At 43.0% G+C, this 72,089-nt stretch overlaps 1 protein-coding gene across 1 annotated transcript; it reads left to right on the top strand.

Annotated features, from left to right (window-relative positions):
- Positions 1 to 6,671: 6,671 nt before the first annotated feature.
- aspa (aspartoacylase) lies at positions 6,672 to 34,582 on the top strand. Its single transcript, XM_068010529.1, has 6 exons — positions 6,672 to 7,114; positions 14,205 to 14,400; positions 19,429 to 19,522; positions 24,724 to 24,831; positions 27,778 to 27,887; positions 31,695 to 34,582. Exons 1-6 carry the CDS (start codon positions 6,876 to 6,878, stop codon positions 31,890 to 31,892), a joined length of 945 nt encoding a protein of 314 aa, XP_067866630.1. The 5' UTR covers positions 6,672 to 6,875; the 3' UTR covers positions 31,893 to 34,582.
- Positions 34,583 to 72,089: the final 37,507 nt, after the last annotated feature.

The raw sequence follows: 72,089 nt of genomic DNA on the forward strand, positions 1-72,089 counted from the left end.
GCCATTACCATCAAGCCATTGGGATCAATCCTGGTTCAATGAAGAGTGCAGGAGGGCATGCCAGGAGCAGTACCAGTCATACCTCAAAATGAGGTGTCAATCAGGTGATACTACAACCTAGGACTATGTGCGGGCTAAACAGCATAAGCAGCATGTAATAGATAGGGCTAAGCAATCCCACAAACAACGGATCAGATTTAAGCTCTGCCATCCTGCCACATCCAGTTGTGAATGGTGGTGGACAGGAGGAGGCTCCACAAATATCCTCATTCTAAATGATGGAGGAGCCCAGTACATCAGTACAAAAAATAAGGCTGAAGTATTTGCAGCAACCTTCAGCCGGAAGTGCCGTGTGGATGATTCATTTCTGCCTCCTCCTGAAGCCCCCAGCATCACAGATGCCAGTCTTCAGCTAATTCGATTCACTCCACGTGATATCAAGAAACGACTGAAGGCACTGGATACTGCAAAGGCTATGGGCCCTGACAACATTCCGGCAATAGTACTGAAGACCTGTGCTCCAGAACTTGCCGCACCCCTAACCAAACTGTTCCAGTACAGCTACAATACTGGCATCTACCCGACAATGTGGAAAATTGCCCAGGTATGTCTTGTACACAAAAAGCAGGACAAATCCAATCCGACCAATTAGAACCCATCAATCTACTCTCAATCATCGGTAAAGTGATGGACGGTGTCGTCGACAGTGCTATCAAGCGGCCACTTGCTTAGCAATAACCTGCTCAGTGATGCTCAGTTTGAGTTCCGCCAGGGCCACCCAGCACCTGACCTCATTACAGCTTTGGTTCAAACATGGACAAAGAGCTGAACTCAAGAGGTGAGGTAAGAGTGACTGCCCTTGACAGGCAGCATTTAACCGAGTATGGCATCAATGAGCCCTAGCAAAGCTGGAGTCAATGGGAATCGGGGGGGAAAACTCTCTGCTGGTTGGAGTCATACCTAGCGCAAAGGAAGATGGGTGCAGTTGTTGGAGGTAAATCATCTCAGCTTCAGGACATGACTGCAGGAGTTCCTCAGGGTTAGTGTTCTAGGCCCAACCATCTTCAGCTGCTTCATCAATGACCTTCCCTCCATCATAAGGTCAGAAGTGGGGATATTCGCTGATGATTGCACAATTTTAGCACAATTCGCGACATCTCAGATACTGAAGCAGTCCATGTAGAAATGCAGCAAGAACTGGACAATATCCAGGCTTGGGCTGATAAGTGGCAAGTAACATTTGCGCCACACATGTGCCAGGCAATGACTATCTCAAACGAGAGAATCGAACCAGCTCTCCTCGACATTCAATGGCATTATGATCGCTGAATCCCCACTATCAACATCTTAGCGGTTACCATTGACCAGAAACTGAACTGGACCAGCCACATAAATACAGCGGCTACAAGAGCAGGTCAGAGGTTCGGAATCCTGCGGCGAGTAACTCACCTGATTCCCCAAAGCCACCATCTACAAGGCACAAGTCAGAAGTGTGATGGAATACTTTCCACTTGCTGGACGGGTGCAGCTCTAACAACATTCAAGAAACTCGACACCGTCCAGGACAAAGCAGTCCGCTTGATTGGCACCCCATCCACAAACTTTCACTCCCTCCACCACTGACGCACAGTGGCAGCAGTGTTTACCATCTACAAGATGCACTGCAGCAACGCACCTAGGCTCCTTAGTATCTTCAAAATCCTCGACCTCTAGCACCTAGAAGGACAAGGGCAGCAGTTGCATGGGAACACCACTACCTGCAAGTTCCTCTCCAAGCCATTGACCATCCTGACTTGGAACTCTATCGCCGTTTCTTCATTATTGCTGGGTCAAAATCCTGGAACTCCCTTCCTAACAGCACTGTGGGTGTATCTACCTTCCATGGACTGCAGCGGTTCAAGAAGGCGGCTCACCACCACCTTAAGGGCAATTAGGGATGGGAAATCAATGCTGGCCTAGCCAGCATGCCCACATTTCATGAATGAATTAAAAAAAAGAGAGGGAAAGAAAAAAAATTGGATTAAGAGTGAGAAAAAAGAGATAGAAGGGGAAAATATGAGGTAATTAAAATGTAAAATTATAAATTTGTTAATTTTATTAAGAACAATTTACTTAATACCTGCAGGAATGAGACAGTTTACAATTATTCTGTTTCTGGGGTGGAGAAGTTGAGTGGTATTACAGGAACTTAAATCTTGTCATTCAAAAGTGTCAGCTGTTAGGTACCAGCCCGAGCATTCTGTGGTGAGTTTAATTCAATTCATATTAACTGTGTAAATGTAGCAATTTCTTGAAACCCACAGGGATTTTGCCAGGCTAATAGCAGAGTGGTGCAAATTGACCAGCAATTTTGGTGATTCACAACTCATGGTGCTTCTTATCCTCACCACAAACTGCAGAATGATTTATACACTAATAATGGCCTGCACGTAATTACCGTCATTTTCCCAGCAAATTCTGGACCAATATGTAAAAAAAGAATTCAAGCGTTATAAAAAGTGTCCACTTATTCGAAAGCCATACCTCATTTATGCTGAGATTTGGTGTCATAATCAAACTCAGTAAGCACATGTGAACATATGTTTGGCATGCAGTAGCCCTTTTTATTCTGTCCTACAGATCTGCGGCCAAATGTTATTTATCTTCATATATCATCTAAGACACAACTTGTTTGTTTCTTTCTATATGTTGCCTGTTGTATCCAATGTACATGCCAGTACACAGTCAGTGGGTGGTTGACTGAAGCCCACAGGTGGTAAGAGGAAAAGTGCTGACTGGGAGGTGAAAGACCATATCAGCTGACATGGAGCGGAGGCATTCAGGTCACAATCCACCACCAATTTACACTGCCGTGTGTTAAAGACTCCTGTTGTTTTCAAGATTTCGGTATCATATTCACATTGATGCAGTTGTAGAATTTGATTATATACCTGCCAATGTCAATAGGACTGGCAAATGGATCAGGCATGATTTTGCACTAGTACCACTGGTACACTATATTATGATTAGTGCATCTAACTGGTAAAGGGAAAGGAGATGAGGGAAAGAGAGGTAACAACTTCAAGTTATCTCCACAAACCCAAACCCTAGACACAACTTCATCTTGGAACCACCAATCCCAAATACTTGGAGTCAGGTTGTTTGATTACTATCTGTAGGATTTCTGACTGCTGCTGCAAGGTGTTATTTTACTCTGACTCTATAAACATGCCTATCTTGGCATGCTCAATTAGTAACACTCCAGTTCATTGTATGTGAAGTGCCTTAAGAGCATTTCTGAAAGATGTGTTAAATTACTGTATAAATACAAGACCTTCTTTCTTATAGATTCAGCAAAAGGGATTGGCAGTGCCACACCTTGAGTAATGCAGGTTTCTTGATATGTCCAAATTGTCAGCACTATGGAATTTGCCTTGAAATTAGTCTAATTTAAACAATGCCAATTAAGAACTGATAATTCAAATGATTTATAATAGCACACATTTTATGTACCAATTAAATGATGAATTTTGAAAGATTATTTTTACACTTTATGTTTGTATCTAGATTCAGTGTACCATATTTTCATAGTGCTTAAGGTGTATGTAGAAAATTTTCAGTTAATCAGGGACAGCCAGCATGGATTCATGACGGGATGGTCATGCCTGATAAATCTCATTGAATTTTTTGAACAGGTGACTAAGGTAGTGGACAGGGGAGTGTCTATGGATGTTATTTATATGGACTTCCAAAAGACATTTGATAAAGTCCCACATAAGAGACTGTTAACTAAGGGAGAAGCCCATGGAGTTGAGGGCAAATTATTGACATGGTTAGAAAGTTGGTTGAGTGATAGGCGGCAGAGAGTGGGCATTGCTGTACTGTTCTATGTTCTATATGTTCTACTTTGATTGGCAGGATGTAACTAGTGTCCCACAGGGATCTGTGTTGGGGCCTCAATTATTTACATTATTCATTAACGACTTGGATGACGGCATAGTAAGTCATATATCCAAATTTGCTGATGATACAAAGTTAGGCGGCATTGTAGACAGTCTAGATGATACATAAAATTGCAAAGAGATATTGACAGACTAGGTGAGTGGGCAAAACTGTGGCAGGTGGATTTCAATGCGGGCAAGTGTGAGGTTATCCATTTTGGACCAAGAAAGGATAGAGCAGGGTACTTTCTAAATGGGAAGAGCTTAAGTACAGTGGATGTCCAAAGAGACTTGGAGGTTCAGGTGCATAGATCTTTAAAATGCCACGAGCGAGTGCAGAAAATAATCAAAAAGGCTAATGGAATGCTAGCCTTTATAACTAGAGGATTGGAGTATAAAGACACAGAGGTTATGCTGCAGCTGTACAAAACCCTGGTTAGACCCCACTTGGAGTACTGTGAGCAGTTCTGGGCACCACACCTTAGGAAAGATATATTGGCCTTGGAGGGAGTGCAACGTAGGGTAACAAGGATGATACCTGGACTACAGGGGTTAAGTTACGTGGAGAGATTACACAAATTAGGCCTGTTTTCACTAGAATTTAGAAGGTTAAGGGGTGATCTGATTGAAGTCTTCAAGATAGTAACAGGAAAAGACAGGCTAGATAAAGACAAACTATTTCCACTGGTTGGAGATTCTAAAACTAGGGGGCATAGTCTCAAAATCAGGACCAGATCGTTCAAGAGAGATGTTAGGAAGCATTCCTTCATGCAAAGGGTGGTAGAGGTTTGGAACTCTCTCCCACAAACAGCAGTTGAAGCTAGAACAGTTGTTAATTTTAAATCTGAGATAGATAGATTTTTGTTAAGCAAAGATATTAAGGGATATGGGCCAAAGGCAGGTAAATGGAGTTAGGCCGCGGATCAGCCACGATCTCATTGAATGGTGGGACAGGCTCTAGAGGCTGAATGGCCTATTCCTGTTCCTATCTTCCTATGTTCCTCTGTTCCTAGTTCCACTTAATATGAAGCATTACCGCAAGTCACTTTGCACCACTACATTGTATAATCTCTAATACAACGGTCGAGTTGTTTTGACAATAAACAAGTGGGTCAGCTTAGCTACTGTGGCTTGTCCAGCATTTAGATGATTGTTGGCCAGAAATTTAATTAATTTAGCTCATTAAAAGAAAACAAATAACAAAAACAACTATTGTAATTCTCGGGTTGTAACATTTTCCTGTTATGTAAATCCTTGCATTCGTTGCATAATGTTTTATTAAACAGCTTAAGACTGTGTTTCCCACCTGCAACTCTGTGACTGAAAGACAAATGATAACGCTTTTCATCTCTCGTGCAGCAAGTCAGCTGTTGCAGTGCAAACTTGCAGTATAAAAATTGATTTTCCTGCCTCCAGAGCTCGGCATGGGCTGCCTGTGAAGGGGCATGAGGTAAGTGGATCCAAGAAAGAGGAGGAATTTAGTAGCTTTTGGAGAAGTGATAGGTAGTTTGTTGAATATAGATAAACACAAATATCACTCTTTTAGATTAAAAATCTGTCACATGTGAAGTAAAAAAGATATTTTAAGAAGATTTAGACCATTTTTTTTAATGAGAAGTTCAAGATTGTAAGGCCGCAACTCCGTTAACTCCAGCCACAGCCTCCCCCAACTTTCTGGAAATACACACAAGAGTTGGGCCAGCACTTGAAAAGTTTGTGTTTGCTCCTAAATTTGGTGACTGCACCCCTGAGTAATCCTCCACATCCTCATCCATGAAAGATTGTTTGAAAATGACTAACTGGAGTGGATGTGACCCCTAAAACATAACCTATTTTGTTCAGCAAAAATGGTCTATTTTGGACAAGTGCTTGTCCAAAGACGGATTAAGTACCTTTTAAAGTTTCCCTTTGAAATTCGCTAACTTCTATCATTTCTAACTAGTGTTTTTTTTAAAGGTGCAGTGGAAAAACAACTTTATAAAGTTAGGCAAATTTCAAAATAATTAACAAAAAGGTAATTAAATAAAATATAATATCAAATATTTAATTTATTTCAAACATATATAATTAGTGAAGCTCTTGTGACATTGATAAGGGTGAGTCAGAGGATACACTCCTGTAGTGTGAACTTCCAAAGCCCTGACAGCAATCCTTCCTCCCATTTGGCATTTAAGACATAAAGCGATCTTCCTGTTCTGTTTATATTCTGTTTATAAAATCATTAGCACACCAGAGAAAAGTAAAGTACAATAGTGAAATGATTGTTTAGTTTCGTTCATTCCCAGGATGTGAATGTTGCTGGCAAGGGATGCTGCCCATCCCTAATTGCCCTTAAGAAAGGGAATTAGACTGTTATCTAAAAAAGGAAGAATGTGCAGGGTTAACAGGGGAATGGCACTAGGTGAATTGCTCATTTGGAGAACTGGTGCAGACGTGATGGCCAAATGGCCTTTTTTAATTTCCAAAATATACTTTATTCATAAAATTCTGTTTAAAAAAATACATTACCAAACAGTTTCAAACAGCACCTAGTCAAAAAATACAAAAAGTACAAAGGAGATCAGTTTCCTTCAATACAGGAGTGACCTGTACATGACAATACAGTTAGATAGATAGATAGATAGATAGATAGATAGATAGATAGATAGATGACTTTATTATCCAAGTACCAGTTAGTTAACCAGGAAAGTTAACGATCTATCCATATTCATTATCAGGGCGTGTCTGGGAACGCCCATAGGTTTAATAAGGTCGCTATGTCAGTCCGAAACGTCTTACAATTTCCTGACTCTGACTTGACATTAACACACTCCAACTGATTCGCTATTTCAGCAGAAATGAGATGTAGTCGATCTTTGGCAATTTAGTCCTCACTAGAACGATCCAAGTTTCACTTCGTCCAAAGTTTATTTTGAAGTGTTCGTACTGCAGGAGCTTTTTCTCTTAACACCAGTTATGGCTTCCGCTGGAGTTGCCTGTTTGCCTGCAATCCGCAGAATCGCTGTGTTCGGCGGCACTCACGGCAATGAACTGTCAGGGGTATTTTTAGTCAGGCACTGGCTTAAGGACAGTTCGGAGATCCAGCGTTCGACGTTCGAGGTGCAACCTTTTCTGAGCAATCCGGTGGCTGTGCAGAGATGTACTCGCTATGTGGACTGTGATTTGAACCGAGCCTTCACGGCGGAAAATCTCAGGTAAGAAGTAATTACTGTACGTGGCTTTATTAAGAACTCCGGAATGACGGAAGGTAATGCAGAGACGTGGAAAGATTGGTTTACAGGTAACTGTCCGGGCTTGTACTGTTATGGAGAAATACCAAGGAAGTGATTGCTAGGCAGTAATTTATCAATGGCTCTACATCTCAGTCACCAGGCTGAGCTCCAGTTGTTTATAACCCTATATGACACGATATGGCTGTCTCGAGTCACTCCCAAACATCTGTTACCTTGTAAGATATACCCCACAGCATTCCTCACAGTAAGTGGGTGAAACCAGTGCTTTTAGGAGTGTTATATGTTGTAATCCACAATATATTATAAAAGTGGTGTTTTTGAACCAATCTGTTCCTTTTAAGGCCAATTGAGTCTAATTGCCTGAAGGGTTAGGAGGTGGGACTAGATGAAGGTAGCTCACATGATGAAAACACTGACAGCCTGTTAGGCCACACTACTGTAACGCTTTTTTATTTCCTGTGGGTAATTTTCAACTTCACTGCCTGGGTGGCAATCAGGAAGAAAGCAGTGTCCAATTGTTTTTTTTTAAAAACCTGTCCAATTTTTCATTCCATTGAAATCAATGGGTTGGATACGAGGAGGGTTCCAGAACAGACAGGTAATCAGTTTCACCAGGTTAAAGCTGAAAATTCTTCTTCATTCGTATGGGTATATATGTAAATTGGACAATTGGTTTCCCCTGGCTGGAGAGTCTAGATCACTGGAGCATAGTCTCACGATAAGGAGATAGCTATTTAGGAATGTGATGACAAATTTCTTCACTTGGAGGATTGTGAATCTTTGGAATTCTCTACCCCCGAGGGCTTTGGTAGTCAGTTTTGCTTATATTCAAGGCTGAGTTCAGTAGATTTTTGGACTGTAAAGGATATGGGGATTGGGCAAGAAAATGCAGTTGAGGTTGAAGATCAGCCATGATCTTATTAAAAGGTGGAACAGGCTTGATGGGCCATATCGCCTCCTCTTGCTCCTATTTCTTATGTTCTTAAGAGTTTTTTTTTTGCCCACGTCTAAGTGATTGGTGCTCATGCCTTCCTGCAAGCCAGCAACAATTACAGCATAATCAATGCATTGAGTGATAATCCACTGCTATCGTTGTGCGGTAGAAAGTCGTTAGGATTCTGAAAGGCAAGAATGTCATTGAATATGAAGAAGATAAAATTGTTAAATCTTGAACTTGCTAATCAAGTTTTGCCATACACCCAAACTCCTAGAGGGTTTTGAAATCTGTGTGGCAGAGGTTCTTAAGAAATGAAAGGCATAAATCTCTTGAGGTTTTGATGGAAAATAAGGGTGAAATCTGTAAGATAACTGGCCATCAACATGAAGGAATCGCTAGACAGTCAGGTAAGGTTCCACATGACTGGAAGCAAGCAATCAAGCAATTTTTAAAAAGGGCAACACATTTGATCTAGGTAATTATAGGCCCAATAGCTGAACACCAATAATAGGTAAGATAAAGAAAACTATTCTGTGTAGCATTAACTTAATTTAAAACACCCAATAGGGACGTAGAAGAAGAATATCCTGTCTTTGATCACTTTGTAGTTGCTATAAAGTAGATAGTGGGAATCTCTGATGTAGTTTCTTTGGACTATCAGACAACTTTGACAAGAGGAAAGATTTCTATTTGTATTAAAAGCCACAAAAACATAGGGTGGAACATGGAACTAGATAAGAAGATAGTCTTTTAAAAAGAATGAGAAAACACTCATGCAATGAGTGAAGTCAGATGGCAGAGGTGTTGAATAGAATCCTTTTGGGAGGTGGTGTTTGAATGCAGTTGCTTTTAATTTACATTAGTGGCCTGGATATCAAAACTAACTGTGAGCTAGTGATGTTTCCTGATGACACTACAATAGGAAGAGCAGTAGAAATATAGCATGCACAAAAGATTCACCACAGGATTTAGATCCATTATGCAATTGAGCAGTCAAACAGCAAATTAAACACTTATAAAAGTGAAATATAGCTTTGGTCAAAAACTGCATCAATATGAATGGAAAGGAATTGAATTGGCAGAGAGAGATGTCATACAATCATACAGCACAGAAAGAGATCATTTGACCTGTGGCAGCTGTTTGAAACAGCTACCCAATTAGTTCCACTTCCCTATCTTTTCCCACAGCCATGCAAATATTTCCTTTTCAATTATATATCCATTTCCCTTTTGAGATTTACTGCTGTATCTGCTTCCACCACCCTTTTAAGTAGTGCATTCCAGAGCATAACAACTTGCTGCTTAAACATTTGAAGTCAACAGTAGAAGAAATTGGGAGAGATGTAAAATGGGCTGCTGAGTCACTGTCACTCGTTTCACAGTATTTTACAAAGATTGCAACTTGAGTACTGTGTGTAGTTCTGGTCACCTCATTACAGAAAGGATGTAATTGCACTAGAGAGGGTACAGAGAAGATTTACAAGGATGTTGTCAGGACTGGAAAAATGCAGCTATGAGGAAAGATTGGATAGGCTGGGTTTGTTCTCCTTGGAACTGAGAAGGCTGAGGGGCGATCTGATTGAAATATACAAAATTTTGAGAGGCCTAGATAGAGTGAAGGTTAAGGGCCTATTTACCTTAGCAGAGAGGTCAGTGACAAGGGGGCATAGACTTAAAATGATTGGTAGAAAGATTAGAGAGGAGATGAGGAAAAGTTTTTTCACCCAGAGGGTGGTGGAGGTCTGGAACTCTGCCTGAAAGGGTAGTTGAGGCAGAAACCCTCAACTCATTCAAAAGAAGTCTGGATATGCACCTCAAGTGCCGTAATCTTCAGGGCTACAGACCAAATGCTGGAAGGTGCGATTAGAATGGGTGGAACATTTTTCAGCTGGCACAGACACAATGGGCCAAGCGGCCTCTTTCTGTGGTTCTCTTCTATGAGTCTATTCTATGTGTTACGACCAGGTGAGAAAGTGGTCTAGGGTTCCCTTTCATCTTTCACCTGGTCTGTGTAACAGGATTTTATTTTTAAACACACTTATTAGCTTCCCCTTGTTCACCACTTTCCAATTATAAGGCAAAGAAACAAGCACAAACAGGCTTTCTTAGGTTTAAAGAAGAAAGGTAAAATTTTAATAAACAAACTCTAATTTGGTTGATACCTACGGATACACGACGCACCCATGCTAGCATGCATATGCGATTCACACATGCAAATAGAGATAGAAAAGAGAAAAAAAATTAAAGTGGAAAGATTTGAGGCAATACCTGAATAGTTGTTGTTACGGTTCTTCGAGCTCACTGTAGAGTCCTTGATTGTAGGTGGATCTTGCTTTTCGTTGCGGCCCAGTATTCTTCTTAAACCTTGTTCGCTGTAGGAGACTTTTCTCTCCTGGGGTTCCATGAGAAAGAGATGGGAGCAGACAGGAGAGGTTGTGGCGAGCCAGCCAGGAGAGGTCTTATCAATCCAGGAGCAAAGAGCTTTTCTGCCGGCTCTCAGTTCAAAACGCTACAACAGGCATTTAGTCATGCAACTAACTGGTCTGACCATGTCTGTTTGTGGATTGAATTGGAGTAGGGAATAACTCCTTTGTCTACAAGCACTGTGTTAATATACAAAAAATATCTTTCCAGCCAGGGGCCTGGCAACCTCTTGTCACAGACCTTCTCTTCTTCCCAGCAACAATTTGAAATTTAATGTCCATGTGGCAAAATTAATGTGCCTCATTCTTGGCAGGTGGGGGATCTGCATGACATATGATTACACCACACCCCTGTATTTTAGAATACCATTAGTCTTGTCTTTGCAATCTGGTTTCAATTATCTTTGTTCATTGCTGAGAATTTGTATTTAGCACAAAATTGCCCCTAATTTGACAAGAAGGGCGGCACAGTGGCGCAGTGGTTAGCACCGCAGCCTCACAGCTCCAGGGACCCGGGTTCGATTCCGGGTACTGCCTGTGTGGAGTTTGCAAGTTCTCCCTGTGTCTGCGTGGGTTTTCTCCGGGTGCTCCGGTTTCCTCCCACAAGCCAAAAGACTTGCAGGTTGATAGGTAAATTGGCCATTATAAATTGTCACTAGTATAGGTAGGTGGTAGGGAAATATAGGGACAGGTGGGGATGTTTGGTAGGAATATGGGATTAGTGTAGGATTAGTATAAATGGGTGGTTGATGTTCGGCACAGACTCGGTGGGCCGAAGGGCCTGTTTCAGTGCTGTATCTCTAATCTAATCTAATCTAATTAGCAATCTCAAATTAGCCAGATATGGATGCCCAAAGAGAGAATTGTAGATCTCACTGGTGCTGTTCTGACATTGAGTTTAAAGTACATGTTGCAGCAGAGAAAAAGTTACCTTTCACTTGGATGTGCTGCAAGTTGCTTGGTTGATGCCAACATGGGAAGATATTCCATACCTCAGTATTAATATCCTTGATGAACACATGCCCCACCAAAAAAATGGAGAAATGTATATAAAAATGAATATAAAACCATAGGGTAAATTTTGTGAGGCTTTGCCTCACATGTGGCACCTCACGTGCAGCCAGCACATAGCAGAAAATCACAAGCCCACTGCTTGTGATTGTTTATCCATTGAAATCTGCATTAAATATTAGAGTAAAGATTACAGCAATGCAGGGCCTCACAACGTTTACCCTCATGTTTCAATTCTTTGCCCTACATTAGAATCTAGTACTTCCACCACAAGGCAACATGGTGGCTAAAAGTGGAGTTTATGGAGCAAACACAATGGCTGACCATTACACAGCTCTTTTAAATCCTAACCACCTTTATCTGATTACATGTGTGGCCAATGAAAATCATCAGCTGAGTCTCCCTCCCAAATGTTGCTTCATTTTTCCCGTTCTGTTCTGGAATATAATTGCACAGGCTCTAGCAGCCTCAAGTACTTCACCTAAGTTTTCAGTGTTCCTGTGCAAGCTCAAACAGTATGCATTGGGGGAACACGTCACCCATTAGACCCAAGCACAATTCTATTTACACTTGATGTTCACATCTAGTCTCCAGATAGCAGTTAGGAATGGGAATGTACCATGGTCCATAGACTCTGAGGGATCACTGTTACGAGGCTGAGATTAGCTATCTCAACAAACACATTAGGAATTGAACATGGGCCTTCCTGCTATGCATGCCAGTGTTCTCCACCAGGCAGTGGGAGCACTGACTGAGGCATCCACTGTTTTTTTTCAACACTGATATTACATATGTGGAAATAAATTTACAAGCTAAATCTGGCCCTTCAGGTCACACCAGAATCACCAGCACAGAGCACATAACTGGATTTTAAACACAGCTGTTTCATATTAGCTTACCATGGGTCACAAGCATGAGATCTCAGTCATGCCTCATAAGCAGGTGTAATTGATCAGGGAGAGCAAGGAGGAACAGCGACTGACTTGAAAGTCAAGTAACTGCAAAACACACAAAATTATATTTAATCAGAATAGAAATTAAGTTTGGTGTTTCACCATCATTATATTTCATAATTTGAACAGTCTTTGTTAAAGCATCAGTATTTATACAACTTATGAATATTTTAATTTCTAGATCTTGTATGTAATGCTGTATGCGTGTATGAGAGGCATAAGTGAATAATGAATGACAGTGACAAAGTTATGGTTTTTACACATGCTCATTGTTCATACTAAGTCCAGTAAGAATGTTGAGTATTCTCAGGTTAGCTGGAATATCGGCCTCAGTTCCAGCAGTATTTTGTTTCTTTCTCTTGCCAGTTATTATGGCATTTATGTGTAAGCAACCCATACTGGTGTGTACCATTCAGATCTCCCCATCTATCCATATCAGTTAACCAGCACACAACTCCTGATACTGCAAGCAAAGCTCTCAACTGCTGTACTCCACTGGCTCAGTCTGGAGCAGTGCAATCAGGATGTTTGCCAGCAATGTATGGAGTCACCAAGCTGGTATAGATCCTGGAACCTTCCATGAGATTTCTATGGTATAGTAATGTGTCACCTTTGAAAGTTGTTTTTGGTACAGTTATCCTCTTGTCTATTAGCATGTTTACTTTTTTTTAAAAGCATAATGATGTAACATGTTGGGGGTCTAGCAGCTGCACAACGGAGTGAAAGAGGGCAATTTGTACCTGATAATCCTCTCCTGGTGAGTTCCCAATCACAACTGTATTATTATACAAACACAGTAAGCAAGAATTCAGATTTTTTCCAGAGGAAGTAAGGACAAAATAGTGCAAATCACCATATTGATGTATCTGCCTCTCCTGTACTGCACATGGCCCTAACCTTAACCCTGGTGAATTGGGGCAAGAAAGATTATTTCATTACTACAGGTGCAGAAAATAATCAAAAAGGCTAATGGAATGCTGGTCCTTATATCTAGAGGACTAGAATGCAAAGGGGTAGAAGTCATGCTCAGTTATACAAAGCCCTGTTTAGACCTGGAGTACTGTGAGCAGTTCTGTGCACCACACCTTAGGAAGGATACATTAGCCTTTGAGGGAATGCAGCATAGGTTTACCAGAATGATACCTGGACTGCAAGGGTTAAATTTGGGGAGAGATGAAACAAACTAGGATTGTATTCCCTGGAATTTAGAAGGTTAAGGAATGATCTGATCAAAGTTTTCAAGATGTTAAGGGGAACAGATAGGTGGATAGAGAGAAACTGTCTGTCTTTTGGGGAGACTAGGACTGGGGGCATAGTCTAAAAACAAGAACCCCAGACCTTTCAGAAGTGAAATTAGGAAACACTTCTACACGCAAAGGGTGGTAAAAGTTTGGAACTTTCTTCCGCTAATGGCAGGAATGCTAGCTCAATTGTTAAACTTAAGACTGGGATTGATAGATTTTTGTTAACCGAAGTTATTAAGGGTTATTGGGCAAAGGCAGATATCTGGAGTTAGGTTGCAGATCAGTCATGAGCTCATTGAATGGCAGAACAAGCTCGAGGGGCTAAATGGCCTCCTCCTGTTCCTGTCATCCTATGATCGATTGGTTTTGTAGTGTTCTGTATTTCCAATGCAGGTTGTGGTACAGAGCTTCTTGCCCTGACACCAAGTTGAACAAGATCTAGCTGATTATTATTATTTTTTTTAAAAACCTTGCTCAAAACAGCATGCCGCTGAGTGACTCGATGCCTTATGAAGTTAAAAGAGCCCAGGAGATAAACCAGTTGTTTGGACCAAAAGACAGTGAGAATGCCTATGACCTTGCTTTAGATCTTCACAACACTACCTCCAACATGGGAAACTGTCTGATTATGAAAACTGCCAAGGATGATTTTACCATCCAGATGATTCATTATATTAAGGTAGGTGCTCTGACAATCCTGATTATTCTGTGCATGGTTTCTTTTTGTCAATTCGAATGAACTACTTATGCCAATTTCCCTTAGCCAGTTGGCAAAGATCAGTTTGGCTAAACACCTGTATCTGTGATGTAAACTCAATGTAATTCTATGTCATAGTCATTAAAGCAAAGGAGGCTATTTAGCTCATCGAGTCCATGTCAGCTCTCTATAGAGCAATCCAGTTAGTCCCATTCCTCCACTCTGTCCCCATAGCCCTGCAAGTTTATTTCCTTCGTGCCCATCCAATTTCCTTTTGAAATTATTGATCACCTGCACTTCCACCACCCTCGTTGGCAGCGAGTTCCAGGTCATTACCACTCACTGCATAAACAAGTTCTTCCTCACATCCCCTGTAAATCTTGCCAAAATATCTGTCCCTTAGTCCCATCAGCTAATGGGAACAGCTTTTCTTTGTCTCCCTTATCTAAACCTGTCATTAATTTTGTACATCTTTATCAGAAACTGATTCTGTAGATCTCCCCTCAACCTCTCTTGCTCTAAGGAGAACAACCTCAGCTTCTCCAACCTAATCTTGTAACTAAATTCCCTCTTCCATGGAACCGTTCTGGTAAATCTCCTCTCAAGGACCTTCACATCCTTCCTAAAGTGTGGTGACCAGAACTGGATGCATTACGCTAGTTGTGGCCTAACCAGAGCTTTAAAAAAAGTTCAGCATAACTTCCCTGCTTTTGTACTCATACCTCTATTTATGAAGGCTGCATTTGCTGACAATGCAACCACTAGGTGGCGCAGTACTTGCACATGCGCAAATGCAGCCTCATGCACTGAAACGTCACTGTCTGTAACGTTTTGGCAGCTGCCAGTAGTAAAGATGGTGCTGCTCAATTTATCACAAAAACAAATGAAATTCAGATCCCCAGTGACTGCGAATGCCGCCTCCATCCCACCCCCAACAGTGCCGTGCTCCCTCCTGCCATCGCGCTTCTCTTCAGCGCTGCCTCCCGCGCCCGTCTGCTGGCCAATCTCTCCCTGCCTCGCTACCTCTTCCACCTCAGCCACTCGCCATTTCTCCCCCACTCGCCTCACTGTTTCCTGCCCTCTGCTCTGCATCCCGCTCCCTCCTGCTCACAGTCTCCCTCCCCTCCCCACCTATCTTGTCACTCTCTCTCTCCCCACTTCCTCCATGCAAGAAAGAGAGATGGCGATCACGGGAGGGAGTGGGGAGCAGAGCGGGGAGAAGTGGTGAGGCCAGGGGCGAATGGCCCACAAGTAGGTGGGGGAAGTGGCGAGACGGGGAGCAAGTGGTGAGCAGTATAGGATGAAGTTTTTGCGCGCATGCGCCAATTATTCCTGGCAAGCCGGGTGCTGACGTAGGCTGCGCTTGCGCAGCACTATACTGACAGCAAGGGTCCGTTCTGTGCCTGTGTAAAACTGGAAGCATTCTGATGATGTCAGCACTGGGCTGCGTTATATTATTTATTTAGAGATACAGCACTGAAACAGGCCCTTCGGCCCACCGAGTCTGTGCCGACCAACAACCACCCATTTATACTAATCCTACATTAATCCCATATTCCCTACCACATCCCCACCATTCTCCTACCACCTACCTACAGTGGGGGCAATTTACAATGGCCAATTTACCTATCAACCTGCAAGTCTTTGGCTGTGGGAGGAAACCGGAGCACCCGGCGGAAACCCACGCAGTCACAGGGAGAACTTGCAAACTCCACACAGGCAGAACCCAGAACTGAACCTGGGTCGCTGGAGCTGTGAGGCTGCGGTGCTAACCACTGTGCCGCCCGTTGCTGTTGTCAGGAGTCACTTTGATTTATGAAACCCAAGATCCCATATGCTTTTCTAACTCCTCTCAATATGTCCTGCCACCTTCAAAGATCTATGCACATGAACCCCCTGGTCCATCTGTCCCTACACATACATACTTTAGAACTGTGCCATTAAGTCTATATTGCCTCCCTATCCCTTCTGCCAAAATGCATCACCTCACGCTTGTCTGTAATAAATTCCATCTGCCACTTGTCAGCCCATTTTGCTAGCCTAACTATGTCCTGTTGCAGTCGATTATCATCAGCACTGTTTGCACACCTCCAAGTTTAGTATCATTTGGCAAATTTTGAAATTTTACTCTGAATTCCAATATCCAGTCATTTACATATAGCAAAAAAGCAGTGGTTCTTGGGGAACACCACTGTCTACCATTCTCCATCTGAAAACCATTTACCACAGCTTGCTGTTTTCTGCCCTTCAGTCAATTTTTTTTATCCAACACTGTTAACCAGTCTTTTATGTGGTGCTTTGTCAAAAACTTTCTTAAAATCCATATGGACAACATCCACTGTATGCCCTTCATCAGCTTTCACTGTTACATCATCAAAATTTCCTTCATCAACCTTTTCTGTTGCATCAAAAAATTCCTTTAGATTAGTCAAACGCAATCTGCCTTTTACAAATTCGTGCTGGCAGCCCTTAATTAACTCAAACCTCTCCAAGCGCCCGTTAATTTTTTTCCGTGATTATTGTTTCTAAAACCTTACCCACCACTGATGTTAAACTGACCGGCCTGTAGTTGCTAGGAATGTCCTTACACCCTTTCTTGAATAAGGGTGTCACATTTGCTACTTCCCAATCCTGTGGCACCTCCCCCATATCTAGGGAAGATTGTAAGATGATGACGAGCCCTTCTGCTATCTCCACCCCCATTTACTTCAGCAACCTGTGATGCAAGCCATTTGGACCAGGTGATTTATCTACTCTAAGCATAGCTAGCCTTTCCAATACGTTCTGCCTATTATCTTCACCCCATCCATAACCCCCCTACTATCTTCACTTCTACTGATATTTCATCAGCATCCTCTTCCTTAGTAAACACCGATACAAAGTATTCATCAAGTATTCTAGCCTTGCCCTCTGCCTCTAAGCATATATCACCTTTTGTCCCTAATAGGCCCCCTCCGCCTCTTACCACCTGCTTACTATTTACATAGGTAGAAGACTTTTAGGTTTCCTTTTATGTTAACTGCCATTCTATTCTCATATTCTCTCTTTGCCAGGTTTATTTTACTCTTCACTTCCCTCTCAACTTATTGTATATAGCCTGATTCTCACTTGAAGAATTCACCTGACATTCATTGTACACTTCTCTTTTTGTTACATCATATTCTCTATCACCCTTGTCATCCAAGGAGCCTTGGCTTTGGTTCCCCTGCCTTTCCCTCATGTTAGAATGTACCTAGCCTCAGTTATATCATTAGGGTTGTGACTTAAATTTGACCACAATCAGATCACGAATAACAGTTACAACTCAGGAAGGGAACTTGGGAGAAAACTTGGATGAAAAGATGGGTTTTAAGAAAGTTTTTAAAGGGCAAGAAAAAGACGGGGGCAGATTGGTTTAGAGTGAGAATTCCCGAGGACAGGGCTGTAGGCAGCTGAAAGCTTTGTCACCAAAGATGTTGGTGGGAGGGGAGAGCAAAAAGTGCAGGAATGCATAATAAGCCAGAGTCTGAGCCCTGGAGCATCCAGGAAGGGTTTCAAGGTTGCAGGAGATTGTAGCAATAGGGTGGGGTAAGTTTATGGAAGGATTTGAAGATGGAGGACAAGGGTTTTAAATTGAATACAATAATGGATGGGGAGCCAATGCAGCAAGGACAGGGTGACAGATAAGCAGGATAAGATACTGGCAGCAGAGTATTGGACCAGTTAGAATATATGAATGGCCAGTTGGAGTTTTGTATTCTAGTCCTGGAGTTGGCAAAAGACATGTAAACAGCATGAATAATGTAGGAGTGAAGATTGGAGATGTGGAAGCAGAATCAGTTCACAAATCAGCATTTTCATTGTCTCTGGGAATGCCTTAGCAACACTGTTACTAGGGCAGCAAATCATGCTGCACCAATAGAAATTTGTGAGTATTTCTTTGGGCCGTTGCAAAGTGACAAACCCTTTAAAGAGTCATTACCTCTCTGTTACGATTATTACTTGGGGAAAGAGTTTGAACAAAGAAAGAATGACTTTTATTAATGCAATATGTCTCCACTACAAGTATGATTTTAGATATTTTTAGGAAAAAATAGTCGAACTTGCGTTCTCCACCTTGAAAACGCCGCTGGAACCACTCAGCAGGTCTGGCAGCATCTGTGGAAAGAGAAGCAGAGTTAACGTTTCGGGTCAGTGACCCTTCTTTGGAACTCGAGTTCCAGCTGCTGAGTAGTTCCAGCATTTCTTGTTTTTATTTCAGATTTCCAGCATCTGCAGTATTTTGCTTTTATTGAAAACTCCACTGCCTGTTTCCTAACTCGCACCAAGTTACCCTATGCTCACTGACCCACATTGGCCCACAGTACCCCAACGTCTCTAATTTAAAATTCTCATTCCTCATATTCAAATCCCTTCACGGCCCTTCCCCTCCCTATCTCTGTAACCTCCTCCAGCCCTAAAGCCATCTGGATACTCCCCATTCCTCCAACTCACGCCACTAGTGTACTCCATACTTCCTTTGCCCCACGTTTGGCAGCCTTAGCTTCAACCATCTATTCCCCAAGCTCTGGAGAATTCTCTCCCTAAACCTCTCTGCCTTTCTAGATCTTTTCTTTTAAGCTGCTCCTTAAAATCTGTCTCTTTGAACAAGCTTTTAGTAGCTTGTCCTAATATCTCCTCCTTTGGTTGGGTGTCAGTTTTTGTCTGGTTATGCTTCTGTGATGCTGTTTTGGGCTGTTTTAACATTAAATGCACTATAAATTTAAGTTGTTGATATTATACAGCCACATCAGCAAGGCCTGGCAATAGTTTCTTCATCCCCACTAATTTGGAGGACAGCATATAACATAAAAAATCTTCACAAAGAAAAAAAATACTTTTGAGATAGGATCAAAAAGCTTCACTAAACTAACAGAACTGTTCTAATTCTGTATATTATGGTGTATTTTCCCCCATAGAGAACTATTTAGAGAATTTAAAATATAAAATGATTTAAATAATATTGATAACCTTGTGATCTTTCCTATCCAGAATACTTTGACACCTGATAATTGTAAAGTATTGCTGCTTGAAAACCCTGCGGTCCAATATGGTGCAATACGAACTGTCGCGAAGCACTCTTTAGGTAAGCATCAAACTCAGGAGTGTAAGAATACCTCTAAGAAAGAAATTAGCAACAATTTGGAAAAGCTGTCCTTTACTTAAAGAGCAGAAACTCAGTTGTTTTATTGGTCATTAGTCAGGTTGTTCACACATCAGATCTGGCAATCTAAGCATGAGATATATAAGATAAGGGATCGATAAAGGCATGTTTAGTGCTATCAACACCGAGCTTCTTACTCTGAGAAAGCATATTAGAAATTCAGGCATGTGTCCATTTCATGATACCCATGATGTCCCGTCCATTCGTTTTAATGGACCTTGTAAAAAATGTAATAACAAACTATAATAAACATATTCATATTTTTACAGACAAATGCTTACATTTATGTAGCTCTTTGTCACATTTTCAGAGCCTCTCTGTGCTATATGCAATAAATTACTTTTGAGGTCCAGTGACTGCCATGTAAGAGAAAAGGCAGAATTTGCATTTATCTAGTACCTTTCACAACCACGTGACAATTCAGTACTTTTTTTATTGGTGTAGTCATTGCTGTAATGTAGGAAAAGATAGCAACCAATTAGCGCACAGCAAGCTTCTGCACACTGCAGTTTTTTTAAAGTGCTTTATTTCAAGAAGGGTCAGAGCCCCACCATCATTTAGTAGCACTTATTGGCAGTGAGATGGTACAGCGTGTTGGACCACTGACTGCTGTGAAGTGAATGAATGTGGATTCAGGATCATCAAAGGATACATTGTTAGGAGGGAATTGATGAAAAGAAGCTGGGCAAATCTCCATGGGAAGAGTAGGGGAAAAAACGAAGAGAGCGAACTATTGGGCCACATTTGCACTACTCCTTGCTAATTTTTGAGTGACAATGGCAAAGGTCAGGGAGCAAGTTGTCACTCCTAGCACATGGGGCAGGGTATTATTTGAGGGGAGAAGCTGTAGAGAGAGAAAACATTGTCGCCACCCTCCACAACTCCATTGCCACCCCCCTCCCCACAAAAAGTGCCTTTTGCATAGATAGACAGTTTTCTGAGCTCACCTGTTGGCCACATACGACGCAGAAATTGCAGGAAGCAGCCTATTGTTTCCCAGTATAGATGGTTCCACTTGTGGGGGAGACCAAAACCAGGTAATATCTATATAAGATAGTTACCAATAGATCCAATAGGGAATTCAGGAGGAACCGCTTCACCTCAGCGAGTGTTTAGAATCTGAAATGCGCTACCATATGGAGTGATTGAAGCAAATGGCATAAATACATTTAAATTCAAAGCTAGGTAAGAACATTAAGAAGAAAGGAATGGGAACTTATGCTGATGGTAAGATGAAGTAGGATGGGAGGAAGCTCATGTAGAGCATAAACACTGGCATAGACCTGTTGAGCCGAATGGCCTGATACATTGTAAATACTATGTAACTTATGCAATATGATTTTCTGGCTGTTGAGGCTACCACTAACAATACGTACTCAGAATATTGGGCTTCAGAAGTCTTGCTGACTAGAAAAGTGCCCATTGCTTTTCTTTTTCAAATAAACATGCAGCGAAAACATCAACTAAAACCTCTGACTGGCAGTAATTGTATATCACTGAAAAATGCTGTGCACTGGTTATGACTGTACAAAATCTCTTCAGTCTAGCCAATCTCCTCTGAATTGCCCTGACGCTACCTGTGTTTTTCACTCTTCCTAGAACCAAACACCAATAACAAATAGTCTGCCTGGAAGGTAAATGGATGAGCACACACACAGCCTGTGGTTTATTCTCTGTATATTGAAAGACAGCATTCTAATTCTAGTTTGCAGTAGCCAGTGAAGAGTGATCGCATCTGTTTTAATGGTTTGGGGAAGTCAGGCAGCCCTGTAGGATATTTGCTGCCATGTAGTCGTGCTGTGGCTGCATCTGCTTAAAGTCAAACTGTGTCCTCTGACATAAACCAGTCAACTACCAAGAGTTTAAACATGAGGCGAATGAGACAGACAATTTGTCAAATACCTACTCCTATACTGTAATAGGAATGGTTGGGGTACTGATTTATACCAGCTGATTATAAATAGGGCAAGAGACTTGTTAGCACACACATCTGCTCAGAAAGACAGTGTGCTGCAGACTCAGACTTCCCCAACAATTAAAACGGACAGGATCACTGTTTATTGGAAGAAAAACATGATGTCGGCATTGGGTCAAATGAGATAGGCTGCACTGAAAAGGTCTTGTGTAATAGCTGGTGCAGGGCATCTTGCAATAATATACAATTACTGTCAGTTAGCACTCTCATCCAGGCTTCTCTGCATGCACATGATGAAAATAACTGAAGCCATTTGTCATGTGAGAGAGCTTCTGTAGACAGTGTGCTTTTATTTCCTCTTTTCCCAGTAAGACTGCTCATACTGTGCACCATCCAAAGCTGAGAGGATGGAAAATGTTTTTTCGGACCTCTGTGGAAAACAGATGAGGGCAATTGAAAGTTTTGCCAGTATAATACAGTAAAATATGATCAGTTGATATCACAATGTAATTGACTGTGAATGCACTGACAAGTGGACTATTGGACTTGGAGCTGATTACTCCCTCTATTGTGCCAGTGTAATTGTTTTGTATAAATGTACATAACTCCTTAGCTGTCTTTGCAAAGCCAGCTCTATGAACACGTGTTGATTTTTGCTAAAACTCCTCATTATTAGATTTTAGATGGAAACTATGACTGAATTCTGAAAGCTGTTCACACTTTTACCCTTTATCAGGAGTAATTAGGATCCCCAAATGGATTACTAATTTTTTGGCAGTAATTTCACAGTTTGTCAAGTTTGATAATGAATGAAAGTTCCTTTAATTCATGCTTGTGCTATCATTACAAATGTAACATGTGACCTATGTCATTAAAACCTATGTAATTCACTTTCTTTCATAACATTTCAGGTGCTAAAAAGACAGCACAGCATAAAATAGCACAAGCAATTGTTACGACCAGGTGAGGAGGGGTTCACAGTCGCCCCCTTGCCCTTCCTCTTATTTGACCACAACAGGGTTTATTCCTTTTGTAAACCGTGGTTGTGCTTACCACTTCAAGGAGTATTTTACCTTTTACCTTTAATGTGATCGTGAAAGAATCAATCAGACAGGTTTTCTTGAGTTTAAACAAGAATGAGGTGAATTTATTATACTTAATCTAAACCGATTTAAAAATAATTTTTTAAAAAACACATTCAGGCACACATTCACACTAGAATCTCACACACACAAATAGATTACAGAGTGTAAAGTAGGTTTTGTGGCTGAATTAAAGTCCAGAATAAATGAAACTTAACTACACAGCCTGTGAGCATGGATAATTTGGTGGTCTTCCGGATGAAGTTGTATTCTTGAAGTCTTTAGCTGGTCAAAGTGCACTTTGTGGCTGGCCTGCTTGGCTCAGAGTTTTCTTGGAGGCAGACTTGTAGGTGGCTCTCTTCCCCTGGTCTCTGGTTGTAGCAGTCTGTAGGCTTGGAGAGTCCACAGTTGCAGACGGTTTTCAAACTTGATGTTTTCTAGAGAGAGAGAGAAAAAGGGAGACACACAGCCTTTCCTACTGCTGCACACTCAGTTACTGTTGGTCTCTTGTGTGTAACAAAACTCCCAGTTTTATACAGCCTGGGGAGACGGTCACATGGTTCTCTCAATCCCCTTTGTTTTTAATGAGGTCCAAACTCTAAAACCCAAAACCTCTCTCAGGCGGTATTGTCGGTGTTTACCTCCTGGAGGAACGTCTCCACTTACGAACGCCTCAAGATGGCTTTTGAATGTCCTGCCAATGAGGGTGATCTGGATCATCTACTCAGCCAAAGCATTGTCCTGGCTGGACTTCTTGTTAAGACTTGTGTCTCCAATTTGACGTTTTGGAATGTGAGGTATTTCAGATGCAAATTGCGGTGGCCATCTTGGTTGTCAGTTTTTTTTAAAAGTGAATCATAGGATTTTTTCCATGAAAAGTTTAATGTAATTTTCCAACTGATGTATTAATATTTCTCATTTAGCATATCGTGTTTTCTTGACATAATCTAAAAGTAAAAGGAAAGCCTTACATTTATATTCACCTTTCACAACATCAGATCGTCCCAAAGCATTTTACAGCCAATTAAAACTTTTGAAGCATGTAGTCATTCTTGTAATGTAGGAAACCAAATTTGTGCACAGTAAATTTCACAAACAGCAATGTATGTGATAATGAGCTGATAATCTGTTTTAGTGATGATGCTCGAGCACTAAATATTGGCCAGAACATTAGGGAGAATGCCTCTGCTCTTGTTCAGAATGGTGCCATGAAATCTTTTATGCCCATCTGAGAGAGCAGATGTAGTGTCAACATAACGTCTCATCTGAAAGAGAGCACCTCTAACAGTTTCCCTATTGCTTGAATCACACCAATGAATATGGTTGTTCCCACTGCAGGAATTCCCAAAGAATAGTGTAGTTAGCCAGAGGAAGGAGCTGTCAACTCCAGGAGGAACTAAAACAGTTCAGAGGGCCCTTGAACCCACTTGGTATTGCCACCTGTCCAGGATTTTCCTGGAGTCTCCAAAAATTAAAGATTAATCTCCTGGACACTGCTGTGAGCAACCCAGGAGAAAATTTATTGGGGCATTTAAAAAAGGCTTTGTCCCTTCCGAAGAAGGGTCACTGACCCGAAACGTTAACTCTGCTTCTCTTTTCACAGATGCTGCCAGACCTGCTGAGTGGTTCCAGCATTTCTTGTTTTTATTTGTCCCCTCCTGTTCTGCTATGACTTGAACACAGTTAATCTTCTGTGGTCAGGCTGATTTAGATTTTTATGGCAGACTGTAGGTGGTTTTGCATTGCTCTCGGGTCACCCATGGCATGTAGTGTTGTATTGGCCAATGGTGCTGAGTGATGTGACACTAGACCATGTGGCCGAATGCCAGCATTGCTAATGCATTAATGATGGAAGATGATGCTTTTCCATCATTAACCTATCATTTGCATTTGCCCACCAAATATGGGTGGGAATATTTAATGGCCACTGTCACTTCCAGCAGAAAACCCTGGGAGTGCCAGCAGCGGTTGGGATACCTGCCATATTTCCCACTCTCATCTTTCCAGAAACTGGCTGAAAGCCATTGGAAAATCTAGCCTTTAGTCTTTGGAAATGTTACAGATCTCGAAATTTCAAAATGTGCCTGGCATCTAATACCTTACCTTTTTTTCTCTCCCTCCCACAGGTCTTGAAATAGGTCCTCAACCTCAAGGGGTGATCAGGGCAAACATTTTAGAAAACATGCGGAAGCTAGTTAATAGTGCCTTGGATTTCGCACATTTCTACAATGAAGGTGGGACTTGCTGAGCATGTGCATGTAACTCGAGCACTGTGGCATTTTCATTGTTCATTGGGATAATGACCTCTTAAAATGCTGATTACTCACAGTGTACAAATCTTTCATTCTTTGCTCCAGTGATCATATATTTTCATAGTTACTCAATCCTGGAGCAGCAGACTCACTTTGACAAGAGTTGGCACCTTGCCCTTCCCAGTACCAGCAATGCCTTTGTCCTTCATAAGAGGAGCATTCTGATCATTATTGGGCTGCAAATATTTGTTTGAAAAGAACACAAGGCCACCAAGGCTCATGGGATTGCGGGTAATATATTTGCATGGATGGAAGATTGGTTAAAGGACATGAAGCAGAGAGTAGAAATACAAAATCAAATCCTGCGGTTGCTGGAAATCTGAAATAAAAACAGAAAATACTGGAAATATTCATGTCAGGCAGTATCTGTGGAGAGAGAAACAGAGTTAACATTTCAGGTCGATGATCTTTCCTCAGAGTTGGAATAAATGCGTCATTTTCAGGTTAGCAGGCCGTTATTAGTGGGGTCCCCCAAGGATCAGTGCTTGGGCCTCAGCTATTTACAATCTATATCAATGACTAAGATGAAGGGACTGAATGCAATGAATTCATGTTTGCTGATGATAAAAAAGCTAGATGGCAAAGTAAGCTGGGGAAAGTAAGCTGTGAGAAAAACAGGGTCTGCAAAGGGATAGAGATAGGCTAAGTGAAAGAGCAAGAAGGTAGCAGATGGAGTATAATGTGGGGAAATGTGAGGTTAAACACTTCCATAAAAAGAATAGTAAAACAATATTTTTTGAATGGTGAGAAACTATTAAATGTTGGTGTTCAGAGGGATCTGGGTGTCCTTGTGCACAGAAAGTGAACATGAAAGTATAGTAAGCAGTTAGGATGGCAAATGGTATGTTGGCCTTTATTGCAAGAGGGTTGGAGTACAAAAATAAGAAGTCTTGCTGCAATTTTTGGTACAGGGTTTTGGTGAGACCACACCTGGAGTATTGCGCACAGTTTAGGTCTCTGTACCTAAGGAAGGGTACACTTTCATTAGAGGGGTGCAATGACGATTCACTAGATTGATACCTGGGATGTGAGAGTTGTTCTAAGAAGAGATATTGAGTAGAATGGGTCTGTACTCTGGAGTTTAGCACAATGAGAAGTGATCTCATTGAAACATGTATGATTCTGAGGCATTTGACAGGGTAGATCCTGAGAGGTTGTTTCCTCTGGCTGAAAAATCTAGAACTAGTTTCAGGATGAGGGGTCAGCCAATTAGGACTATGATGAAGAGAAATTTCTTCACTCGGAGGCTATGAAGTACTTTGAGATGATCTGAGGATGTAAAAGGCACAATATAAATACTTTCTTTAAGCAGCCAATTTAGGCACGACATTGGTCCAGGGTGCAGGTTGTCTCTGCACTCTCAAATGGTTGATTGGCATCCTTCCATCTACGAAAGATAATGGACACGCAGCAAACATTCCATTTAAGTGGGGTGTCTTCTTTTGGTGCACCTTTGCTGATGGAAAATGGGAAATAAAGTAGGAAATCCAAAATGAAGGAGCGAAAAGGTAAATTACAGGATTAAAGACTATATGCCTCTGTCTGAAAAGTGCAGTCCTTTAAACTTCCAGGAAAATAAAACGATAGGAAATTTCTCCACACCAGTGTGATCGAGTGGCTCAGGATATTAGTTTAGAGTATATATTGTTACGACCAGGTGAGAAAGGTGTCTAAGGCTCCCTCTCAGCCTTCACCTGGTCTTACCATAACAGGGTTTAATTTTTAACATACTGTTTTTAGCTCCTCCTTGGGGAATCCTTGTTCACCACTTTCCAATTATAAGGCAAAGAAACTAGCACAAACGGGTTTTCTTAGGTTTAAAGAAGAAAGGCTGAAATAGCGACCGAACAGAGCAGAAGAAATAAAGTGGAAAAGTTTGAGGCAATCTCTGAAGAGGGTTTTTTATTACGGATCTTCGAGCTCACTGTAGAGTCCTTGATTGTAGGTAGATCTTGCTTTTCGTTGGGGCCCAGTATTCTTCTTAAGCCTTGTTCGTTGTAGGAGACTTTTCTCTCTTGGGGTTCATGTGTCTTCACTGCATTTGGAGTTCCGTAAGAAAGAAATGGGAGGAGATAAGAAAGATCTTCTCAGTCCAGGAGCAAACAGACACACTCCGTTCAAACTGTTTGTACAATTCAGAAAAACCCAGGTTGCCAAGCAGGTTAGTCATGTGACTAACTGGTCTGATCACGTCTTGGATTGTATCACATTAGCAGTCTCTGGAATGCTCCTCTTATACACAATACCTGGTGATCAAGGTCCATTGTGGGTTAAATGTGTTAGGGAATGGTCCTTTGTCCTTCCAAGCACTGTCTGTTAATATGCAAATGTCTTTTCCAGCCGCGGCCGATCTGTTTAACAAGTCCTTTCTTCACTTCAGTAGCAGTTTAAAATCAGTGTTCATGACAAAATTAATGTGCCTCATTCTTGGCAGGTGGGGGCCTAGTATGACAATATTATTAAACTCATATAACATTTGCATGCAACCACAGGGGATGAAAGTTGTGTTCAGCAATCGTGCAAATAGGTGATAGTGAACCAGAACCCCATGTTGTACGCTGCCCTACTTTCTTTACAATTGACTTCAATGGAAATGAAAATTGGGCAAAGTATAACATTTACTGTCACCCATTTTGCACAACTTCCGTTCAAAGTTCACCTCACAATGTTCCATAGAGAATTTGATTGTCCATGTCTCTATTTGCTCTTTGATTCTATTCTTAGCCAGACATTTGTCCAGTTCCTTTCTAATGGAGTTCATTGGTCAAAGACAGTGAGAACATTGGATGACCTTGTCAACCTGACAGAACCAAAGAGGTCTGGTTTGTGAGATTCAAGAGCTCATTCACATAATTTTTTTACATCTAGGCAAGGAATTCCCTCCATGTACCCTTGACGTTTATAGAGCTTTTGAGAAAGTCAATTACCCCAGGGATTCAGAAGGACAGATTATGGCTGTCATTCATCCTCAGCTGCAGGTAAGTACAATCTTTCGGATACAGCATGTACTGCTTGTCTTCATCAGTTTACTCCCTGCTTCTTGCCTTCATCACCTGAAGGCTGGGGTTTGGTTCTATGGGTTCCATTCACCCACTGATGCTTTGCTTAAATGGCCATTATTAATTTTTGGGGCTCAGCATTAATGTCAGCAAGCTATTTTATCCTGGGGGCCATCACAGCAGAATTGAATCCTATCCTTGCCCAACATTCCACACAACACATACATCCAGTGGAAGTTGCTCATAAAGCAATTAGGAGCAGGAACCCTGGTCAATATTCCTTCTCTCTAACACAGTAGTACTCCCATTGACAGTCTGGCTGAGATTAACAAACACATTACAGACCAGAGATTGAGCTAAGGTCAATCTTCGTGGTTCAGCTATTCACTGCATAAATTCGGTCAGCTATAAGGAAAGCTAAACTTTTGTAGGGTGAGGGTGTTTGGATGGCGTGGTGGTACCTCTGAGTGACCTAGTAGAACAACTGTGTCTGGATCAGAAGATCGAATATTTGAGTCCTGGGCTGGCTGTAACTTAATTGTTCCTCCATCCTGAGGTGTTGAGTGGCATTTTGGGCTAGACCAATCATAATGATACCACGCTTAAATTACTGGTGTATAAATTCCAATTTGTGTAATATGGGTCTATACTCTCTCGTGTTTAAAAGAATGAGAAGTGATCTGAGAGGGCTTGATAGGGTGGATGCTGAGACACTGGGCTGGATTCTCCTTCTGGGGGTGGAAAACAGAAGTTGGGACTGTTTCCAGGTCCTGAACCTGCCCACAGGGGCAGCAGTCACTCATTGGGATTTTCACGGGGGTGCCCCCTTGATTGACATGGAGACAGGTTCGCCATTCAATTAAGGGCAGCTGGCAGGCTCTCAAAACTGGAGGGCCAAATAGAGGCCTTCCAGCTAGTGAGGGCCAGCAGGCTGTGATGGTAGGTAAGTAACAGAGAAGGCACTTCAACATGGTGGTGCCCAATCACCAACATTTTTAACTCTTTAATTTAAAAAGGTTCTTGCAGCCAGGACACCACTGTGAAGGCGGAGCCCCTCTACCGGGCAGCATGTGGCTGCTGTTGCAGGCAGGGAGGGCCTCTAGGCCTGCCTGGAACGATGCTAACCACCCCCAGCCTGCTGCTGGATGCCCACTTCCAGGCACCTAAACTGGTCCCCACTGGTGCAGGAGACTGGAACTCCTTTAATTGGACTTAAGTTTCTGAACAACCTAATGGGCTACCTATGTGCAGGCGGGTAGCCCTGCTGGCCCCAATCCCACCTCCACAAAAATGGCCCAGTGGCAGGATGGAGCCAGGGAACTGGCATACCAGCCTGCCTGCCAGGGATGAAAATCCAGCCCACAGTTTCTCTTGGTTGGAGAGTCTAGAACTCGGAAGCATAGCCTCAGGATAAGAAGTCGGCCATTTAGGACTGAGATGAGGAGTAACTTCTTCATTGGTTGTGGATCTTTGGAGTTCTGTACCCCGGAGGACTGTGGATGCTCAGTTATTGAGTGTTTTCAAGGCTGAGATTGATCAGGGAATCGAGAGATCCGCGTATCGGACAGGAAAGTGGAGTTGAGGTCGAAGATTAGTTACTAGTGGTGTACCGCAAGGTTCTGTTTTGGGGCCACTGCTGTTTGTCATTTTTATAAACGACCTGGATGAGGGTGTAGAAGGGTGGGTTAGTAAATTTGCGGATGACACGAAGGTCGGTGGAGTTGTGGATAGTGTCGAAGGGTGTTGTAGGGTACAGAGGGACATAGATAGGCTGCAGAGCTGGGCTGAGAGATGGCAAATGGAGTTTAATGCGGAGAAGTGTGAGGTGATTCACTTTGGAAGGAGTAACAGCAATGCAGAGTACTGGGCTAATGGGAAGATTCTTGGTAGTGTAGATGAGCAGAGAGATCTTGGTATCCAGGTACATAAATCCCTGAAAGTTGCTACCCAGGTTAATAGGGCTGTTAAGAAGGCATATGGTGTGTTAGCCTTTATTAATAGGGGGATCGAGTTTCAGAGCCACGGGGTCATGATGCAGCTGTACAAAACTCTGGTGAGGCCGCACCTGGAGTATTGCGTGCAGTTCTGGTCACCGCATTATAGGAAGGATGTCGAAGCTTTGGAAAGGGTGCAGAGGAGATTTACTAGGATGTTGCCTGGTATGGAAGGAAGGTCTTACGAGGAAAGGCTGAGGGACTTGGGGTTGTTTTCGTTAGAGAGAAGGAGGAGGAGAGGTGACTTAATAGAGACATACAAGATAATCAGAGGGTTAGATAGGGTGGATAGTGAGAGTCTTTTTCCTCGGATGAGGATGGCAAACACGAGGGGACATAGCTTTAAGTTGAGGGGTGAAAGATATAGGACAGATGTCAGAGGTAGTTTCTTTACGCAGAGAGTAGTAGGGGCGTGGAACGCCCTGCCTGCAACAGTAGTAGACTCGCCAACTTTAAGGGCATTTAAGTGGTCATTGGATAGACATATGGATGTAAATGGAAGAGTGTAGGTCAGATGATCGGCGCAACATCGAGGGCCGAAGGGCCTGTACTGCGCTGTAATATTCTAATTCTAATTCTAATTAACCATGATCTTATGGGCTGGTGGAGCAGGCTCGAAGGGCTGTATGACCTATTCCTGCTTCTATTTCTTATGTTCTTACGTTAAAGCCAGAGTGTATTAAGATCTGATATATGTCCGATAACACAAAAATTCCCATGATTCATTGCTGGTCTATGCAGCATTAGTTAATCTCAGTTTTTGTAGTTTTCTTAGTACCCTTGGGCCCAGAAAAGGAGAAAGTAGGAAGGCTTCATCTTTCAATTGTTATCTAGTAACTTCTGTATTGTGTGTTTGTGGATGCCATGGGGCATTTTTCTATGTTAAAGGCACTGTATAAATGAAATTTGTTGTTATCTGATGAGAACAGGAAAGGGATTGGCTGTGATGCCCTCCATGTTTGAATAGCCTAGGCTCACATATGAAGCGTGGCCCCCTGGGTGAGGTACCTGATGGCTACTGTTGCTTTTGTAATGTATTCCAGCATGAATCAGCACGTTCTGGAAAGGAAAGAAAATTGGAAAATAAACTTTCAAAAAATAGTTCCTTCTTATGATGAGTTCCAAATCTTATCTGAACTGACTCAAGAGATTGGTTAGAAAACCAGGAACAGAGACCTTTCAACCTAGGGGTTGAACGTCTATATCTAACTTATTGCACCTGCTCCCCCCTCCACCCCAGTACCACACTCGCTTCTGACAAAACTTTCATTTGCTTGAAAAAAAGAACCTCCTATTAAAGAGTATTGTTTATCCAATTGCTACATCAGAGTCTACACATACAGGTGTGAGCAAACCAATGTAGTAGGTTAGCTATTGAGTTTTCACCTGTAGCACCTTGATTTACCTTCAGCCCTGAGGGGATGTGGGTCTTCTCAGACTTCTAGTTATAAGAGTCTTGGGTGAACAGCCTAAATCCAGTTCCTAATAGGCATAGGCCTACAACCGAAAAACTGACATTCGTTTAGCAATAATTTGAGAAGTGCAAAAATGACATACTGTGGATTAGGATTACTGTTTATGATTGAGATTGAAGCACATTACTGGGAAGAATAGAAGGAACTTAACTCTGCATCTAATTGTGCTTTGCCAGACTTGGCAGTGCTTGCTGCTGTTGAAACATAAAAAATGCACAAACAAAATTGTCAGGCATGATGCAATCTAAAAAGTCTTCATGTAATACAAATCTCTTGAAGTTGCTCTTGAAGTATTCCTTTGCGCATTTGTCTTGCAGGACAACGATTGGAAACAATTGAAGCCAGGTGACCCCTCATTCCTAACCCTGGATGGAAAGACTATCCCTTACAATGGAAGCAGTGCCGTGTATCCAGTGTTTGTGAATGAAGCTGCTTATTATGAAAAAGAGTCAGCCTTTCTGTTAACTCACAAAGTAACTCTGAAGGCAAACAGTATGAAGGTTTCCAAAACTTAATGTAAAGGATTCTCCAGGAGATCTTAACTGCTGTTCATCAGACCAAAGACTAATTCCACCAGAGAACATGTGTTGCTACTTTTAATTATTTTTCTTTTTTTTTAAAAAAAGGTACAAGTTTACTAGTGCAACCAGTCTATTTTGAGCAGGTAGTATCTCATTTGAATTGCTGTCAGCTGATGGGAGGCACAGATTGTAGGGTGAGATAAGTCTTTCTTTTCCCAAAAAGGGAGCACTTAGCCACAGCAAGATGTTCTATCTATCCACTCAGCTGAGTATGTGGAAAAACTTACTCTTTGAGCAATTACTGCTGCCTGTGCTGGTTACAGACAAAACCAAGGTCATCAGCATGAGAATGTGGTGCTGACTAAAATGTTGCATCAATCAAGTTTTGTTAATTGAATTGAAATTAATTTTCCCTTTATCCACTGAGCACTATGAAAATATGAAATGCAGATTAATTTTCAATTAATAGCCACAGGGTGACTTTAAACTTGAGTTTACAACAGTACAAAGGTTCATTTTGTTCTGATTTCCTACGCAGCACTGTGATGACATAAGCAGTTACATATATGCAAGATACTTTTTTTTAAAAACACTGCTTAATTAGTGGTAAAAAGATATTTGATATTACAATTTGGTCATTTTGCCTTCAAAATCTAAAACATGCATAATGGCATACAAAAGAATACACACCTATATCATGCTGTTTAGATAGTGTCCAGTATGATAAATGGTAAAATTAATGGCAAGTCTCAGGGATATATTCTGGCTCCATTCCTTTTCATTTACATGGTGTGCACATCGGAGTCGAAAGCCATCTGAAATGGTAGCATCTTCAATTCTTAGACACATAACATAGAAACAAGAGGATGAGCTTTTTATCACCTATACTGTCTACCAATCTTCCAATAGAAGAGTTGGAAATGAATATCAATGTTTCACTACCCTGCAAACATCTCGGGTAGATCAACAGCACAACTCCTTCGTGACACTCATAATTTAGAGCAGGGCCTTTATGACCATATCCAGATGATAGATTATGGAAGATTTATGTGAGGTGTAAATAAACTTAGGTAGGCAGCAAATCATTAAGCACAGAAAACTATTGAGGGGATGTTCAAGACCAAGCTGGAAACACTGTTCCTCTTTCTGATAAAGACCTGGAAGTGGGAACAGTATCTAGTAACCTGAAAAGGAATGGATAAATACTTGCAAACATTGAGTTAGTGAAAAGGCCAAAGATCGTTGTGTAAAAAGAAAAGGCTTACTTGCCCTAAACATAACAGAAGGAAGTTGGTGGCATGTGCTTTTGATTTCTGGCAATACATCACACATCCCATATTTTACTTTGTGTATCTACATGAAAATTCTCTGGAGACTGTTTGTTTCATCCCTTGGTTTACAAGGCACACTTGACTTCACCACTGTTTCCTCTTAACATCTTCCACTTGAAGGAACATAAATTGGTGGCAACTAAAGTTCCCTATAATGCTTTTGAGGTGAAATTGAAATTTGAAATCTGATGAATCTCTTTAAACTTAGTTTGAGGAATTGCAGGTAACTGTCATAATCGGCAAAGAGCAACAGGATTACCTATATTCCGCTTATTAAGTTTAGTGAAATTAATGGTTTAATACTATTTGCAAAACAATTCTTTACGCCCATTAGATCCCCACTGCCACACGTTCTAGTTTCGTTAGGAGGTGGAAATAGGTTGGGCTGCAGCTGTAGACTTGTGCAAGACCTGGTGTCAGTGCTGATTAATGTAAGTTGTGTTTAAGAGTTGATCAGGCTTTTCATCCTTTAGGATAGCGGGCTATGTTACTGTAATGAGCTCTTCTTAGCTGAACTAAAAGCTGCTAGGACTTGAGCACTGAGTTGGAAATAAGTTTGAAGGTCAAGCAATACTCGAGTTCAAAATTTTGTCCTCTGACTAGAGAATGGATGCCCAATTACTGTGGCCTTTTACAACTTATTTTTGAGTTACTACATTCAAAATGCAATTCTGAACTTTATCCAAATTATGTTTTCCTATTGTGACTGAAGTGTAATTTTTTTAAAGTTATCTTCTGAAGGTATGAAGTGTTTTTTCCAACTTATCTATAATAACAGGGATCTAACCCGGACAAATTCTTAAAAATAATAATGTCAGAAAATCCCAGTAACTGGATTTTTTATGAATAACTGTATAACTAGTTTATATTTCAACTAATCTCAGGTCAAGATTAACATTAAACACATTAATTGAGAGAAGGACGCATTATTTTGGGTAGTATCTTTTAAACCACTTGTAATCCCAGGTAGAACATTTTTCTAAATATCGCACTCATTTTACTCTTTCAGGCTCTTTATAACTACCAGAAATGGTGATAAATTTAATATATTTAAGTTTTGTTTGTACCCTTTAATTGTGTTTTGAGAAGATCAACAGTTATTACTGGAATACCATGGCTAACTATGCAAACCCTAGCCAAACAGGGAGCCTTCCCAGATAAAAATAGTAGACTCTTTTTTTTTAAATGGTATGCCAATCTCCTGTAGGACATCTATATGCTACTTTAGGATTGTGTAGGATGGAACTTTGTCTTTTGTTTAATAGTTTCTTCGTTAAAGATAGTTTTTAAAAAAATCATTGTGTTTCAGTTAATTTTAACAAAATTAAAATATATTTAGATAAAAGTTTTAAATGAAGTGTGAACAGTAATTTGATTGATGTTAATATTCTTTATCTTGCATTGTTTTAAGTTATATATTAACCCATGAAATAACTTCATCACCACTCAATACTTTTAAACTATCAGGCCTGGTTAAAGCAGTTACTGAACCTAGCAGTGCAAAAGAATTGATTTAACATCCATCATTAATTCAGGGTTCATCAAAAATTCCAAAATTTTGCCTCAATGTGGATTCAACTGTTCTACATACTGGTTTTGCCAGTGATGTCATTGCGTAAAATTTTATTTTTAAAAAAAGCAAGAGCAAAAAGATATCCATGTTAACAAGGCACAGGTGAGGATGATATTATCTGCTAGAATTCCCTCCTCTGGTGCCCCAATGTACGGTATGCCTGTATAAAACAGGTGTACAGTACTCAAAACTGGCAGAAGTGGAACAAACTGATGAACCAATTTTCTTAAAACAATCAGCTGCAAAAATGCCTTCTGGAAAGAGATACATTTTTTGTGAATTGCTCAGTGTTGTGCTGGCTCTTCAACTTGTCAATGCTGTGAATTCCAACCCCTCCCAACTAGGCTTATCCACTGTGAGCTCCCACCCACGATAGGTCAATTAACTAACCCCAAAATAAATGAGTGACAAACGCTTACTCGGTCCCAAACTGTAAACTTTATTCTAAGATGGCTGATTCTGTCCAGTTTCCCCATCTGAGTATCTCTTTTCTGTCACAAAATTAGTTCAGATGAATAAGGTTCTTTGGCTCATTTGATGTATTATCTGATCTACTATTTTTCTATCAAAACATCTTACTTTTTCTTATGAGGCCAGTATCCTGGCCTCAAACACCCTTGCTGGCAACTTATTCTGCCAGTGAAGTCCATGCTAAACTTGCTCTCGTCTCCTGCACAACAACATGCAAGCTGTAATCCCTGCCAATGGATCTGCCACTGACCCAATCTGAATGCAAACTGGGGTCAAGCAAGGCTGTGCCATCTCACTAATTTCTCTTTTCCATCTTCCTCGCCGCAGCACTCCACTTCATCTCCTTGAAGCTCCCTGCTGGAGTAGATCTATTCTACAGGATGAGCAGCAAACTATTTAATCTACGTCGCCTCCAGTCCAGAACCAAGGCCACTCCAACCTCTGTCGTCAAGCTGCAGTATGCTGATGGTGCTTGCGTATGCGCACACTAAGAGGCCAAGTTTCAAACCCTCATCAATGCATTCACGGAGGCATATGAAAGAATAGGCCTTAAGCTAAACACTTGGAAGAGAAAGGTCCTCTACCAGCCTGCTCCCACAGCGCAACACCGCCCCCCCACCACCCCCCCCCCCCCCGACTATCCAGGTCCACAGAAAACCACTAGACAATGTGGCTCACTTCCCATACCTTGGGAACCTCCTCTCAGCAAGGGCAAACAACGACGATGAAACTCAGCATCACCTGCAGTGTGCCAGCGCAGCCTTCGGTCGTCTGAGGAAAAGAGTGTTTGACGACAAAGACCTCAAACCTGGCACCAAGCTCATGGTCTACAGGGCCGCAGTGTTACCTGCCCTCCTGTATGTGTCAGAAACACAAACACTGTACAGCAGACATCTCAAAGCCCTGGAGAGAGATCACCAGCAGTGCCTCTGCAAGATGCTGCAAATTCAGTGGTAGGACAAGTGCTTCAATATCAGTGTCCTCTCTCAGGCCAACATCCCCAGTATCGAGACACTGGTCATGGCTAGTCAGTTACGCTGGGCGGGCCACATCGTATGCCTGACACAAGACTCCCAAAACAAGCTTTCTACTCCAAGCTCCATCACGGCAAGAGGCTACCAGGAGGACAGAGGAAACACTACAAGGATGTCCTTAAAGCCTCCCTGAAAAAAATGTGGCATTCCACTGATTCATGGGAATCTCTTCCCAAGACTGCCCAAAATGGAGAAGAAGCATCTGCGAAGGTGCCAGCCAGTTGGAACAACATCAACATGTCCAGGCAACGACCAAGTGCAAACAGCGGAAGAAGCGTTCGGAAATTCGAGCTCTTCACCAAACACCACCTGCCCCACCTGTGGCAGAGTGTACGGATCCAGAATTGGACTTTGCAGTCACCTAAGGACCCACAACGGTGGAGTAGAAGAAAGTCATCCTCGTTACCAAGGGACTGCCTAAGAAGAAACTTGCCCTTGTCCTTCAGCCCCATCTAATGTGAAAAGATCATTTCTGGTTTACTTTCTCTGATCAATTAAGCATCAATGGCCTCTAAGTTGTCACTTTTCAACAGTGAGAGCCCAAGCAATTTTTTTTTCAAAAATACACTATTCATAACATTTCCAAAAATATGTTATATTTCAAATTTGAATTACATGAAGAGCAATACAGATCAGTTTTTTTCGATACAGTACATGAGGTGCCTCACTACACTTGCCATTACAGGCATATTGTACTATATATATTTACAATGTACATTTACATTTCATGTCAAACATTCTCTGGTGCATTTAGTTTTACATTCATTCCAGACCCTCAGTATACTATTGTGGGGGTGGGGGGGGGGGCAGGGGCAAGAGACCTCGTATAGGGACCTTTCCCCATTGAGCATTTGCGGTGGCTGCCCCAAGCTTTAGTGCGTCCCTCAGCATGTAGTCTTGGACCTTGGAATGTGCCAGTCTGCAACACTCTGTGGTCGACAAATCTTTACACTGCAAGATCAACAGGTTTCGGGCAGACCAAAGTGCATCTTTCACCGAGTCGCTCGTCCTCTAGCAGCAGTTGATGTTTACTTCGGTGTGTGTTCCTGTGAACAGCCCGTAAAGCACTGCCTCCTGCGTTATAGAGCTGTTCGGGATGAACCTCAACAAAAACCACTGCATCTCTTTCCAGAGTTGCTTTGCAAAAGCACATTCCAAAAGGAGGTGGGCGCTGGTATCTTCCTCGAGGCAGTTAGACTTCGGGCATACAGGAAGGATCCCTTCTCACCGCCAGCCAAGCTACATCTCGGTGCTTGTTTGAAAGTTCTGGCAATGAGACATTCTGCCAAATGAGTTTGGGACTGGGATTTTATGCTTGCGACAGGGGTCTTAACATCCGGAAAAAGCAACACCGAGAACCCCACTTCGCCAGAAGGCCCACAGAATCTAGAACCAATCAGGCACTTAAGTGGACAGCAGAGAACCTTCCACAGGATCAAGGACCCTGTTGCCTGAAGTTCCACCCTTGGAGAGCCGCCGGCCAATCAGAAGCCAGCAACTCTTCCACTGAGCAGCGCTACCACAGAAGCAGTGGCTGTTGCTGGAAGAACACCAACCAGAGGCCCAGGCGCTGTGCTGGACCCAGGCCATAGGTAGGTCAGGGTGGGAGGAGTCTTAGGGGTCTTGAGGCATGGGAGTCATGGGGGAGGGGGGGGTGTAGGGGCAGTCGCTAGCAAGGGCAGGAGGGTGGCTCTCAGCAAGACCCCCCCTGCCTGGACCTTGTTCAGGCACTGTGCCTTTTAACGAGGGGACTCTACTGCCACCCACCACACCCCTTCCCCAACCCAGGGCCAGGAAGCAGCCCACATTTTTTTTGTGCCATGCTTCCCGCGTGGCAGCAGCAGGATGAAGCCCTTATTTGAGGATTTATTGCCCAGTTAAGGGCCTCAATTGGTAACAAAATGGGAAGACCATTCACAGGCTTTCCCATTGTGGACTAAATTTTGGTGGAGGTGGGATGATGGGTGGGAACTGCCCCCGCACCCCCCTCCCCAACAATCCCACTGCAGCTTTGCTCTCCCCGCCTCCAAACCCGTCACGGGGAGATGAATAAAACTTTCCCTGGCAGTCTGCTCTGGAAATTATCCGATAGGATCCACTATCTCCTTTTACCACAGGACCCAAAGGACATTAGTGTGGACTACTGCCTGATGGACTTGTGGGCAAAGGCGTTTTTCTGTACAAACTTATCCACATGGGACAGGTGGTAAAGCACAGTCCAACTGAATTGAGATTTGAAAGAGGGGGGAAATAACTTAGTGACATCACGGGAAATCTGCAAGGTGATTGGTTGGGTAAGTAACAGCTGTTAGTGCATTTAAATAGCTTTAAAAAAAGGGGAAAGTTTTTTTTGAAAATAAAACCTCAAGTAATAAGGTGAGTACTACTAAAGTGTGTTTTTTTTTTAAAATTAGTGTAATTTATTAAGGACTTTAGATTGTAGTGGGTATTGTTTGGAGTAGAACAAGGCCCATAGTGTAATCAGTATTTTTTAAAGGGAGTAACTAATTAATCTAAAGGTAAGTCATGGCAGGAGAGCTCACACTTCTGATATGCTCCTCCTGCGCTATGTGGGAAACCAAGGCGCTTCCAGTGTCCCTGACGACCATGTGCGCAGGAAGTGTATCCATCTGCAGCTACTGGTTACCCGCATTACAGAGCTGGAGCTGCGGGTGGATTCACTGTGAAGCATCCGCAATGCTGAGGACGTCGTGGATAGCACATTTAGCGAGGTGGTCACGCCGCAGGTAATGGCTACACGGGCAGAAAAGGGATGGGTGACCAGGTGGAGTAGTAGGCGCAGGCAGGTAGTGCAGGAGCCCCCTGTGGCCATCCCCCTCTCAAACAGATATACCACTTTGGATACTGTTGGGGGGGATGGCCTCCCAGGGGAAAGCAGCAATAGCCAAGTTTGTGGCAGTATGGATGGCTCTGCTGCACAGCAGAGGAGGGAAAAGACTGGGAGAGCCATAGAGATTCAATTGTAAGGGGAGAAGACAGGCGTTTCTGTGCCCGCAAACGAGATTCCAGGATGACATGTTGCCTCCCTGGTACTCTGGTCAAGGATATCTTGGAGCGGCTGCAGAACATTCTGAAGGGGGAGGGTGAACAGCCAATGGTCGTGGTACATGTCGGTACCAACGGCATAGGTAGAAAAAGGGATGAGGTCCTGTAAGACAAATTTAAGGAGTTAGGGGCTAAATTAAAAAGCAGGACCTCAAAGGTAGTAATGTCAGGATTACTTCCTGTGCCACTTGTTAGTTAGTATAGGAACAGGTGAATAGACCAGATGAATGCGTGGCTGGAGAAATGGTGCAGGAGGGAGGGATTTAGATTCCTGGGGCATTGGGACCGGTTCTGGGAAAGGCAGGACCTGTACAAGCAGAACAGGTTACACCCAGGCAGGACTGGAACTGATATCCTCGTGGGGGCGTTTGCTAGTGCTGTCGGGGAGGATTTAAACTAGAATGGCAGGGGGATGGGACCTGAGCAGGGAGACTGAGGAGGATGAAACAAGGATAGAAATGAAAGACAGGAAACAAAAGGGCAAAAGTGAAAGGCATGGAAATCAAGGGCAAGAAACAAATAGGGCCATAGTGCGAAATAATGCTAAGATGACTAGGAATGTTAAAAAGACAAGCCTAAAAGCATTGTATCTCAATGCGCGGAGTATTCGCAATAAGGTAGGTGAATTAACCGCGCAAATAGATGTGAATGGATACGATATAGTTGTGATTACGGAGACATGGCTGCAGGGTAACCAAGGATGGGAACTGAACATCCAGGGGTATTCAATATTTAGGAAGGACAGGCAAAAAAAGAAAGGAGGTGGGAGTAGCATTGTTAGTAAAAGAGGAAATCAATACAATAGTGAGGAAGGATATTAGCTCAGAGAATTCTGATGTGGAATCTGTATGGGTGGAGCTAAGAAACACCAAGGGGCAGAAAACGTTGGTGGGGGTTGTATGTAGACCCCCTAACAGCAGCGGTGATGTAGAGGATAGAATTAAACAAGAAATTAGAGACGCATGCAATAAGGGTGTAACTGTAATTATGGGTGACCTTAATCTACATATAGTTTGAGCAAACCAAATTAGCGATGATACTGTAGAGGAGGAATTCCTGGAGTGCATACGTGATGGTTTTTTGGACCAATACGTTGAGGAACCAACTAGAGAACAGGCTATCCTAGACTGGATATTGTGTAATGAGAAAGGATTAGTTAACAATCTTGTTGTGTGGGGTCCCTTGGGGAAGAGCGACCATAACATGATAGAATTCTTCAATAAGATGGAGAGTGAGAGAGTTGATTCCGAGACTAGGGTCCTGAATCTAAATGAAGGAAACTATAAAGGTATGAGGCGCGAGTTGGCTATGATAGATTGGGGGAACGTTACTTAAAGGGTTGAAAGTGGGGATATGCAATGGCTAGCATTTAAAGAGCGCATGGATGAATTACAACAATTGTTCATTCCTGTCTGGCACAAAAATAAAACAGGAAGGGTGGCTCAACCGTGGCTTACGAAAGAAATTAGGGATAGTATTAGATCTGAAGAGGAGAAGTATAAAATGGCCAGAACAAGCAGCAAACCTGAGGATTGGGAACAGTTTAGAATTCAGCAAAGGAGGACAAAGGGATTGATTAAGAAGGGGAAAATAGACTATGAGAGTAAGCTTGCAGAGAACATAAAAACTGACTGTAAAAGCTTCTATAGATATGTGAAGAGAAAAGGATTAGTGAAGACAAATGTGGGTCCCTTACAGTCAGAAACGAGGGAATTTATAATGGGGAACAAAGAAATGGCAGACCAATTAAATACATACTTCGGTTCTGTCTTCACAAAGGAGGACACAAATTGCCTCCCAGAAATGTTGGGGAACATAGGATCTAGTGAGAAGGAGGAACTGTACAAAATCAGTATTAGTAGGGAAATGGTGTTAGGGAAATTGGGATTGAAGGCTGATAGATCCCTAGGGCCTGATAATCTACATCCTAGAGTGCTTAAGGAAGTGGCCCTTGAAATAGATGCATTGCTGGTCATTTTTCAAAATTCTATAGACTCTGGAACAGTTCCAATGGATTGGAGGGTAGCTAATGTAACCCCACTATTTAAAAAAAGGAGGCAGAGAGAAAACGGGGAATTATAGACCGGTTAGCCTGACATCAGTAGTGGGGAAAATGCTAGAGTCCATTATAAAAGATGTAATAGCAGAGCACTTGGAAAACAATGACATGATCGGACAAAGTCAACATGGATTAACAAAGGGAAATCATGCTTGACAAATCTACTGGAATTTTTTGAGGATATAACTAGTAGAATAGATGAGAGAACCAGTGGATGTGGTGTATTTGGACTTTCAGAAAGCTTTCGATAAAGTCCCACAGAAGAGATTAGCATGCAAAATTAAAGCACATGGGATTGAGGGTAAGGTACGGACATGGATAGAGAACTGGTTGGCAGATAGGAAACAAAGAGTAGGAATAAGTGAGTCTTTTTCCGAGTGGCAGGCAGTGACTTAGTGGGGTACCGCAGGGAGCAGTGCTAGGACCCCAGCTATTCACAATATATATTATTGATATAGATGAGGGAATTAAATGTAATATATCAAAGTTTGCAGATGACACAAAGCTGGATGGGAGTGTGAGCTGTGAGGAGGATGCAGAGAAGCTCTAGTGTGATTTGGACCGGTTGAGTGAGTGGGAAAATACATGGCAGATGCAGTATAATGTGGATAAATATGAGGTTACCCACTTTGGTGGCAAAAACAGAAAGGCAGATTATTATCTGAACGACGATAGATTGGGGAAAAAGGGAGGTGCAGTGAGACCTGGGTGTCCTTGTGCACCAGTCACTGAAAGTAAGCATGCAGTGCAGCAGGCAATTAAGAAGGCAAATGGTATGTTGGCCTTCATAGCGAGAGGATTCAAGTACAGGAGCAAGGATGTCTTGCTGCAATTATACAAGGAGATGGTGTGAACCACATCTGGAGTATTGTGTGCAGTTTTGGTCTCCTTATCTGAGGAAGGATGTTCTAGCTATGGAGGGAGTGCAGCGAAGGTTCACTAGACTGATTTCTGGGATGGCAGGACTGACATATTAAGAGAGATTGGATCGATTAGGTTTGTATTCCCTAGAGTTTAGAAGAAAGAGAGGGGATCTCCTAGAAACCTACAAAATTCTAACAGGACTGGACAGACTAGATGCAGGAAGGATGTTCCCAATGGCAGGGCAGTCCAGGACCAGGGGTCACAATCTAAGGATAAGGGGTAAGCCATTTAGGTCTGAGATGTGGAGGGATTTCTTCACCCAGAGAGTGGTGAACCTGTGAAATTCTCTAATACAGAAAGCAGTTGAGGTCAAATCATTAAATATATTCAAGAAAGAGTTCGATATAGTTCTTGGGGCTAAAGGAATCAAGGGATACGGGGAGAAAGCGGGAAGATGGTGCTGAGTTTGGACGATCAGCCATGATCATATTGAATGGTGGTGCAGGCTCGAAGGGCCGAATGACCTACTCCTGCTCCTATTTTCTATGTTCTATGTTTCTAACATGGCCAGACCTATCCTTTGCAACAATGGGGACAGATAGAGCCTCAGCATGTAATGACACTTGGAGTTTATGTACCAAAGGTCTATGCACAGCTTGATGCAGCCTCACACAAAGGTGGTTTTGGGTATGTTTTTGTTTTCCCCTTTAGAGGCTTGAACACAGTCAATTTTCAATTTCCAGCTTTCCGTAGCATACTAAATCATTCTCTATTGATTTTCCCGTACACTGAGGATTAACCATGTTGGTCTCCCCATTGTAGGGTCTGGATGATCCCTTTTTGTCATGGTAACCAAAACTGTATGGGGTCAGCCAAGGAAGGCATTGTACACAGGTTGCAGCTTCAGTATGGGGATTTGAACTCATTTGATTGGGCAGTATAACCCAGCTTTATTTATCATCACCTCATACTGTTTAGATGGGGTGAGTAATGCCACAGCTAACACCTCTGTGTCTACCTCAGGTTCCTGCTGGGTAAGTTTTGTCCCACCCATAGAGTACACATGCCTACTAAAATCACTTCCGGTGTGAAACATGATCACTACTGCCAGTCGTATTCTAACAGATCCACCACACCAGTGCACATAACATCACATGAAGGGAAGTTAGCAGGTGGTCACATTGGGGGACATATCGCATGGCCAGACCCTTTGAAATTGGCAATGCTAAAGTCTTTGAAAGTTATCTATTGCTTGTTTCTCAGCTAGGAGATGGTGTGAACCACAAAAGGATCTAAACCTCGAGAAAATAGCACTGTTATGTAGGCAGAGTGAGCCAATTAACTTGCACACAGCAAGAGCACACCAAGCAGTAAATGAAACGAATGATAAGTTAATCTGATTTTGGTAGTTTTGTGATTGAGGGAAGAATGCTGGACACAGTCCCTGCTCATCTTCACCACTGATAACACAGCACTTCATCAGGCCTGCACTTTAGTGCCATCTTGGATTGTGTGCTCAAGTCCCGGAGCACAGTTTGAACCAAGAACTTTCAGACTCGCGATGAATGTGCTACTAGCTGAACAGACATTTAATTCCAATCCTACCACCTTCCCATTACAGCTTTAACTTCTAAAATAAAAGCAAAATACTGCGGATGCTGGAAATCTGAAACAAAAACAAGAAATGCTGGATTCACTCAGCAGGTCTGGCAGCATCTGTGGAAAGAGAAGCAGAGTTAACGTTTCGGGTCAGTGACCCTTCTTCGGAACTGACAAATATTAGAAAAGTCACAGATTATAAACAAGTGAGGTGGGGGTTGGGCAAGAGATAACAAAGGAGAAGGTGCAGATTGGACCAGGCCACATAGCTGACCAAAAGGTCACAGAGCAAAGGCAAACAATATGTTAATGGTGTTTTGAAAGACAAAGCATTAGTACAGATTAGGTGTGAATATACTGAATATAGAACATCAGCAAGTGCAAACCTGAAGAAAAACAACCTGAAAAAAACAGTGGGTAAGCAAACTGAACAAACTAAGATGAAATGAAATAAATGCAAAAAATGTAAAAAGGAATGCAAAAAAAAGGAAGAAAAAATAACTAAAAATGAAAGTAAAGTGGGGGGCTGTCATGCTCTGAAATTATTGAACTCAATGTTCAGTCCGGCAGTCTGTAGTGTGCCTAATCGGTAGATGAGATGCTGTTCCTCGAGCTTGCGTTGATGTTCACTGGAACACTGCAGCAATCCCAGGACAGAGATGTGAGCATGAGAGCAGGGGGGAGTGTTGAAATGGCAAGCAACCGGAAGCTCAGGGTCCTGCTTGCGGACTGAGCGGAGATGTTCCGCAAAGCGGTCACCCAGTCTGCGCTTGGTCTCCCCAATGTAGAGGAGACCACACTGTGAGCAGCGAATACAGTATACTACATTGAAAGAAGTACAAGTAAATCGCTGCTTCACCTGAAAGGAGTGTTTGGGGCCTGGGATAGTGAGGAGAGAGGAGGTAAATGGGCAGGTATTACACCTCCTGCGATTGCAAGGGAAGGTGCCCTGGGACGGGGACGAGGTGGTGGGGGTAATGGAGGAGTGGACCAGGGTGTCGCGGAGGGAACGATCCCTTCGGAATGCTGACAGGGGAAGGGAGGGGAAGATGCGACTGGTAGTGGCATCACGCTGGAGGTGGCGAAAATGGCGGAAGATGATCCTTTGGATATGGAGGCTGGTGGGATGAAAAGTGAGCACAAGGGGAACCCTGTCACGGTTCTGGGAGGGAGGGGAAGGGGTGAGGGTAGAGGTGCGGGGAATGGGTCGGACACGGTTGAGGGCCCTGTCAACCACAGTGGGGGGAAATCCTCGGTTGAGGAAAAAGGAGGTCATATCAGAAGCACCGTCATGGAAGGTAGCATCATCAGAGCAGATGCGTCGGAGACGGAGAAACTGGGAGAATGGAATGGAGTCCTTACAGGAGGTAGGGTGTGAAGAAGTGTAGTCGAGGTAGCTGTGGGAGTCAGTGGGCTTATAATGGATATTGGTAGACAACCTATCCCCAGAGATGGAGACAGAGAAGTCGAGGAAGGGAAGGGAAGTGTCAGAGATGGACCATGTAAAGGTGAGAGAAGGGTGGAAATTGGAAGCAAAGTTGATAAAGTTTTCGAGTTCGGGGCGGGAGCAGGAAACGGCACCGATACAGTCATCAATGTACCGGAAAAAGAGTTGGGGGAGGGGACCTGAGTAGGACTGGAACAAAGAATGCTCGACATATCCCACAAAAAGACAGGCATAACTGGGACCCATGCGGGTACCCATAGCGACACCTTTTACTTGAAGGAAGTGCGTGGAGTTGAAGGAGAAGTTGTTCAATGTGAGAACAAGTTCAGCCAGGCGGAGGAGGGTGGTGGTGGATGGGGACTGGTTGGGCCTCTGTTCCAGGAAGAAGCGGAGAGCCCTCAAACCATCCTGGTGGGGGATGGAGGTGTAGAGCGATTGGACGTCCATAGTGAAGAGGAGGCAGTTGGGACCAGGAAACTGGAAATTGTCAAAATGACGTAGGGCGTCAGAAGAGTCACGGATGTAGGTGGGAAGAGACTGCACCAGCGGAGAAAAGATAGAGTCTAGATAGGAAGAAATAAGTTCAGTTGGGCAGGAGCAGGCTGACACAATGGGTCTGCCGGGACAGTCCCGTTTGTGGATTTTGGGAAGGAGATAGAAGCGGGCTGTCCGGGGTTGCGGGACTATGAGGTTGGAAGCTGTAGAGGGAAGATCTCCAGAGGAGATGAGGTCAGTGACAGTCCTTTGGACGGTGGCTTGATGTTCGGTGGTGGGGTCATGGTCCAGAGGGAGGTAGGAAGAGGTGTCTGTGAGTTGGCGTTGAGCTTCTGCAAGGTAGAGGTCGGTACGCCATACAACAACAGCACCACCCTTGTCTGCAGGTTTGATGACCATGTCGGGGTTAGACCTGAGAGAACGGAGTGCCTCAAGTTCAGAGGGGGACAGGTTAGAGTGAGTGAGGGGGGCAGAGAAATTGAGACGACCAATGTCTCGCCGACAGTTTTCAATGAAGAGATCAAGAGCGGGTAAGAGGCCAGGGTGAGGGGTCCAGGTAGAGGGAGAATACTGGAGGCGGGTGAATGGGTCTGCTGGTCGGGGGGAGGACTCCTGGTCAAAGAAGTGAGCCCGGAGGCGGAGGCGACGGAAGAAGAGCTCAACGTCATGCCGAGCGCGAAATTCATTGAGGTGGGGGCGTAAGGGGATAAAACTGAGTCCTTTGCTGAGTACAGAACGCTCAGCATCAGAGAGGGGGAGGTCAGAGGGTATAGTGAATACACGGCAAGGGGTCAGATCAGAAGGGGTGGGGTCAGAGGGAAGTGAAGCGGAAGGAGGATCTGGAGGGGCATTAGTCCCCATCAGCTGCTGGAGCTTGCGTTCCTTAACACCTGAAAGGAAGAAAAAAAGTTTTTTGTTAATGCGTCGGATGAGACGTAAGATGAGATGAAACTGCGGAGTAGAACAGATTTGAGATAAGGTGAGACGGTGCTGCTGGAGAGAGAGGTCCAGTGTGTACATATGGCGGCGCATAGCACTGAGTGTAGATCTCAGGATGCGGCGAGAGTAGCAGTCCGAGGAACGTTGTATTTCTCGGAGATACCTGTGATCCTGGGTGGTTTCAAAGCATGATGGGTGAAACTGCAGTTGGAATCCACGTGGAATCAGTCGGAGCCGGAGACAGTCACTGAGGAAGTTTGAGGGCTCTCCGCTTCTTCCTGGAACAGAGGCCCAACCAGTCCCCATCCACCACCACCCTCCTCCGCCTGGCTGAACTTGTTCTCACATTGAACAACTTCTCCTTCAACTCCACGCACTTCCTTCAAGTAAAAGGTGTCGCTATGGGTACCCGCATGGGTCCCAGTTATGCCTGTCTTTTTGTGGGATATGTCGAGCATTCTTTGTTCCAGTCCTACTCAGGTCCCCTCCCCCAACTCTTTTTCCGGTACATTGATGACTGTATCGGTGCCGTTTCCTGCTCCCGCCCCGAACTCGAAAACTTTATCAACTTTGCTTCCAATTTCCACCCTTCTCTCACCTTTACATGGTCCATCTCTGACACTTCCCTTCCCTTCCTCGACTTCTCTGTCTCCATCTCTGGGGATAGGTTGTCTACCAATATCCATTATAAGCCCACTGACTCCCACAGCTACCTCGACTACACTTCTTCACACCCTACCTCCTGTAAGGACTCCATTCCATTCTCCCAGTTTCTCCGTCTCCGACGCATCTGCTCTGATGATGCTACCTTCCATGACGGTGCTTCTGATATGACCTCCTTTTTCCTCAACCGAGGATTTCCCCCCACTGTGGTTGACAGGGCCCTCAACCGTGTCCGACCCATTCCCCGCACCTCTACCCTCACCCCTTCCCCTCCCTCCCAGAACCGTGACAGGGTTCCCCTTGTGCTCACTTTTCATCCCACCAGCCTCCATATCCAAAGGATCATCTTCCGCCATTTTCGCCACCTCCAGCGTGATGCCACTACCAGTCGCATCTTCCCCTCCCTTCCCCTGTCAGCATTCCGAAGGGATCGTTCCCTCCGCGACACCCTGGTCCACTCCTCCATTACCCCCACCACCTCGTCCCCGTCCCAGGGCACCTTCCCTTGCAATCGCAGGAGGTGTAATACCTGCCCATTTACCTCCTCTCTCCTCACTATCCCAGGCCCCAAACACTCCTTTCAGGTGAAGCAGCGATTTACTTGTACTTCTTTCAATGTAGTATACTGTATTCGCTGCTCACAGTGTGGTCTCCTCTACATTGGGGAGACCAAGCGCAGACTGGGTGACCGCTTTGCGGAACATCTCCGCTCAGTCCGCAAGCAGGACCCTGAGCTTCCGGTTGCTTGCCATTTCAACACTCCCCCCTGCTCTCATGCTCACATCTCTGTCCTGGGATTGCTGCAGTGTTCCAGTGAACATCAACGCAAGCTCGAGGAACAGCATCTCATCTACCGATTAGGCACACTACAGACTGCCGGACTGAACATTGAGTTCAATAATTTCAGAGCATGACAGCCCCCCACTTTACTTTCATTTTTAGTTATTTTTTCTTCCTTTTTTTTGCATTCCTTTTTACATTTTTTGCATTTATTTCATTTCATCTTAGTTTGTTCAGTTTGCTTACCCACTGTTTTTTTCAGGTTGTTTTTCTTCAGGTTTGCACTTGCTGATGTTCTATATTCAGTATATTCACACCTAATCTGTACTAATGCTTTGTCTTTCAAAACACCATTAACATATTGTTTGCCTTTGCTCTGTGACCTTTTGGTCAGCTATGTGGCCTGGTCCAATCTGCACCTTCTCCTTTGTTATCTCTTGCCCAACCCCCACCTCACTTGTTTATAATCTGTGACTTTTCTAATATTTGTCAGTTCCGAAGAAGGGTCACTGACCCGAAACGTTAACTCTGCTTCTCTTTCCACAGATGCTGCCAGACCTGCTGAGTGAATCCAGCATTTCTTGTTTTTGTTACAGCTTTAACTTCCATGTGAGCAGGATAATAAAGGATAGTAACTCATTTTCCTCATTGTGACGCAAGGAATTTCTAACTTTAATTATTTGTCCTTTTTCTCCTTGCCCCCACCCCCAACCCCACATACAGAATACTGACTCCCATGTGTTTTTTATTCTTTCTCCATTAGAATGGTTGAATCTCATAGGGGATACCATTGAAGCTGCTTCTTAATCACATGCTTTCCCACAGGAATTTTTCCTTTGGACTCTACAGATTGCAGAGAAGCACAAGTTTATTCCCCAGGGCAGTTTGAACATAATTGTCAATCAAAACTGTGATTTTAAACTCAAAATCTCCATTAGAAGTTTGTTTTTAACTGCAAAGCTGCAGCTTTAAAATCTTAAAAAGAAAGATTTGGCAATAGGATTCTAACTTGTATTAAAAAGAGATTAAATACAATTAGTATTGTAGGAAGGCATAGCGATAATTTTTATTGTGCCTCAGTTATGTACAATTATGTTTACTGTGCACTTTTGTGCTGTTACTGATTAAGTTATCACATGTGCAGATGTGAAAGCAAGAATGCAGTACCATGTTCTGTCCTGGAGAGGGTGGTCTGTCCACTGCATGCTCTGGCATAAATTACACAGAAATCAAAATGCAGACCTGTCACTGGGAGCTTTAATCAAACTTTTTGCATAATCCACAGTTACTTAATTGAGAGGTTGATTCCACTTTGAGCTCAATCAGCTTTTCTAACTCAAAAGGCTTCTGACCTGTACAAATATTCAGGCACTTCTTGGATTTTGTACTCTACCAAAAGCTGGAGTGGATCTCGCATTTCACTAAAGCTTGAACCGCAATAGATTTCTCTCAGGCAAACCATGTGATCGGGGTGAAATGTGTCACTGGAAGCTCACGGGTATGAACCCACGTACGAGCATTCCATGGCAGGGGCTATTGCAACTTGGATTAAGTACAGCAGCAGCTCACTTCTCTTATGTTTCTCGCCAGAAGTGGCCCTGACGTTCAATTACAAAGAATAAAATATTGAAACATGAACTGATTACATTGCCAATTATTAAGAGGTTGTATGTATCAGAAAAAATTGAACAGGCTGGGTCTCTCTAAAAAAGAGAAGACCGAGAGGTTACCTGATCGCAGTCTTTTTAAGGTTATGAAAGGATTTGATAGGGGAGCCGTAGAGAAGGTGTTTCCACTTTTGGGGGAGAGACCAGAACTCGAGGCCATAAATATAAGATAGTTGCCAATAAATCCAATAAAGAATTCAGGAGAAACATCTTTGCCCAGAGAGTGGTTAGAATGTGGAACTCATTACCAAATTGAGTAGTTGAGGCGAATAGCACAGAGGCATTTAAAGGGAAGATAGATACACACGCGAGGGAGAGAAAATAGAAGGATATGTTGATGGAGTTAGCTGAAGTAGGGTTGGAGGAGGCTCATGTGGAGCATAAATATTGAAATGGATCTGTTGGGCCTAATGGCCTGCTTCTGTGCTGTGTTATGAGAGTCCATATGTTTTGTTAAACCTTGGAATCTATATTTTTTTAACTAAAAATAGAGATTTAATGGACATTGGAACATCTGGAGATAGCTGAACTTTTTTTTTTAAAAAAGCAAGGTCAACTAGAAGTTCCTGGTTTTGACCAGTAAACAAATACTGGAAACCGGGTGATTTCAAGGAAACCAGCAGGGAATTATGACCTAAGAGCTACCCTTTGTTGTGACAAGAGAGAATTTATGACTTAGCATGAGACTTGCTTGGAAAAATAGTTTCACTTTCAACTTCAAAAGCCAGTGCATTTGGACTAAAGTAGGCAGTTGGAATTTGAGGTGGACCTGGCAGGAGTTCAGAAGAAAGACCAGAAAGCTATTACCTCTCTTTAAAGAATCCCAGCTCTGGAAAAGCAAAAGCTTGTATGAAGTGATACTGTTGCCTCCTGCATTTATTTGAAGAAAGCCTGAATATCTGCAGAAAACTTGCATCTTTAAAAACAAAAAGGACTTTTGAATCGAATGTGTGAGAGAACTAACACCTGTTGCTACACACCTGATGGAAGACCTACATGAAGCCTTTTACAGTTGAATTTCTTTGAACACCTACCCAAACAGACTGTTCATCAACCTCGCCTGGAAAAATTCCTTGTGGCAGCCAACTATTTGACTTTGGGACACCTCACCTAACCAAAGAACTTCCTCCCTTCCTTTCATTGCAGTCTAAGTTTCTTTTTTATTCCCTCTATTTTTTTGAAACAGCTGTAAACAAAAACCTCTTTTTTTTTCCCCAGTTAACTGGTTTTTGGATGTATGTGCGTGTGGGCTAGGATTATAATACTGGGCTTTAATATTTTGATTTGTGTATATATTTACCTCATTATTGGTTAAGGCTTGGTTTTATAATAAACAGACAATATTGTTGTTTACAAAAAAAACCTGGTTGGTGCACTTTATTCTGGGGACAAATAGAGTATCTAATTGACTGTTTCGGTAAGTGGAAAAATTTATTAATTTGCTGTGACCTGTGGAGAAGTGGGACTGAATTAACAGTGCACTCCTCCCTCCTCAGTCTTAACTGCTGTAAATACTATGGAATAGTATGTTTTTGTTTCCAGCAATGTTTCTAACTGTATTTGTCAAGTTTATTAGCACAATCGCTCTTCAATGTAGAATACCCAGTATTTTCTTCTGGGAATAATCTTCTATCACTTGGGTGATAATGTTAATGACAAAGATCTGGTCTGTCCAAACTTACCCACGATAATGTTGGTTTCCCGCTTCAAACATATGAACATGTAAAATTGACAAGCAGGAAAAGAGCAGCTGCCCCAACACGCATCATAGCTGAAGAATTGTGAATAGACAGTTCCAACACCCCATTCCATGCCCCCCTCAAAAAAAATCCCACTTTCCTGGAAGAAACAAAAATCAAAGAAAAACCCAGCACCAATGAGGGAAAAATACACTGGAAAATTTGTTTTCAGGCAATCAAAACCCGTCCAAGAGATCACATAGACCAAACTTTGTGTGTCAAGCCACAGAGCTTCTATATAATACAATCTATTCTGGGAGTTCTGGTAAGAAGGGGCAACATTTGTCAAGACCAGGTGTTAGGGTGTCAACAGGATCCATGTTATGTTCATGAACTCCCCGTCCCAACTCCCCACAGACCATGAATTTAGAAGAGGCGACTTGATTGAAACATATAAGATCCTGAAGGGTCTTGACAGGGTGGATGTGGAAAGGATGGTTCCCCTTGTGGGACAATCTAGAACTAGGGGTCACTGTTTAAAAATAAGGAGTCGCCCATTTAAAATAGAGAAATTTTTTCTCTGAGGGTCGTGAGTCTTTGGAATTCTTTTCCTCAAAAGGTGGTGGAAGCAGAGTCTTTGAATATTTTTAAGGCAGAGGTAGATAGATTCTTGATAAGCAAGGGGGTGGAAGGTTATCGGGTGTAGGTGGAAATGTGGAGTAATCAGTTCAGCCATGAACTTATTGAATGGCAGAGCTGGCTCAAAGGGCCGAGTGGCCTACTCCTGCTCCTAATTTGTATGTTCGTCTGAATGAGGCCTGGAAGAAGTTTGATGACCTTTGCAAAAGCTTTTTTTTCCCAAAAATATACTTTATTCATAAAAATCTGTTTAAAAAAAAAACATTATAGAACAGTTCCAAGTTGACATTCCAGAAAGTGTAAAAGATATCAGTTGCCTTTTATACAAAACGTGAGTTGCCTCACAACCCTTCCATTCCATTTTACATGCAATATACATTTGCATTGCACAGCAAAACCGTATTTTGGTGCATGTCTAAATCAAAGGCAGATATGAAATGTGGTGCCATACATGGCTCACTCCTTGTAATGTAATTATGAGCCAAATCTATTGCAGCATTTTTGTAAATGGCCATACAAAAAAGATCACTTTCACATGTAGGAAACCTGTCTTTCAATTCATGTTTTTATGTTCAGTACTAACTACCCAGTAAAAACAGGTAACACTGGAAATGGAAAGGGAAGGAAGTAATGCATTGGGAATATACATTCATTGTCATTCAGTTCCTATGCTTAGAATCATACTAATTATTTGGAATGCAGTATGTATACTTTGTCACAGTAGAATATGAAAGGCACACATTATCCTAAGATTTGCAAGTGCTACCAACTCTTCCATGGAGATAAAACAGCTACAAATTTGTACTTTCCTTTATCTGTGCACTTGCTACAAGTGAACAGTTTGCTTTCACTATGTCAAGCTGACAAATAATGCCAGAGCCAGGAATGAAACTCAAGAGTTGAAGATTCTGGATATTTTACTATGCTAAAAGTACTATATAAATGTAAGTTTTTATTTTTCTGGAAAGCCTATGCTGCCCAAAGAGGCCTGTCTCGTTGGATTTGTCAGTTGCAAGAATTTTCTCAGTGTTGTTCTTTCCAAGGTGGTGGACAAACATCCACCGCCCAAAGATGTTGAGCATATTAAAGCTATGATAAGTATCACAGGTAGCAAAGAAAGACATTTATGTAGCATCTACTGCCATGACTGCACAGTAATATGAAAATGCTTCTTATTGTCCTATGTGCTTTATTTATTAGTGAAGACTCCAGACATCTAGTTAATGGTATCTCCCAGGAAGATGAGGAACAGCAGTAAATCTCCCTCCACATGTTTAACAGCAGTGCTTATCTCTTCACCTGGATAGAAAATGCTTTAAATATCCAGCATGACTGTAATACCCAAACTACCAGCCCTTTACAAAACTTCCCCCTGTCTAGCATTTATGTTGATCTGAAGAGAAGACATGGCCATTTCAGGGAGAGTTAACACCATAAAGATGAAGGTGCTTCCTTGTCTTCTCTACCTGGTCCAGTCATTGCCCATCCAGGTCCTGGTACATTAACCTGCTGATCTTGGCAAACACACTTCCTGGTTCCTAAGGGAAGGACATAAGAGGAAAGACAGACAGCCTTCCAAACTTCCAACATTTACTGATGGGCACCTTAACTACTAAGAATAATTGCCTGGAACAAACCTTGCCCACAATACTTTTGGCCATGAGTTGAGCAAGCACTCCCCAACCAAGCCCTGTGTTCACCCTCCTATGCTCAGATCTCCAGTAAAGATAATTTGGTGCCTGCAAACACCCAGTAGTGTTGATATTTATTTAGGGGGCATTGGGGAGTGGAGCTTGTTTCATCATTTTCTCCTCAGACCAAGGGCTGCTTAGAACAGTTCAAAGTTTGGCAGTTTACCAAGTTTAATCTTAATTGATCAGTTGTGCTTCTGGTTGAGCAATAACTTATGTCAATAAACAGTAAGGCGGCCAATGGAATAGTGGCACCTTCTCCTCACTCACATATCCTTTAGTACGGATAGAACAAATCTGATTCCATAGTCACTACGGTGCTGGGGTCACATATTGCAGACAGCAGACTAGCCCCACTGCACCTGTGCGCCTAATGCATTTACGCATTTTAATCTATCGCCTTCATTTCAGTCTCAAGTGAGCACGAAGAAGATGAAGAATCTTAACTGCACAATACAACAAATAGCTGTAGTTGCATAAATCGTTACATATGCAGACATTTGGTAATGATTGGTTTATATGTTGATTTTCAGTTGCAACATGCCATTTATTCAGACATTGTTTGCATAGTGTGGAGATCCTTGTACAGCACTGGATAGCAGGGCCTTCAATTTCTCAAGCCTAACAGTAGGCACAATTGTATGTGGAACAGAGTGCACTGAACAGTAAACAGCGTATGTGGTACACAACAGTATTCACCTTTTCACCAAAGGGCTTCACAGTCAATTGAATACTTTGGATGTGTAGTCACTTTTATTTTGTCAGAAAACACAGCAGCCAATTTGCACACAACGATGAGACGAAAAATCAACTAATCTGTCTTAGATGATGTTGGTTGGGGGATTAACATTTGTCAGAACAGTGGTACAACTCCCCTGCTCTTTAAATAGTGCCATAGGATTTTTTATGTCTACCTGAGCAGAAGGAAAGACTTACATTTATATAGCACCTTTCATGACCACAGGCGTCCCAAAGCGCTTTACCACCAATAAAGTACTTTTGAATAGTCACTGTAATATAGGAAATGTGGCAGTCAATTTTCACACAGCAAGGTCCCAAAATATGATAATGACCAGATAATCTGTTTTTGTGATATTGATTGAGGGATAAATATTGGCTAGGACGCTGGGGATAACTACCCTGCTCTTCTTCAAAATAATGCCCCTAAATCTTCTACATCCACCCAAGAGGGCAGATCAGGCCTCAAGTTTTAACATCTCATCCAAAAGATGGCACCTCTGACAGGGCACCACTCCCTCAGTATTGTACTGGAGTGTCAGCCTTGATTTTTGGGCTCAGGTCTTTGGAGTGTGTCATGCACCTACAACCTTTTGACTCAGAGGGGAGCGTGCTATCAACCGAGCCATGGCTGGCACATAGCATTATGAGACCTCCAATGTGGCATTGCTGGAGGAGACATTGCATAGGGTTTCTTCACACATTATCCACTTTTTCCTTCTTACTTCTATCACTCATTGCATTGGTGCAGTATGAATGAATGATGACTGCTGCCAGGATCCCTTTCTACTCAGAAAAATGCCAGGAAGGTAAGGAGGAGCACATAAGGCATTGTGAGTGCAATCTATGGCCCCTTGCACCCTGAAGAAGCCTACAATGCAGCCAAAGCCTTGTGCTTTCTTGTCCTGCTTCATTTGGTCCATTGGGGTAGAGAGCCTTGGTGACCTGCCTGATACAACAGTGAACTGGGTGATATTACTGATGTCACCTGCTGCAGGATCCTGGTACATAAACGTTCAGTGACCTTGACACAGGCAGTGCAGTCCAGGCCCAGGGTCAAGGCTCTTGTTGTGGCTTTAGCAGGTGACATACCTCTGTGGTAGGCTCTTTCTTGAAGTGAAAGCACCTGAAATATTGTTCCTCGGTCAAGTTAAGAGAGCTGCTCTCTGAAGCTCTGCTGTGTGTGTAGCCTCCTCAACAGTGTCCTCCTGCTTCTCCCAGGTGCTCCTGCTCGCTATTGTCTTCTTGGCTACTGCCCCTTATCCTGCAGCCTCAAATGCAGACCTATCAGAACACCCATGACTGCACTGAAACTTTTTTGAAGGCAGACAAAAGCAGTCCAGCACCAGTAAAAAGTTATTAGCAGAAACCAGAAGTCAGTTGCAGAAAGCAAAAAAAACACCCAGAAGTTAACCAGCAGCCAAAAAGGACAAACCAGCAACTGACGTGTATGTAGTGGATTAACCCTTTAGATAGAACTGCTGTAGGCTCCTTGCTTCCTGCTAGTGCCACGAGTTGCTGAGTGAGATTATCATGGGGTGAGTTAGGTGCTGGGGCAGATGAATTTTACAAAAGCGTCCTACGACCCTAAATTAAATATTTTATTGAGCCTTTTTAATGCAACTGGCAGGAGCCCTGAATGTCTACAGAGGAGCCCAATCCAATATAGCTGATGATACACTTCCAGAATGGAATGAATACATGCACACTGTTCACCCCTTAGGAGCCTGATCGAATCTCTAGACCAGCATACCCAATGCGGCAAGGGATGGGCACTTGGGTCAGATATCAGAAGGCACTGGTGCCTATAGGATCATACCAGAATAGATCGGTATATTCAGGAGAAAACTTGCGAGATGGAGTGACCTTTTTAAAAAAAAACAGTATGATGCGACTTAAAATGTATTGCAGACTGACTCATCCAATGACTATTTGAAGGCAGATTACAGAAAGCAGAAGATGGTACACTATATTTAATTATCTAAATTTATAACAAAGCAATCAGATCCTGCAGTCCCTTTGTCAAAAAAGTACTTACTTTGTTATTATCTGACAACAGAATGGCTCATTCTATGACTGGTTCCACACAGCTCAGTTCAGGCTCGCTGGGAAGAAGTTGCTTTGCATTTGCATGAATGATTTGACTTTTTTTTGGAAGTATAAGGATTGTGACACTGCTGTGCTCAAAGCATTGGTTAGTTCACAGCTTAGAAGGTGGAATATCAGGAATGCAGTTCATCTTCATTACAGCATTATTCTTATCCATTATAATTTTAACAAACTGCATAGCATGTATAAGAAATAAAAACAAGAAATGCTGAAACCACTGACCCGAAACGTTAACTCTGCTTCTCTTTCCACAGATGCAGCCAGACCTGCTGAGTGGTTCCAGCATTTCTTGTTTTTATTTCAGATTTCCAGCATCCGCAGTATTTTGCTTTTATATTGGCATGTATAAGAGTTTGGCATTGCATCATAGACTTGAATCACACATTATACACTATATCTATGTTGTGTCACAAGTTGCGAGGAGATGCCAGCCATTTCCATCCCTGGGCATCTTACCTAATTAACCTTTATAACTTGCCATGAGCAACATCCCTGATGTCAGTACAAATACGACACTAGTAAATGATTGTATGCACCAGTGCTCAAATAAGGACACAACAAATTACCTGAAACAAGTTCAAAACCAACTTGCTTTCCAACCTGAAGGGAGGCTGTATTTGCATATATAAATGTGCAGTTAAATGGGCCATCACTTTGCTTTTGTGCCACTAATATTTAGTTTGTAGCACTTCGCTGAGAGGACTAGCTGTTCAAGAAAAGGTAGGCATGAATATCTTCCTTTGCTCCATTCTTTAGTGGTTTAAAATTATTCAGAAAATGATTTGATTGTGCTGTTTACCTCTAAAGCTTTCTTGTATAGTCCTTTTGAAAAGGTGTCTTTTATCAATTATGTTCCCTTTAGAGCATTTTACAATACTAAAGGTTTGTTGTTGTTAGGTTTTATTTTACGTACTACCATCACCATTGAGGTGGTCTTAATAATGCTAATTTCATGATCATTTCGAAGACTGAGAGGGCCAGTCACTCCAGACCACACTTGTGTGCTTCCTAGCAGCTGCTTACATCATGGTTTAGGTGGAGATCTCCAGCCTGTCCTCTAAGCAGGAGAAGGTGCATGGCATGAGAATATTTCTGATGGGGGACAAAGGAAGAAAAGCAAATGGCTTCAAGAGGTGAGGCCAGTACTGTGCTCCAGTGAGCACCCTGTTTCACTCCTGGGACCTCTGTTCAATTCTAGCTCACATCAATGAGATGAAAGCAAGGGAGGCATTAGAATCATAGAATGGTTACAGCACAGAAAGAGGCCATTCATCCCGTCGTGTCTGTACTGGCTCTCTGCAAGAATGACTTACCTAGTTCCACTCCCCTGCCTTTTCCCCTTGGCCCTGCAACGTTTTTCTCTTCAGATAATTATCCAGTTCTCTTTTGAAGGCCTTGATTAGGACCATGCAACCTGTACATTTGCAGAGGGCTCTGAGAGAGTCAGCGCTCCCTGAGCGGATTCAATCCTTATAACCGTCCACTGCTGGCAGCAAAGGACAATCCAGACAGTTTGAGTATTCAGCCTTATTTAGTCCATTTCCGCATGGTTGGTCCGTATGGATCTTCCCCATTGTCTGCGAATGCAGGGGCAGCATTAAGGCCGTACAACCCCTATGATTGCACACTCAGAGAACCCAAACCAATCCTTTGCTCAGGACCCCCACAAGACAATTGCTGCCCATGGATGAAAGGCTCCTCTGACTGCTGGCCATAGGGTTCTAGGTAAACTGAAGGTAGGCAGTCTAAATCAAGTTCCGAGCAACAAGGGGCCCATAGCACATAAGTGGCACTAATCAGGTAAACTCAAAGAAATCTCTGAGAAGTTTGATTTGAAAAATAGAAAATGTCACATTGGTGGAGTAGGAAATACTGTTCTGAGACTGTGGGATTGGAACACATGCCATCTAGTCCATTCGGCACCTGACCTGGGAGTGCACAAGTGCCCGAAATGAAAAACTGTTCAATTTCTCTGCATTGAAATCCTTGGTTTGGGTATGACAAAGAAAAAGGTTTTGATTGCAACATCACTCTTTGTCCCATTGTAAAATCAAACAGAATGAACCTTGTACTTTATATCATTATACCTTTTTCACTTTAATAGTTAATATTTATTGTTACATGCCACATTGATCTAACAGAATAGATGCTGCATTTTAAGGTGCACAGTTATAGCATAAGTTGTTGTTTATTGCTAATGCTGGATGTGTATCAACTGATCCCTTCATCTGTTCGGAAACATAAAGGGTGTGAAATTTATTTTAAACAGTCGCACAAGACAGGCCATAGTGCATCAGCAGCCTGTTTTATGTTCCACAATGAGAAAGAAAGCCAGGTGGATTGTGCAATGTGCTATTGATTTTGCTGTTTTATGTTATACAAGATTTCACTCGCACATTCTTCAGAGCACAAAATGCAAAACATGCAACAGTGCAGGTGCAGCAGAATTAAACAGTTCCATGTAGCTGGGACGGGGGGATTGATGTGGAAAGAATTACAGCTGTTATGTAAACAGTGTCAGTTTGGCTCACTCGTAGCACTCATCACCGATTCAGGAGGTTGTGGGTTCAAGCCCCAGTTCAGAACTTGAGCGCTTAATGTAGGCATTGCAGTAATTGTAGTCATTCCAGAAGGCATTTGATAAGGTGCCACATCAAAGGTTATTGCAGAAAATAAAAGCTCATGTTGTAGGGGGTAATATATTGGCTAGCTAACAGGAAACAGAGAACAGGCATAAATGGGTCATTTTCTGGTTGGCAAGATGTAACGAATGGTGTGCCACAGGGATCAGTGCTGGGGCCTCAACTTTTTACAATTTATATAAATGACTTAGGTGAAGGGACCGAAGGTATGGTTGCTAAATTTGCTGATGACACAAAAATAGGTAGGAAATTAACTTGTGTGTCTTTTGTCCATGTTTGAACCAAGGCTGTATTGAGGTCTGGAGCTGTGTGGCCCTGAGCATTGGTGAGCTGGTTGTAGTTGAGTAAGGGCCACTTGATAGTGCTGTCTGACACCTTCCATAACTTTGCTGATAATTGAGGTTAGACTGATAGGGTGGTAATTGGCCAGATTGGGTTTGTCCTTTTTGTGGACAGGACATAGCTGGGCAATTTTCCACTACAGCTGGGATGTTGTCAGGGCCCATAGCCTTTGCTGTGTCCAGTGTGCTCTGCTTTTTCTTGCTATCACGTGGAGTGAATCTAATTGACAGAAGTCTGATTTCTGTGATGCTTGGGATCTCAGGAGCAGGGTGAGATCAATCAATAGCATACAAGGCTACGGGCCGTGCTGGAAAATGGGATTAGAATAGTTAGGTTTGATGGTTGGCACGGACACAATGGGCTGAAGGGCTGTTTCAATGCTGTATAACTCTGACTCAATGATTCTAAGAGGACATAAGGTGGCTACAAAGGTATATAAATAGGTTAAGTGAATGGGCAAAGACCTGGCAAATGGAGTATAATGTGGGAAAGTGGGAAATTGTCCACTTTGGCAGAAAGAATAAAAAAGCATATTATTTAAATTGTGAGAGATTGCAGAGCTCTGAGCTGCAGAGGGATCTAAGTGTCCCAGTGCATGAATCGCTAAAGGTTAGTATGCAGGTACAGCACGTAATTAGGAAAGCGAATGTTATCGTTTATCATGAGGGGAATTGAATAGAAAAGTAGGGAGATTATGCTTCAGCTATACAGGGCATTGGTGAGACCACATCTGGAATACCTTGTACAGTACTGGTTTCCTTATTTAAGGAAGGATATAAATACTTTGGAGGCAGTACAGAGAAGGTTTACTAGACTAATACCTGGAATGGGCGGGCTGTCTTATGAGGAAAGATTGAACAGGTTAGGCTTGTATCCACTGGAATTTGGAAGAGTAAGGGGCAACTTGATTGAAACATATAAGATCCTGAGGGGTCTTGACAGGGTGGATGTGGAAAGGATGGTTCCCCTTGTAGGAGAATCTAGAACTAGGGGTCACTGTTTCAAAATAAGGGGTCGCCCATTTAAGACTGAGATGAGGAGAAATTTTTTCTCCCAGAGATTTGTGAGTCTTTGGAATTCTCTTCCTCAAAAGATGATGGAAGCAGAGTCTTTGAATATTTTTAAGGCAGAGGTAGATAGATTCTTGATAAGCAAGGGGGTGGAAGGTTATGGGGGGTAGGTGGAAATGTGGAGTAATCAGTTCAGCCATTAACTTATTGAATGGCGGAGCAGGCTCGAAGGGCCACGTGGCCTACTCCTGCTCCTAATTCGTATGTTCGTATGTTCGTAAGTACTGAGGGAAGAGCTACATAGTTGGAGGTGCTACCTTTCCGATGAAATGTTAAACTAAGTTATCTGACTACTTAAGTGGATGTGGAAGACCCCGTGGATCTATTTGAAGAACAATTGGGAGTTCTTCTGGTGTCCTAGTCAATATTGCTCTCTCAACCAACACTATAAAAACAGATTTAATGGCTATTTACCTCATTTGCTTCTGAATGAGATCTGAAGGTGAACACATTTATTGCTGCATTTTCCTGTGAAACAATAACACTGATGTTATGACCAGCTGAGAAAGGGGTCTAGGGGTTCCCTCTCAGCCTTTTCCTGGTTTGGCCATAACGGGGTTTAATTTTTAAACCACCATGTTTTAACTTCCCTCTCAATGAGTCCTTCCTCACTGCTCTCTGATTGTAATGGCAAAGAAATCAACCAGATAGGGTTTCTCAGATTTAAACAAGAAAGGTGTAAATTTATCAACCTTAAAACTCTAATTCAGTTAAAACTACTAGAAATACATGACGCGACCATGCTAGCATGCATACGCGATAAAAACACACACAAATAGAGACAGAAAAGGAGAAAGAATCAAAGGAGAAAAAGTTTGAAGCAATAGCTGGAGTTCTGTTACAGGCTTTGGGTTTGATGTAAAGTCTTTGATTGCAGTTAAGTCTTGCAGTTCTCATTGGGGCCCAGTGAAAACTTTCAAACTTGTTTCAATGGTCTTCTGTCTTGAGGCTTGAGTTAGTTCCATGAGTCCCTGGAACTTAGGGCGGCACAGTGGCGCAGTGGTTAGCACTGCAGCCTCACAGCTCCAGCGACCCGGGTTCAATTCTTGGTACTGCCTGTGTGGAGTTTGCAAGTTCTCCCTGTGTCTGCGTGGGTTTTCTCCGGGTGCTCCGGTTTCCTCCCACAGCCAAAAGACTTGCAGGTTGGGAGGTAAATTGGCCATTATAAATTGCCCCTAGTATAGGTAGGTGGTAGGGAAATATAGGGACAGGTGGGGATGTGGTAGGAATATAGGATTAGTGTAGGATTAGTATAAATGGGTGGTTGATGGTCGGCACAGACTCGGTGGGCCAAAGGGCCTGTTTCAGTGCTGTATCTCTAAATAAAATAAAATAAAAAATAAATAAAACTCTGCGTGAGAGACAAAGACAGGGAGAGACCTTACTTCTCTGTTGTCTTCAAATTGCAGTCTCTTCCAAAAACTGTTCTGTGAGCACAATTCAAACAACTCCAAGTTGGCCAGCAGGTTAGTCATGTGACTAACTCCTATTTGGAACAACCTCTCCTGCAAGATTTTGTGGATTTCTTCAAGCTTAGCAGACACTCTCAGTGGGGGAAGGGGGGTGGAATGCTGGCTCAATGACATTCAATGTCTCTTGATCAAAATCCATCTGGCTAATTGAATCAGGGAGGCACTCCCATTGTCTTCTCCAGGCAACTATCTTTTAGAATGCAAATGTGCAGCCATGTTTTCAGCCACTGTCCATTAGAATGCAAATGTGCAGCCACTGTTGTGGTCTTTTTAAACAAGTTATTTCAAGTCCAGCAGGCAATAGACAGAGTTAAGCAATTCCACAACCAACCAATCAGATAAAAGTTCTACAGTCCTGCCATATCCAGTGAATGGTGGTGGACAATTAAACAACTAAGCAGAGGAGGGAGTTCCACAAACATCCACATCCTGAATGATGAGGGAGCCCAGCACATCAGTGCAAAGGATGGTTGTGATTATTGGAGGCCAATTATCTCAACTCCAGGAGATCACTCAGGAGTTCCTCAGGGTGGTGTCCTCGGCCCAACCATCTACAGCTGCTTCATCAATGACCTTCCCAACATAAGGTCAGAAGTGGTGATGTTAGCTGATGATTGCACGGGGCTCAGTACCATTCACAGCTCCTCAGATACTGAAGCAGTCCATGCCCACATGCAGCAAGACCCAGACAAAATTCCAGCTTGGCAAGTAATATTCATGCCACACAAGTGTACTTACACCACATGGACTGCGGCAGTTCAAGAAGGCGGCTCACTACCACCTTCTCAAGAGGGAAATTTGGGATGGGCAACAAATGCTTGCCTTGCCAGCAATGCTCACATCCCCTGAACGAATTCAAAAAAATCACTTGTGAAATAAAGCTGCTTAATGATTTGTATCTGGCCTTGTCTCACCAGGTGTGCTCTCAGTCTACATTCAAATAGTTTAAAAAAGTACGCGTGAAAGCAAACGTACAAGTCTTGATACCTGTTTTGTATATCAAGGGAGACTCATTGTTACACCCCTGAGTTATGCTATTTTATAGTTAAATGTTGGACAATATGATACACCCTTAAACGTAAATGGGGCCTGATTTTTAGGTTCTGCTGATGCTGCGAGCAGAGGTAGGCAGGCACTAAAAGTAGTTCCCTGGCTCTATGCCCAGGGCCATTTTCGTGGAGGCGGGATGGGATGGCTTGTGGCCGGGCTACACGGTTGCATGCAGTGGGTAGCCGATCAAGCTCATTAAGGCCCATTTAAGTCCAATTAAAAGAGTCTGACTGGGATTTTCCAGTCGGCCTCCAAGTTCCCGGAGGCGGCAGGGGTCAGTACATGTTTGAGTACAGAAGCAAGGATGTCTTACTGCAGTTACACAGGGCCTTGGTGAGACCGCATCTGGAGTATTTGTGCAGTTTTGCTCTCCTTATCTGAGGAAGGATGTTCTTGCCATGGAGGGAGTGCAAAGAAGATTTACTAGGCTGATTCCTGGGATGGCAGGATTGACGTATGAGGAGAGATTTGGTCAACTATTCAATAGAGTTTAGAAGATTGAGAGGGGATCTCATAGTAACCTATAAAATTCTAACAGGACTAGACAGGCTAGATGCAGGGAGGATGTTCCCGATGGCTGGGGAGTCCAGAACCAGGGGTCACAATCTCAGGATATGGGGTATGCCATTTAGAACTGAGATGAGGAGAAATTTCTTCACTCAGAGGGTGGTGAACCTGTGGAATTCTCTCCCGCAGAAGGCAGTGGAGGCCAAGTCATTAAATATATTCAAGAAGGAGATAGATATATTTCTTAATGCCAAAGGGATCAAGGGATATGGGGAGAAAGCGGGAACAGGGTACTGAATTAGACGATAAGCCATGATCTTTTTTGAATGGTGGAGCAGGCCCAAAGGGCCTAATAGCCTACTCCTGCTCCTATTTTCTATGTTTCTATGTCTGTTTAGCCTATATAAGCCCTCACTGCCTGCCTGGGTGCTGCAGCAGCTTCAGGCCATCCTGTAGAGTGGTGGGCTGGCTGCAAAAGACAACTTTTAGTTGAAATCTTAAAAAGTTGTAGCGAGGGCACCTCCAATTTGAAGCCCTCCTCTTCAGAAACCCACAGGGAAAATCCCGCCCATGGTCATATCACTTACAAGAGAGGCAAGCACCATTGCTCCCAAGACCATATCTAAGGTAAGACACCAAATTCATAACACTTATCCATTCTATGGTGCAGAAGAAAATGGACTTTAAAGATATAAATAACACACCTTGGGGTGTGTTTACATTTAAGACACTCCTGGAAAACCTGTTCAAAACCAGATAAGTGATAACACTAAAGAACAAAGAACAGTGAAGCACAGGAACAAGCCATTCAGCCCTCCAAGCCTGCGCCGATCTTGATGCCTGCCTAAACTAACACCTTCTGCACTTCCAGGGCCCATATCCCTCTATTCCCTTCCTATTCATATATTTGTCAAGATGTCTCTTAAACGTCGCTATCGTATCTGCTTCCACCACCTCCCCTGGCAGCAAGTTCCAGGCACTCACCACCCTCTGTGTAAAGAACTTGCCTCGCACATCCCCTCTAAACTTTGCCCCTCGCACCTTAAACCTATGTCCCCTAGTAACTGACTCTTCCACCCTGGGAAAAAGCTTCTGACTATCCACTCTGTCCATGCCGCTCATAACTTTGTAAACCTCGATCGTGTCGCCCCTCCACCTCCGTCGTTCCAGTGAAAACAATCCGAGTTTTTCCAACCTCTCCTCATAGCTAATGCCCTCCAGACCAGGCAACATCCTGGTAAACCTCCTCTGTACCCTCTCCAAAGCCTCCACGTCCTTCTGGTAGTGTGGCGACCAGAATTGCACGCAATATTCTAAGTGTGGCCTAACTAAGGTTCTGTACAGCTGCAACATGACTTGCCAATTTTTATACTCTATGCCCCGACCGATGAAGGCAAGCATGCCGTATGCCTTCTTGACTACCTTATCCACCTGCGTTGCCACTTTCAGTGACCTGTGGACCTGTACGCCCAGATCTCTCTGCCTGTCAATACTCCTAAGGGTTCTGCCATTTACTGTATACCTCCCACCTACATTAGACCTTCCAAAATGCATTACCTCACATTTGTCCGGATTAAACTCCATCTGCCATTTCTTCGCCCAAGTCTCCAACCGATCTATATCCTGCTCTATCCTCTGACAATCCTCATCGTTATCCGCAACTCCACCAACCTTTGTGTCGTCCGCAAACTTACTAATCAGATCAGCTACATTTTCCTCCAAATCATTTATATATACTACAAAGAGCAAAGGTCCCAGCACTGATCCCTGCGGAACACCACTAGTCACATCCCTCCATTCAGAAAAACACTCATCCACTGTTACCCTCTGTCTTCTATGACCGAGCCAGTTCTGTATCCATCTTGCCAGCTCACCTCTGATCCCGTGTGACTTCACCTTTTGTACCAGTCTGCCATGCGGGACCTTGTCAAAGGCTTTACTAAAGTCCATATAGATAACATCCACTGCCCTTCCTTCATCAATCATCTTCGTCACTTCCTCAAAAAACTCAATCAAATTAGTAAGACACGACCTCCCCTTCACAAAACCATGCTGTCTCTCGCTAATAAGTTTGTTTGTTTCCAAATGGGAGTAAATCCTGTCCCGAATAATTCTCTCTAATAGTTTCCCTACCACTGACGTAAGGCTCACCGGCCTATAATTTCCTGGATGATCCTTGCCACTCTTCTTAAACAAAGGCACAACATTGGCTATTCTCCAGTCCTCTGGGACCTCACCTGTAGCCAATGAGGATGCAAAGATTTCTGTCAAGGCCCCAGCAATTTCTTCCCTTGCCTCCCTCAGTATTCTAGGGTAGATCCCATCAGGCCCTGGGGACTTATCTACCTTAATGCTTTGCAAGACACCCAACACCTCCTCCTTTTTGATAATGAGATGACTGAGACTATCTGCACTCCCTTCCCTAGGCTCATCATCCACCAAGTCCTTCTCTTTGGTGAATACTGATGCAAAGTACTCATTTAGCACCTCGCCCATTTCCTCTAGCTCCACACATAGATTCCCATCTGTGTCCATGAGTGGGCCAACCCTTTCTCTGGTTACCCTCTTGCTCTTTATATATGTATAAAAAGCCTTGGGATTCTCCTTAATCCTGTTTGCCAATGACTTTTCATGACCTCTTTTAGCCCTCCTAACTCCTTGCCTCCTTTCTTAAGTTCCTTCCTACTGTCTTTATATTCCTCAAGTGCTTCATCTGTTCCTAGCCTTCCAGCCCTTACAAATGCTTCCTTTTTCTTTTTGACTAGGCTCACAATATCCCATGTTATCCAAGATTCCCGAAACTTGCCAAACTTGCCTTTCTTCCTCACAGGAACATGCTGGTCCTGGATTCTAATCAGCTGACGTTTGAAAGACTCCCACATGTCAGATGTTGATTTACCCTCAAACAGCCGCCCCCAATCTAAATTCTTCAGTTCCTGCCTAATATTGTTATAATTAGCCTTCCCCCAATTTAGCACCTTCACCCGAGGCCTACTCTTATCCTTATCCACAAGTACCTTAAAACTTATGGAATTATGGTCACTGCTCCCGAAATGCTCCCCCACTGAAACTTCGACCACCTGGCCGGGCTCATTCCCCAATACCAGGTCCAGAATGGCCCCATCCCTAGTTGGACTATCTACATACTGCTTCAAGATGCCCTCCTGGATGCTCCTCACAAATTCTGCCCCATCCAAGCTCCTAGCACTAAGTGAGTCCCAGTCAATATTGGGGAAGTTAAAATCACCCACCACCACAACCCTGTTACCTTTACATCTTTCCAAAATCTGTCTACATATCTGCTCCTCGACCTCCCGCTGGCTGTTGGGAGGCCTGTCGTAAACCCCCAACATCGTGACTGCACCCTTCCTATTCCTGAGCTCCACCCATATTGCCTCGCTGCATGACCCCTCTGAGGTGTCCTCCCGCAGTCCAGCTGTGATATTCTCCTTAACCAGTAATGCAACTCCCCCACCCCTTTTACATCCCCCTCTATACCGCCTGAAGCTTCTAAAGCCTGGAACATCTAGCTGCCAATCCTGCCCTTCCCTCAACCAAGTCTCTGTAATAGCAACAACATCATATTTCCAAGTACTAATCCAAGCTCTAAGTTCATCTGCCTTACCTGTTATACTTCTCGCATTGAAACAAATGCACTTCAGACTACCAGTCCCGCTGTGCTCAGCAGCATCTCCCTGCCTGCTCTTCCTCTTAGTCCTACTGGCCTTATTTACTCATTTATTTCACTAGCTGTCCTACTGCTCAGGTTCCCACCCCCCTGCCACACTAGTTTAAACCCTCCCGAGTGACGCTAGCAAACCTTGCAGCCAGGATGTTAGTGCCCTTCCAGTTTAGATGCAACCCGTCCTTCTAAGTATGTACAAATGTCTAATTACCATTCACAGTATCCACTTTCTTCCAAAGTCATTGTCTATAAGAATCAATATATCAAGTCTCTGATTTGGGCCACCTCAGACTGAACAGATGATGAAACTGAACAAGGATATGTGCACACTATAAAAATACACTTTGCACTAATGTAAACGATGTGGCATCTCTGCATAGTACATAATCAGTTAATATGCCATCTTTCAGATGCTTGAGGGTATGGGGTATTGAAGCACAGCATTGCTTACTTCATTACTGTCCACACAATTATCCATTAGATGTTATATAATAGATGTTTTTCCAACTGATATGTCTGTACCTCACACTAGCTCAAATATAGATATCTAATAGAATGTAATATTGGAATATTCAAACTTTAATACCACACTGTGCAGATATCAGTCAATAATTTCATCAACAACCATTAGAAAAATTCACACCTTACAGTAGCATATCCTGATATTTCCAAAATGCCTGTTGCTCTGAACCATCAGTACATAAAAATTAAAATTATGAACAGTTTAGAATATTTTATTTCTGTAAAACAGCATTCTTTTATAGGGATTGTCCCTTGTGCCCAAGCTGATTAAATTGTCGGTAGTTTCCCAGGTCCTTTGGTGGTGCCTGATGAAGCTGCCTTGCAGCGGTCACAGTGTTGGATGGTCTGGTTAGAATGAATCTGTTCCTCCAGCTGTTTTTCAGTTTTTCTCAATTTCTGCTCCATTCCAAAGGGAGATTGGTTTTCGTCCAAGAGATGCCAACAGGCAGGGTGTTGTGCCATGTCAGCATGTCCATTACCAAGTTCTCAAAGTCTCCAGCAGCATCATTACATGCCCAGAGGTTGTTTTTAAAAGTACCTTTGTGCTACTGCTTCTATTGATCGGTAAACTATCCCTCCTCACCCTTCTCAACCTGTCAGCAGTCTTTGACATGGTTGACAACACCATCCTCTTCAAAATGCCTCTCCTCTGGTGTCTAACTGGATGGGACTACCTTAGCCTGTTTCCATTCTTTGCCAGCCAGTCATAGCCATGGAATCACCTGCAATGGCTTCTCCTCTTGCTCCTGCATTGTTTTCCCTGGAGTCCCCCAAGGATAAATCAGAGCAGAGGGAAGAGCGGACCTGATTGGAAGCAGCAGCAGAGGCAGCTGATAAATCAGAGTGGGGGAAGTGCGAGGACCTTCCACCTTCCACTGTGTATTCCAAAAAAAGCAAGGAGTGATATCAGAGGACGGCAGGTAGGTGATTAGTTGGTGAGTTTTATGTTTTTTTCTCTCTCTAAATTATGGCAATGGTTTAAACTAGGACCAGGAGACTATAAAGTACCATACTAAATTTACAGCTCAGCTAGTTAAATTAATGAATAATATTTCAATCAGGGTTAGTATAACAGCAAATTAATTAATAAGAATAGTAGCACAGAGCAGATCTAGAGGCATTAGTTAAAATTAATAGTTTATACAATAGTTTATAACTAGATTATAAAAAAGGGAATAGAGATTCTTTTAGACCATGGATGGGCAGCTGCGACCTGTTGCTTGTAATTCCTGTGCCATGTGGGAACTTCAGGACACTTCATGTATCTTGGCGGACAACGTGTGTAGGAAGTGTCTCCAACTGCTTGAGCTCGAGCTCAGCTGGAGTCACTGCAGAACATCACGGAGGATGAGAATTTCCTGAATCGTACATTCCAGGAGGTGGTCACCCTACAGGCAGTGAGAGTTCAGGATAGTAGGTGGGTGGCCATCTGGAAGAGTAGGAAGAAGTAGGAGGTGCAGGAGTCTTCAGGGTGTATACCAATCTCAAACTGGTACTCAGCTTTGGACACTGTTGGGAGTGACGATACCTTGGAGGACTGCACAGGAAGGAACAGCAAAGAGCAGTCGTCATGGGAGATTTCATGGTTAGGAGGACAGACAGGCATTTCTGTAACTGTCATCATGAGTCCAACATGGTGTGTTGCCTCCCTGATGCCAGGGCAAAGGACATCACAGAGAGGATGCAAAATATTCTGCAGGGGAAAGGGAGTGATCCAGACATTGTGGTACACATCAGTACCAATGACATAGAAAGAGCAGGTATTGAGGTCCTAGAGTCAGATTTTCAGGAGCAAGGGAGGAAGTTAAAACGAGGACCTTGAAAGTAGTAATCGCTGGATTATTCCCAGTGCTCTGCGCTAGCAGGAGTAGAAATAGGAAGATAGGGAGGATCAATGTGTGGCTTGAGGCATGGTGCAGGAGGGAGGGTTTGAGGTTCTTGGGACATTGGGACCAGTTCTGGGGCAGGAGGCACCAATTCAAAAGAGGCGGGTTGCATCTCAACAGGACTGAGACCAATGTGCTCGTGGGGAGGTTCACTAGTGTGGTTGGGAGAGTTTAAACTAAATTGGCAGGGGGTGGACACCAGCATATGGAGGTAGAAAAGAGGAAAAATGTGCATAAAGAATGAGAGTGTTGGATAGTGCTAGAGAAGGATGTAGTACCATATTAGATAGAAGCGGACTGAGAAGGACTACAGGAATACAGAGAAAGGTTACAATGCATGTATGTAAATGTATAAGGCTGGTGACCTACAAGCTGTGTGGGGATATGATGTACTGGTAATAACAGAAATGGGGCTTAAAAATGGTGAGGACTGGGCACTTAATATTCAAGGATACAAAGTGTTCAGAAAAGATGGGGAAGGAAAAAAGGGAGGTTGGGTGGCAGTACTGAATAGAGAAGACATTGTAGTGTTGGAAAGGGATGATGCTCTTGAGGGGGCAAAAACAAAATCCATTTGGTTAGAGCCGAGAGGCAAAAAGGGTATGATCACACTGCTGGGGTTATTCTATAGGCCTCCAAATAGTGAGTGAGAGATAGAGGAGCAAATCTGCTGGGAAGTCACAGCGATGTGCAAGAACTATTGAGTGATGATATTGGGACATTTTAATCACCAAATATCAATTGAGATAATGTTAGAGTAAAGGGTAAGGAGGGAGAGGTATTTCTGAAATGTGTTCAGGAGAACTTCCTTGACCAGTATGTTCTCGGTCCAACTAGGAAGGAGGCATTGCTGGATCTGCTGGTGGGGAATGAGGTAGGCCAAGTGGATCAAGTGTCTGCGGGGACCACAGGAGTAAGTGTGATCACCATATCATAAAGTTTAGATTAGCCATGGAGAACAGCAAGTAACAATCTTAATTAGAGCTTCTAAATTGGAAGGGGGCTAACTTCAATGGATGAGAGGGGATCTGGCTAGGGTAAAATGGAATCAAAGATTGACAGGAAAAACTGTAACTGAAGATTGGGTGATCTTTAATGAGGAGAGGTTTCAGGTACAGACTAAGTACATTCCGACAAGGGTGAAAGATAGGGGAACCAAAGCCAGGGCTCCTTGGATAACAAGGGGATAGAGAATAGATGAAACAAAAAAGGTGTATGATACATGTCAGGTGAATTCTTCAAATGAGAACCAAGCCAAATACAATAAGTTGAGAGGGAAAGTGAAGAAGAAAATAAGACTGGTGAAGAGAGAATATGAGAATAGAATGGCAGTTAACATAAAAGGAAACCCAAAAATCTTCTGCCAGAATGTAAATAGTAAGTGGGTATTAAGAGATGGGGTGGGGTCTATTAGGGACAAAGAGGATGATATATGTTTAGAGGAGCAGGGCAAGGCTAGAATACTTAATGAATACTTTGTATTGTGTTTACTAAGGAAGAGGTTGCTGACAAAATATTGTTAGAAGTGGAGATGGTAGAGGTAATGGATGAGGTGAAAATTGATAGACTGTACTGGAAAGGCTGGCTACACTGTGAGTGGATAAGTTGCCTGGTCCGGATGGCTTGCATCACAGGTTGCTAAAGGAAGTGGGAGTGGAGATAGCAGAAGGGCTTCCAATCATCCCTAGATACGGGGGAGGTGCCAGAGGATTGGAGAGTGGCAAATGTGACACCCTTGTTCAAGAAAGGGTGTAAGGACATTCCTAGTAACTACAGTAATATAAAAGCAAAATACTGCGGATGCTGGAAATCTGAAACAAAAACAAGAAATGCTGGAATCACTCAGCAGGTCTGGCAGCATCTGTGGAAAGAGAAGCAGAGTTAACGTTTCGGGTCAGTGACCCTTCTTCGGAGGGTCACTGACCCGAAACTTTAACTCTGCTTCTCTTTCCACAGATGCTGCCAGACCTGCTGAGTGATTCCAGCATTTCTTGTCCTAGTAACTACAGGCTGGTCAGTTTAACATCAGTGAGGTGGATAAGGTTTTTGAAACAATAATCAGGCGGAAAAAAAATCAACAGGCATTTGGAGAGGTTTGAATTAGTTAAGGAGAGACAGCATGGATTTGAAAAGGCAGATCATATTTGACTAATCTTACTGAATTTTTTGAT

Source organism: Heterodontus francisci, chromosome 30, assembly GCF_036365525.1.
Source record: "Heterodontus francisci isolate sHetFra1 chromosome 30, sHetFra1.hap1, whole genome shotgun sequence".
Taxonomy (NCBI): Eukaryota; Metazoa; Chordata; class Chondrichthyes; order Heterodontiformes; family Heterodontidae; genus Heterodontus; species Heterodontus francisci.

Coding starts and splice junctions, on each gene's coding strand:
- aspa (XM_068010529.1), top strand. CDS start 6,876: ATGGCTTCCGCTGGAGTTGCCTGTTTGCCTGCAATCCGCAGAATCGCT. Junction 7,115..14,204: donor TTCACGGCGGAAAATCTCAG/GTAAGAAGTAAT, acceptor TGCTCAAAACAG/CATGCCGCTGAGTGACTCGA. Junction 24,832..27,777: donor CGCACATTTCTACAATGAAG/GTGGGACTTGCT, acceptor TTTTACATCTAG/GCAAGGAATTCCCTCCATGT.